Source organism: Zingiber officinale, chromosome 1B, assembly GCF_018446385.1.
Source record: "Zingiber officinale cultivar Zhangliang chromosome 1B, Zo_v1.1, whole genome shotgun sequence".
NCBI lineage: Eukaryota > Viridiplantae > Streptophyta > Magnoliopsida > Zingiberales > Zingiberaceae > Zingiber > Zingiber officinale.
In genome coordinates, this window is record NC_055986.1 from 109,552,364 (window position 1) to 109,624,452 (window position 72,089).

General features: G+C 40.2%; 1 protein-coding gene and 1 pseudogene across 1 annotated transcript; one reads left to right on the plus strand and one right to left on the minus strand.

Annotated features, from left to right (window-relative positions):
* The first annotated feature begins 982 nt into the window (after nt 1-982).
* Nucleotides 983-1,918, plus strand: LOC122040958 (ethylene-responsive transcription factor CRF1-like). Its single transcript, XM_042600456.1, has 2 exons — nt 983-1,084; nt 1,131-1,918. Exons 1-2 carry the CDS (start codon nt 983-985, stop codon nt 1,740-1,742), a joined length of 714 nt encoding a protein of 237 aa, XP_042456390.1. The 3' UTR covers nt 1,743-1,918.
* Nucleotides 1,919-37,716: 35,798 nt separating this feature from the next.
* Nucleotides 37,717-37,788, minus strand: LOC121994668 (annotated as a pseudogene).
* Between the last annotated feature and the right edge of the window lie 34,301 nt (nt 37,789-72,089).

The window sequence follows — 72,089 nt, forward strand, 5'->3', positions numbered from 1 at the left end:
AAATTCGACTCTAAAATTGTTGGGATCTACACTTAAAAATCTGACATCAAAATCCCGAAAGTAAATCTTACCGTCCGTTTGACGATTCCCTGCGGCACAGCGCATAAATATCACTGACCCTGTGACTCATCAAGCTTAAATTACAGGCGACTCCTACAAATACAAGGTAAAAGCAGCATGGAATCTTACATTACATTGCAGCCACGGTCGCAGAGCAGAGCTGCCCATTACCATACGGTCAGAGCTGACGCGGTTCTCCACCCCAGGATTTGACCGCATTCTTTATTATGCGCCCCAAGTCCGAACCATGGCGCGGTGGCGCGACAGCTTGTTCCGCCAAACACCACCGCCAGCCCCACCCCACGCCGCCTCCTCACGTGACGGCACGCTCCGCCACGTGGATATGCGAAACCCGAGGCCGTAGAATCCGCGTCATCGCCCCGCGACCGCGGGCCCCGCTCCTCGTCTTACCGCCCACCACGCGTCGACGGGCAACATCGTGCTGTCCTATTCCGAACAGCGAACAACGTCTGTTCCCTCATGGTGGAGTCTGGACCTATCAGAGACATCCACGTAGCACGAGTCCTCGCCATCGCGTGCTGTTCCTCTATATATTGCACAGCGAAGCTCGGAACAGACTCCGCCGTCCACACCCCGGTCGCCATCGGGTAAAAGGAAGAGCGAGAGCCTTTGTGCACTTTGTTCCTTCGTCTTTTCTCTCTGCTTTTATTGGCATAAATTTCTGGACCTCCTCCGGGAGCAGATAGCCGTTAGGCAGAACAGGGTCATTCCAGGAGGAAGCTCTCACTGCATCCATCTTATCTCTCTAGTTTGTCCTTTCTCCTTCTCTCTGCTTTCGTCTTGCTGCCGGGTTGGTGCTCTTGCTACTTGCAGGGGACGAACGAGATCGCGACGACAAATCGCTTCAAGGTTCCTCTTTTACGGGACCGACGGCGGAGATAGGCCCCGAGTTTGACCGGCCATGGGGAAAGCTCGCTCCTTGCGCATCTTCTGGAACGACCCGGATGCCACTGATTGCTCCGGCGACGATGAGGACCCCTGCTTTCTTCCGGGGCGCAGCGGGGTGCTGAGGGATATTGGACCGCTCCCTTGCGCTGCGAAGCGCTTAGAGGTCTGGCCGCCGCGGCAGGCCGCGGAAGAAGGCGGCGGCGTCGTCGCCGGCAGGGAGCAAACAGGGGCGTGCGGCGGCGGGGAAGTATGCGGCGGAGATCCGCGACCCGTCGAGGGGCGTGCGCGTGTGGCTGGGCACCTTCGACACCGCTGAGGAGGCTGCGCTGGTGTACGACGCCGCCGCTATCCAGCTACGCGGCCCTGGCGCTACCACCAACTTCTCGCCTTCCGCCGCCGCCGAGTCTCGGGAAAATAACCCCACCTACTTCTCCGCCGTCTACGAGTCGGACTCCGAGACGCACACGCTCTCATCTCCGACGTCCGTGCTCCGGGTTTTCTCCGCGGGAGGAGGGGCGGCGGAGGAATGGTGGAAGGAAGGCGGAATATGGCTGCCAGAAAGCACGGAGGAGCTGGTATCCTTCGGAATCATGCCGTTATGTAACGACAAGTGGGATCTTGGGATGATGGAATCGATTTTCACAGACGAGGTGGCGGTGGGATCGGCGTCGTCGTCGGAATTGGGATTGGGATCGTCGACGTGGAAGGGAGACGATTGGTTCGGAGAGATCGGCGATCTGTTCCCCGTCGAACCAATCCCTGCTCTTCTTTAATAACAGCTCGTCGTTAAGTATGTACCGTAGCGGATGTGATTAAGACGTTGCGAAACCGGTTTAAAATCTGTTACCAAAACGGTTTAAAACCGTATCGGGGAAGCGTCTTTGTTTGCAAATTTTGTTGAAGTTTTGGGCATATATCGCTCATAAACGCAGCTAAATATTTATCAAAATATTCTATAAATGAAAGTGAGAGTTCTTTTATCACAGAAGGGCACGACTTTCTTTGTTTACGTAACACTCGTTTCTCGTAAGGGATTACCGTAGCATCCGCGTCAGTATCTCGACATAAAATTTATTTTAAATTTAAAAAAAAAAATTTACATCAGTTGCTTTCCGTTCTCTAAATTTAAATTTTATAAATAATATTTTTTTAATTTTTAAAAATAAAATTTATTTTTTAAATATTAAAATATTATTTAATTTAAAAGAAAAATAAAATAAAGGGAATATATTGTAATGAAAAGTAGATATTATTCGGAGACGTCAAGGGCTCGTTCCTTCGACGATCGGACACTGCTTGCTACTATTCCAACATCTTTGCCGTTCATGTTTGTATCAGTATTTCTAATTTTTTTTAGTGTCAACGTCACTGTGGTGAGTCATCCAACATTCTTCATCTTCATATTTCAGCTACAGGTAGTTTTTTCACAGACGGCGCCAATATGATCCTGTCCGAAAACGGAGATGATGGTAAACTGTGGATGTGGCTAGACAGTTGACTAGGTGAGGACTCCATGTAGACCTACAGCATAAGAGGCGTTAGTGTCAGGCTAGGAAGGGGTTCCCAGTGATGGTCCTCTGAAGTTCAAGTCAATTTCCGGCGAGTAGAAAAATAGAGAACTATAGTAAAAGCGTATAGAAAACGAAGTTGCATATATCTTCGCTTATAGATGGAAACCTTCTTTTATAGCTTCACTATGGTGTTCGTGCACGTATCTCAAAATGTAGATATGTTTTCCTAGGCATCCTAGGAAAAGACAAGTAAAAAAATGTTCTTAACACTATTCCTTAAGCAATCATGCACCTCTCTAGGAGAGGCTGGAAGCTTTCAATGTCGGTGTGCTTGTGGAACATGCTCCGTGGCACAAACCTCCATCAGAGTAGGATGGGCATGCTCGATCGGGTAGTCAATACCGTAGCTCGACTTAATTGGTTTGCTTCAAGGGCTTAGACTTTTGACTATCCTGATTTTGACCTCCACATCGACCACTTTTCTTCTACTTTGACCTGTTGGTGGGTCCCCTCTTCATCACTACATCACAAGTCTTCTCCTCAAGTCTAGTTAAAGGAGGTGACAAGTCTGACTGACTAGACAATTAATATATTCTCGAGCTTTTCTTCCTGATCAGGTGCTCCACCATTTAGAGCCACCATTCAACTTTGCTGATATTGAACATACACGATTTTATAGACGTTGTGCGACTGCTGATGTTGACCCACATGATTTTATAACCATCATTCGGGTTATGATGCCGACCCACATGATTTTATAGTCATCGTTCGACTGCTGATGTCGACTCATACGGTTTTATAGCCGTCGTTCGGCTCAATCATGCGCAACACTTAGCTTATTTCTTAACTCCTTGTTGGGCTCTGCTTAGACCTAGTGCCTTTTAATTGTCGCTGATATCACCCTATCTTCTCAAAAATCGTGTAGATCTTCACCCATTAAGCCAAAGCACATTTGGCCATGCCTTGTAATCATACTCTCTGCCTTATCATTCATGCCACCTATGAACAAATGTCACATGTTCTCTCTACATGCTGCCACATGAGTGATATGACAGATGACTGTTTAAGTTTGATATGACGGTTGCCTTTTTTAATTCAACGATCGCTATGAATCATTATTTTCCAAAGCCCACGATAAGATGGCTTAAAGCAGTCGTCCTCCCGATTTTTAAGCCTGCGGCTTTTTCTTTTACCCTATCGTCTTCCTCGTACTCATCGTCATCTTCTCTGCTTCTTCGTCCATAGCCTTCACCGGTGGTTTTCTTTGCAGTAAGCCTTTTCTCCTTTCTTTCTTTGAATCCTCGATCTTCCTCCTTCTCTCCGCTTCATGGCTGAATCTCCTCATCCTCCCCCGACCGTCCGTGGACTTTGGTACACCTCTACAGAGTCTAAGTTTAATGGCGATGAGGTCGACTAGATGCAACTAACCTATCGTTTCCTCGAGGGTTATAAGATTGTCATTCTGTCTGCCTATGATCGCCCTCATATGCCTCTAGATGGTTTCCTGCCCTTCTTTAAGGACTAGTTTTTAACCTGTCTATGCTTTCCCATTCACCCTTTTTCTATGAAGTTTGCAGATATTTTCATATTTCTTTGTATCAATTAGTGCTAAACTCTTTCAGACTGCTGTGCGAGGTAGTCATACTGTTCCATCTGCACGAGATTCCCTTAGTACCCCGTGTGTTTCATTACTTTTACAATCCTCAGCTATCCGAGCCGGGCACCTTTCTATTTCAAGCCTGAGTGGATGCCATTTACTTCAATAAAATGCCTTCCTCGAATAAGCACTAGAGGAAGCATTACTTCTACATCCGTCTCCCCGTTCGGCCCGACTTCCTAACTGACTGGTAGATAGAGTTGGCGAAGTCTCCTCTGGTCAGCCGGTATCGAAGCCAGTCATACTACCTTTAAGCAGTCGCGAGCTTGGCCGGTCAGAAATATCACATACACCAGTTGTTATTGGAGGGGGTCTTGTATGTGTTTGGGCTAAGCCCCATTCGAACTTGGCTGCCCATCCCCCTAGGTATGCCCGTTTTATTCCAGTCGTCTTGAAATCTAATTGATTTTTCTTCTTGTTTTTGTTAGGATGTATACTAAAAGCCTAGCTTTTGGTATAAACATTTATCTAGAAATAAGAATCACATTGGTCAAATGTCTACATTTATGATAAATGTAGTTGTTCAATTAATTTATATTGTAGATAACATGGTGTGTGGTGTCACACACAGAAGATCATGTTATCAGTTCCTTATAAATTATAAACAGTAGCTCACGACCAAAATGGAAAGGAACAAACCATTGGAAGGTCGTAGTGTAATTAGGTATTAGTTTATCTTAACTATATAATTACACTAGTACACTTAGAGTGTATTGAGTAGGACCATTTGAGGTCGTTCCTTTTATACTGACTTTATGAAGGAACAAAGACCTCAGTTATTATGGAAGTGTGTGCTCTTAATCATAATATAATAATAAGCACATATATTTGATATTTATTTCTTTAATTTATCAATGGGTGAGATTTAGTTCGATAAATCAATAAGCCCGATAAGTTGGGAAATGATATCACTTATAGTGTGTTGTTGATTATAGAAGGAAACCGTGTCCTAGTGATCTAGGTTGAGAATGCCCCAAGAGGAGCTCATAAGGATTGTCATGTTAAACCCTGCAGGTGGACTCCGCCATGACGATGAAGTTGAGTGGTACTACTCTTGAGTTAGATATTAATTAAGTGAGTTGTCAGAACTTACTTAATTAGTGGACATTGTTATCTTAAACAGGAGACTAACACACTCATAATAAGAAGGAGCCCAAAATGTAATTTGAGATTGGTGCGGTAGTTCAATAATAGTTCTCTAGTGGAATGAATTATTATTGATAAAATTAAGTTGTGTGTTCGGGCCGAACACGGGATGCTTAATTTTATCGGGAGACCAAAACCAATTCCTCCTCTTGGTCCCTATCATAGCCTCTTAATTATAGAGTACTATACCCACCTATACCCACCTTCTTACCCATCCCATAGGGGCCGGCCAAGCTAGCTTGGAGACCATGCTAAGGCCGGCCAAAGTTTGGTTCATGGGTGCTTCAAGGTGGCAGGCCCTAGCTTGGGTTCAAGCTTGGTGTGGCCGGCCCAAATTAAAATAAAAGGATTTTTATTTTTAAAATTTTTCTTATGTGGATAACATGATTTAAAAGAGAGTTTAAAAATTTAAAATTTTCCTTTTATAAGATTCTATAAAAGATTAAGAGAAGAGCTAAATCTCTTTCCTTATTTGTACATTAAAAGGTTGATTTTAATTTTAGTAAAAACTTTCCTTTTAACCATGTTCATGATTTAAAAGTTTAAAAAAATTAATAATTCTCTTTTATTAGTTTCTACAAAAGATTAAGAAAAGATTTGATATCTTTCCTTATTTGTAGATTGAAAGGAGATTTTAATTTTTAGAGATAACTTTCCAGAAATTATCCACATGTTTAAAGAAAGATTTAATTTATAAAATTTCCTTTTTATTAACCAATCATGAAGGGATAAAATTATTGGAGAAATTTTTTATAAAATTTCCGGAAGCAAATAAGGAAGTTTTAATTTGTGTTTAAAATTTTTATTTGCTTGGAGATTTGGTGTGACCGGCCATTATAATAATGAGAAGAAAAATTATCTTTAATTAAATAAAATTTTCCTTTTCGTGGCAAAAGAATTAAGGAAGTTTTTATTAAAATTTCCTTATTTACCAAGACCAAGGTTATAAAAGAGGAGGTGGAGGAGCCTTCATGGGTGAACAACCTCTATTCTTTTCCTCCCTTTTTTTTTTGGTTTTGGTGGCCGGCCCTATTTCTCTCCTATCCTCTTGTTGGCCGAAACCTATCTTCTTGGTGGAGTTCTTGTTTGTGGCCGGATCAAGGAAGGAGAAGAAGAAGAGAAAGCAAGTCTCGTCTCTAGCATCCCTTGGAGCATTGGTGGTGGCCGAAATTCTTCATCCTTGAAGAAATTTATTGTGGCCGAAATCTAGAAGAAAGAAGGAAGGTGGAAAGGTGGTTCTCATCTCGGAAGATCGTTGCCCACACAACGTCCGAGGTTAGAAGAGGAATACGGTAGAAGATCAAGAGGTTTTTGTCTTCAAAAGAAAGGTATAACTAGTAATGTTTTTCCGCATCATGCTAGTTTTATTTCTTTGTAAAATACCAAATACAAGAGGCATGCGATTCTAGTATTTCAAATTTGTTTTCGATGTTGTGTTCTGTTGGTGCAGGAAGCATCCGACGATCGAACTCGTGTTTTGATAATGGCAAAGAATTCAAAGTTAAGATGTTTTGTATCTAACATGTTGAATGAGTGTTTCAGGAAAGTCCTAACAGCGGTTAGGCAAAGGGATAAACCCTAGGGGGTGGTAACCCTAGGTCATAGGGGGTGGTAACCTTATGCGGAAAGTCTTGGCAGGTCGATGACTTCAGGCAAAAAGTCCTAGGGGGTGGTAACCCTAGGTGGAAAGTCCTGGTGTCGCGAACCAGGTGAAAGACTGGACTAGCCGGGAAGCGGATGTCCAGCAGAAAGTCCGGAAGCGTCGAGTGCTGAGCAAAAGTCCAGTCGATCTGGAGGATCACACTGGCAGCAGGTAAATCTCCTGAGTGGAGTAGGTGAGGACGCGTTCCCCGTAGAGGGAACAGTAGGCGTCGGGTCGACCTAGGGTTTCCGGTCGGAAATCCGAAGTCAGACTCGGACAGTCCGGAGACTGTCATAATATTCTTTATCATATTTATACTGTTGTTTTATGCTAAATTTGTGATGCAGGATATTGTTTGGGACTAACATATCTTGTACGTACAAAATAATGATGTTTTCCCTCGGATGAATAGTGTCCGAGGCGCCTCCATGGAGCTTGGAGGCACCTCGGGTGCAAAACCTGAAGCTGGCTGCGAAGTGGAGCTAGAGGCGCCTTCATAGGGATTGAAGGTGCCTTGGACCATTGAAGGTGCCTTGGAGCTTTGATGAAGGCGCCTTCAGGTTAGGATAAGCAGCAGTCAGCGGAGGTTATCACAGCGCAGGAACAGGGATAAATTTTGGGGTTCAAGGCGCCTTGACTGGCACTGGAGGCGCCTTGAACGTCCAATAAAAGGACATCTCCACCAGCAGCTTGAAATATCTTCTTCCAAGTGAACTATCTGCTACAAGCTGCCTACGAGACGATCCCGAAGTGCTGCAACAACACCCCGACAACCCGGAGCTTCAGATTTAGTCCTTTGTTGTCGGTATAATCTTTTACTGCTTTGAATTGTAATTAGTTTGTAATAGTTTTTACGAGCTTATAGTTGTTGCCCACGGAAAGCGATCAAGGATCGCGGGTCTTCGAGTAGGAGTCGATCAAGGCTCCGAACGAAGTAAATCCTCTTGTCTCTGTGTGCTTGTTTATTTACATTTCCGCTGCGTATTTTACTCCATTAGTTTTTCGATAATCGAACGAAATAGCCACGAGCGCTATTCACCGCCCTCTAGCGCTTCTCGATCCAACAATTGGTATCAGAGCGGGGTGGTTTTGAATCGGTGCAACCACCATTCAAGACAATTTTTTCGTGGAATTTTTAGATTTCTTTTCGGAGTCAATTAGAATTTAGCCTCATAGCTATATTCTAATTCTTTTTCTCGAATCGATTTTCTGCTCAGAGTTGGTGCAACACCACTCGAGTTCGTGATTCTTTTATATACTTCCCACACTACTAATCCAGGACCAAGTCCTGGGACTTTCTTGTCATTCTTTTTCTTCATAGTTATTTTAAAATGGCTCTACAAGAAGGCTACAGTACAACCCGACCCCCACTCTTCACCGGAGAAGACTTTGGTTACTGGAAGGGCAGAATGGAAAACTTTCTGAAGATCCAGTTCGAGACGTGGATGATCGTCAAGACTGGTTTGGATCTGCCAACAGATAAAGATGGAAATCCTACTCCTTGCGAGGATTGGGAACCAGCACTGATCAAGAAAGTGGAAGCAAATGCCAGAGCAACTTGTACCCTCCAGTGCGGACTAACAAAGGAGGAGCTAAACCGGGTTGGTCCGTTCTCAAGTGCCAAGGAGCTATGGGAGAAGCTGATCGATCTTCATGAAGGGACCACCGATACCAAAGTAAGTAAGCGTGATCTATTATTCAATAAATTGTATAATCTAAAAATGCAGGAAGGTGAAACGGCAAGTTCACTACACGCGCACATTCAAGACATCCTTAATTCTCTCCACGGAATCAGACAAAAGGTAGAGAATCGGGACGTCATAAGGTACACACTAAATTCCTTTCCGAGGAGCACATTGTGGGCATCAATGGTAGATGCCTACAAAGTTTCCAAGGACTTATCTACTTTAAAGTTAGATGAATTGTTTAGTGAATTTGAACTTCATGAACAAACTAATGCACAACCATCCGAGAAAGGTGTAGCTTTGCTTGCAGGGACAAGTAGAACGCGTGAATCGAGATCCCGGCGAAAAATCGAACCAGAATCAGAAGACGAACCCGACTCAGAAGACTCAGAAGACGAACTGACCAGCGAACTCGTGAACCTCGTAAAGAGGCTCTACAAGAAGAAGAAGGGCTTCAACAAGAAAGATCTGAAGAAGGCAGTTCAATTCAAGGAGGCCCAACCTAGTTCGAAAACAAAATTTGAAGTTGCCTGTTATGGGTGCAACCAGAAAGGGCATATCAAAGCCAACTGTCCCAACCAAAAGGAGGCCAAAAAGCAAAGAAGAAAGAAGGCCCTGAAAGCAACGTGGGACGAATCTTCTTCGGAGGACGACGACGACGAACTCGATCAGACGAGTTTGCTCGCAATGATGGCCCGAGACCAAATCATCGAATCTGAGAGCGAGTCAGAGGCCGAGTCCGAGCGAAGCCACGGATCCGCATCCGTTTCCGAAGGGCCAGACTCCGCTGTAAGTATTCCTAGACTTAATAATTTAGTTAATTATTTACTTCGCAAATTAGCTAAATCGAACCTTAAGATTAAGTCACTTCTAAAGGAAATTTCTGTCCTTAAAGAAGTGACTATCTCCGAATCCTTACCTAATCAAGTTCAGACTGAAGATTCAACTCAAGTTCAAAAACTTGAGGAAGAAAATTTAAGTTTGAAACATCAGGTCAAGGATTTAAAAGATATCTTAGAACGGTTTTCTTTAGGTTCCAAGAATCTTGACCTAATTCTTGGGACACAAAGAGCCGTTTACAACAAAACTGGGCTAGGATATAAAAGTAAGAAGAAATATAGATCTTATCTATCCTTAATAAACAAACGAAATAGTAAATCAATCCAAGCATGGGTTCCCAAGTCCAAATTGATCAATCAAGTTGGACTTGGCCAATACTGGGTTCCGAAGGATCAAATACATTACCTCGATAGACCATATCAAAGATATGATCCAGGGAAAGCTAAATTAAAAATTCGAAATTAAATTACAAATTCAAAATTTGAAATTAAATTATAAATTTAAAATTCAAAATTCAAAATTCAAAATCAAATAAAAAATTCGAAATTAAATTATAAATTTAAAATTCAAAATCAAATTAAAAATTCAAAATTAAATTCAAAATCAAATTAAAAATTCGAAATTAAATTATAAATTTAAAATTCAAAATTCAAAATCAAATTAAAAATTTGAAATTAAATTATAAATTTAAAATTCAAAATCAAATTAAATTATAAATTTAAAATTCAAAATCAAATTAAAAATTTGAAATTAAATTATAAACTTAAAATTCAAAAATAGATGGCGGATCCAAACTAGCTGGCACCTCCAACTGAACTACCCGACAGGGTAACTGAATCTAATTTACCCGAAATGGGTAAAACAAGAATAGATTACCCGGCAGGGTAATTAAGGCTAGTTTGAGAACGGGTTGAGTTTAACTTAAACCACAGTACCGGTGAAGTTTTTGGATGATAGTACGTTAGGGAAACTTGGGCATCGCATGTCTACGAAGATATGGCTTCGACCTGGTGCATTTGGCCAAGTGGAACTGACCGAAGCTACCCTTAAATGGATCCTAACTAGTTAGACCAAGGATTAGTATTAAGTTCAATGGGTAGGACTATTTGGAAAACCTCGAATGCATGGTTACTTTAATGAGCTCCGAGTGACTCACCATAGCCCAGAAGTTTATCCAAAGAATGCTTACTTGTTGAACCTAAAGCTAAACCTGAATCTAACACAAAGTTAAACCAGACCCTTAAAATTTAACAATTCATCTCACAACAATTATAGGATTCCCTGATTGACAATCTAGATCGGGTGAGATGACTAAGAAATTAAAATTAAATTAATTAAATTATTTTAACTTTCAAAAACTTAAATTTCAAAATTATTTTAAAAACTTAAATTTCAAAATTATTTTAAAAACTTAAATTTCAAAATTATTTTAAAAAAACTTAAATTTCAAAATTATTTTAAAAACTTAAATTTCAAAATTATTTTAAAAGCTTAAATTTCAAAATTATTTTAAAAAACTTAAATTTCAAAATTATTTTAAACTTAAATTTCAAAATTATTTTAAAAACTTAAATTTCAAAATTATTTTAAAAAAACTTAAATTTCAAAATTATTTGAAAACTTAAATTTCAAAATTATTTTAAAACTTAAATTTCAAAATTATTTTAAAACTTAAATTTCAAAATTATTTTAAAAACTTAAATTTCAAAATTATTTTAAAAAAACTTAAATTTCAAAATTATTTTAAAAACTTAAATTTCAAAATTATTTTAAAAACTTAAATTTCAAAACGTTAATAACCATAAGTTTAAGTGTTTTCTAAATTACCTTGAATACAATAGAATAAAATAGAAAATCTAAGGAGTCTACTTCAATCACGCTATTTTTAAATCCATTGAAAGGAAACCAATTCAACTACTTCATGTGTAGGAATTGGATCAATGGATGTTGGATAGTGGATGCTCCAGACATATGACTGGAGATAAGTTGAAGTTTACTCAAGTCTAGGATCAGTTGCATTCGGCAACGACGGTAAACTTAAAGTAATCGGAAAAGGTAATATTGAACTTAGTTCCGATTTCATTATTCGAAATGTTTTATTGATTGAAAATTTTAACTTTAATTTACTAAGCATAAGTCAATTGTGTGACAGTGGATACCTAGTCAATTTTGATAAATCTAGATGTCTAGTTAAAAATATTGAAAACCCAGAAATTAAACTTAAAGGACTTAGGAAAAATAACATCTACACAATTGACTTATCAATATCCTCAATAAAGTGTCTCCTGACACAACAAGAGGAAACTCAACTGTGGCACAGAAGGCTGGGTCACACTCACACTAGACTCATTTCAAAAATGAGTCAAAATGGTCTAGTTAGAGGTTTGCCCAAATTAAAATTTATCGAAAACTCAATCTGTGATGCATGTCAAAAAGGAAAACAAACCAAGTCAACCCACAAGTCAACCAACCTAGAAAGATCCAACACCATATGTGAGCTCCTTCATATTGACCTATTTGATTCACATGGAGCCAAATCACTAAGCAAGAACCAATATTGTTTAGTGATAATTGATGACTACTCTAGATACACGTGGGTAAAATTCCTAAAAACAAAAGATGAAACCTATGAAATATTTAGTAATTTTTGCAAATTAACGGAAAATGAGAAAGATACTAAAATCAAAAGAATAAGAAGTGATCATGGGGGAGAATTTGAAAATCATAGGTTTACCCAATTTTGTAAAATAAATGGATACCAACATGAATTTTCATGTCCTAGAACTCCCCAACAAAATGGTCTAGTAGAACGTAAAAATAGAACACTACAAGAAGCCGCTAGGACTATGTTGAACGAATATAATTTAAACCATCAATTTTGGGCTGAAGCAATAAATACTGCAAATTATATTCAAAATAGAATCTTAATAAACAAATCTCACAATAAAACACCATATGAACTCTATTATCATAAAATTCCCAACTTAAACTATTTAAAAGTATTTGGCTGTAAAGTCCACATTTTAAATACTAAAGATTACTTAGGAAAATTTACACCTAAGTCTAACCAAGGAATATTTTTAGGATACTCCTCAACCAGTAGAGCCTTTAGAGTATATAATTAAAACACCTTGAAAGTCGAAGAAACAACTAATGTAATATTTGATGAAGAAAACAATTTACCTAATCTAAATGAAAATATTAACATTAATCCAAGAGCTATAGAAGATGATGAAATCCTACCTAACTTTAATAAGTCAGAAGAACTAGTGACTGACCCACAGATAAGACCAACCAGAGTAAGTACCTCTCATCCATCTGACCAAATTCTGGGTGACCCAAACCTAGGAGTCAGAACTAGATCATCCTACAGAAACCTAAGTCAAATTGCTCTTATCTCTAAGATTGAACCCAAGACTATAGAAGAAGCCCTACCTGATCCAATTGGATCATTGCAATGCAAGAAGAATAAGCACAATTTGAGAGAAACCAAGTTTGGGACCTTGAACCTAAACCCTTAGATAAATCAATAATAGACACCAAATGGGTTTTTAGGAACAAGTTAGACGATCAGGGTGAGATAATAAGAAACAAAGCTAGACTAGTAGCCAAAGGGTTTAGTCAAGTTGAAGGCCTAGATTATGATGAAACCTATGCTCCGGTAGCCAGACTCGAATCCATTAGAATGTTATTAGCATATGAAGCAAATAAAGAGTTTAAATTATACCAAATGGATGTTAAGTCATGTAACGACCCGCCTCCTACTGACTAGGCTGTGAGGCCGATCGTTACATTAATCTGTGCTAACTATTCCATGACCATCATTAAATCTAAGTGCGGAAGCTGTACTAATTAAAATTTTACTAACTATCATCATTTCTTGGTTCTACATGTACTAAGGGGTGTAATCTAAACTATTCATGACATATATTACATCCCCCAATGGTCAAGGAACTTAACTAAGAGTTTCTTGCTGATATCAGGCCTCCCAATCGATCCATGGATCGATTGGAATGGCCGGATCGATCCATTGATCAATCTAGGTGGCTACTGTATGCGGGACTTGGGTTGGATCGATCCAGTGATCGATCCAGCACGCTACTGTGCTCGGGACAATATTATGGATCGATCGGCTGATCGATCCAGACTGGCCAATCGATCCAGTGATCGATCCCAAAGCCTTCTGTTCGCGACAGAATTTGCTGGATCGATCGTCCGATCGATCCAGAGGCCTACTGTTCGCGGTACGAACTTCTCAATCGATCGGCTGATCGATTGAGAAGCCTCCAATCGATCAGCCGATCGATTGGGGTTTCTGATTTCGTACCAAAAGTCTGATTTCAGCACTGTTTCGTGCCTCAATCACAACTACAAGTTCTAAGATGACTGGAAAACATTCTAACATCACATAACTAAGGGTCTAAGCATGATAGAGTGCATAATTTACTAGTTCATGGCAATTAAACATACTAAAGTGCGAAATAACCAAATGCTAAAAGTTCTAGTGCTTAAACAAGTTTGCTGAAATTCCCTAAGATCTCTATTCCAAGTTCCATCCACACACATCTTCATCGCATTGTCCTCCTGCCTCCACTAGTCCATTTTTCCTTTACCTTTATCTGCAGTATAAGGAAAAAGTATCTGTAAGCTTTCGCTTAGTAAGAAACCATCTACCTCACAAAAATATGCATTCGATGCAATATGCCTTTAAAACATGCTATTTGAAATATGTACTGTTTAGACTAAACATGGCATACTGAAATCACTGAACATGAACACTAAAGCATGGCATACAAAGCTAACCATAAACTATCATGTGTATCAATAAGAAAGAACTGAGCTGAAACATGAACTGAGCTAGAGTGAAGCTGAATTCAAACTCAACTAATATAACTGATCTTTGTGAGTTTTGAAAAGCTAATAACATAATAGATTAAAATAATAATCATGCTGCTGTTTGGGCCCGACAACTGTACGTGCTATGCGCGCATCCCTAACTAGACCCAGGTTTGCAAGTCCCGACTTTAGTAGGGTTACTAGGTTATCTGAACCTAGGGATGACTATGGGAGCCCAACCCAATGGATATCTAATCCTGTACAGTGCCACTGAAAAGTAAAATACTGAACATAGCTAATATTTCTTGTCTTGCTTTTACTAGGTTATCTAAACCTAGAACTAGGTTGTCTAAACGTAGAGGCGACTGTGGGAGCCCACCCATTGGACATTTGGTCCTGTAAAAACTGGAGCAAGACTAAATAGGCTATGTAGATGCTTCTAGTGCATTTATCCAAGATAATAAAATGCATAATTTGCATTTGACTGCGCTAAACATTCTATCGGGCGCTTGGTGTACGCTAGTGCACACCTTATGTGCTGAAATTTACATACGACTAAACTAATGCATAAAATCACACGAATTGCTACTTATACCGCAGGTGAGGGGTTTCTTACCTCCTGCGCTAGATTTCTTACAAATCTAATCGCTAGATCTCCGGAGGGGACGATCCTTTCGACGATCTTCTCGCGTCTACACGTTCCTCTTGCGGAGGGGAGAGTCCTCGTGTCGAAGTCATCGCCGAAAGGTGCCCTTGGAACCCTTGGGACGGAACCCTAGCCTTGCTTGTGGTTGGCGCCGAGAGAGGGAGGAGAGGGAGAGGTGGCGTCGGTGAGGGTTTGAGGAGAAAGAATCCTGATCAAAATAAAACCCCACTTAATAATTTCCTATTTATATTAAGTGGGTAATTCGGCCCAACTCTAATATAAATTTAATTGCCTCCCTTTCCTTTCAGCACGGCCTTGCTGGGTTCAACTGGTTACTAGAATTATCCGTAAACCATAGGTCTCGGGTTCATTTCCCGCTTAGGCCGTTTTCATTTTCTATTTGTTTTTGCTACTTCCGCTACTCTAAAAATTATGTAAAAATATCTTAAAATTCCAGAAAAATCATAGAATATTTCTAAAATAGTTTTGAGAATTTTTCGGGCGTTACAATCCCCCATACCTTATAAAAAGTTCGTCCTCGAACTTAGAATAGCTCTGGGTACTTCTGTCTCATACTGGCTTCTGTATCCCAGGTTGCCTCTTCTGCTGTGTGACTTTGCCAAATTACTTTCACTAATGGTACTTCCTTGTTCCGTAATTTCTTAACTGCTCGGTCTATTATCTGAATAGGTCGACTGTCATAGCTGACCTGCTGGGGCTTAATCACCTGGGTGGCATCTGGGATATGCTTCTTCAGCATAGAGACATGAAATACGTTGTGGACAGTTGACATTTCCTGGGGTAGCTCTAACTCATATGCTATCTTGCCAACTCTCCTGCTGATAAGGTATGGCCCCACATATCTGGGACTTAGTTTGCCCTTCTTCCCAAAACGCATTACTCCCTTCATGGGAGCTACTCTGAGGAACACTGAATCCTCAACTGAAAACTCTAAGGGTCTGCGCCGTGTATCAGCATAGCTTTTCTGGCGGCTCTGAGCTGTCTCTATCCTCTGGCGGATCTGCTGTATAGCTGCTGTGGTATCTGTCACTAGATCTGTCTGAAGTTCTAGTTCTTTCTGTTCACCACTCTCATACCAGCAGATTGGAGATCTACACCTCCGCCCGTAGAGAGCCTCGTAAGGTGCCATACCGATAGTGGCCTGATAGCTGTTGTTGTATGCAAATTCTGCTAAACTCAGATATTTGCACCAACTTCCTTTGAAATCTAGGGCACATGATAGGAGCATATCTTCAAGTACCTGATTCACTCGCTCCGTCTGTCCATCTGTCTGAGGATGGAAAGCTGTGCTGAACTTTAACTTCGTGCCCAACGCTGACTGTACACACTCCCAGAAGTGTGATGTGAATCTGTTGTCTCTGTCTGATATAATGGTTCGTGGGACTCCATGTAGTCTAACGATCTCCTTGAGATACAACTGTGCTAGCTGTTCCATAGAGTAGGATATCCTGATAGCTAAGAAGTGGGCTGATTTAGTCAACCTGTCGACTATTTCCCAGATGGTATCTAAACCATTCGTGGTTCTGGGTAATCCCACTATGAAATCCATAGAAATGTCTTCCCACTTCCACTCTGGAATCTGGATAGGCTGCAAGACTCCTCCTGGTCTCTGATGTTCTGCCTTAACCCTCTGACAAGTTAGGCAGATGCTGACATATCGAGCGATGTCTCTCTTCATCCCAGGCCACCAAAAGCGCTTCTTCAAGTCCTGGTACATTTTGGTGGAGCCTGGATGCATCGCATAGGGAGTCTTGTGAGCCTCATCTAAAATCTTCCTGCGTAGTTCCTCCTGATCTGGAACGCATAATCTGTCACCAAAATATAATACCCCGCTATCTGATATTCTGAACTCTCCACCTTCTGATTCTGCTATCCCTTGCTTGATTTTCTGAATTTCAGGATCCTGTTCCTGAGCTGTCTGAAGGTCACCAAGCAAGGTAGACTCTAACGTCATAGTAGAGAGCTGTCCAACTATGAGTTCAAGACCGAAGTCTGTGATCTCTTTCTGTAGGGGCGGTGACATGACTGCCAAAGATAATAGGGCAGCACTGGACTTTCTGCTAAGTGCATCTGCTACCCTATTTGCCTTTCCTGGGTGGTAGAGGATGTCTATATCGTAGTCCTTGACCAGCTCTAGCCATCTGCGCTGTCGCATATTCAAATCCTTCTGAGTGAAGAAGTACTTCAGACTCTGATGATCTGTATACACTCTGCACTGAGTTCCATACAAGTAATGTCTCCAAATTTTGAGAGCGAACACCACTGCTGCAAGCTCAAGGTCATGAGTAGGATAGTTCTTCTCATAATCCTTGAGTTGTCTGGAGGCGTAGGCGATTACCTTACCGTCTTGCATCAGCATTGCTCCTAGTCCCAACTTAGAGGTATCACTATAAATATCAAAGCTGTCTGTGTTCTCGGGTAGAGCTAGAATAGGTGCACTGGTCAATCTTCTTTTTAACTCGCTGAAGCTGTTCTCACAGTCCTCTGTCCACTGAAATTTTCTGTTCTTTCTGGTAAGAGTTGTCAGTGGGGAGGCTATCCTGGAGAAATCCTCTACAAATTTGTTGTAATAACCTGCTAGTCCCAAAAAGCTCCTGATCTCACTGGCGTTCTTGGGTCTTTTCCAGTTACTCACAGCTTCTATCTTACTGGGGTCTACCATGATACCATCCTTTGAGATGATGTGACCCAGGAAGGACACCTGATCTAACCAAAATTCACATTTTGTGAACTTGGCGTACAACTGGTTCTGCTGAAGGGTCTGCAGTACTATTTTCTGGTGCTCTGCGTGTTCTTCCTGAGTTCCTGAATAGATAAGAATGTCATCGATGAATACGATAACGAACTTATCTAAGTACTCTCTGAATACTCTGTTCATGAGGTCCATGAAAGTAGCTGGAGCATTTGTCATGCCAAAGGGCATGACTACGAACTCGTAATGTCCGTATCTAGTCCTGAATGCTGTCTTGGGTATATCCCCTTCCTTGACTTTCACTTGATGATAACCTGATCTGAGGTCTATCTTAGAGAACACTGCTGCCCCCTTTAGCTGATCGAACAGGTCATCTATTCTGGGAAGAGGATACTTGTTCTTGATCGTGACTTGATTCAGTGCCCGGTAATCTATACACAGGCGCATGCTCCCGTCCTTCTTCTTCACGAACAATACAGGCGCTCCCCATGGTGAGTGACTCGGACGTATGAAGCCCTTGTCAAGCAGCTCCTGTAGTTGCTCATGAAGTTCTTTCAGTTCTGCTGGAGCCTTGCGGTAAGGTGCTTTGGAAATAGGATTTGTACTGGGAATGAGCTCTATTTCGAATTCAATCTCCCTGTCTGGTGCTAGGCCTGGTAACTCTTCGGGGAAGACTAATGGGTAGTCACATACGACTCGGACCTCTGCTAGCTGTTGGTCCTTGTCCCGGCTAGTACTGACTACGTGTGCTAAGAACCCCGTACATCCTGAATCCATTAACCTCTGTGCCTTCATAGCTGAGAGAAACTTCTTGGGTCTTCGCTTTGGTTCTCCAACGAACTCGAACTATGCTTCTTCTTCAGGTTGGAATACGAATTTCTGTTTACGGCACTCTATGGAGGCACCGTATCTGATCAAGAAGTCCATTCCGAAGATGACATCATAGTCAGTCATATTTAGCACTATCAGATCACTAAAGAGTTCTCTGTCTGCTATAATGACTGGTACTGCTCTGAGCCAGTGGGTGGATACCATAATTTTTCCTGAAGGCAATGTCGTCAGAAACTGACTACTGAGTACCTCTGGAGGTATCGCTAATTTCTTTGCAAATGCCCTGGATATATAAGAATGGGTTGCCCCAGTATCGAATAAGACAGTTGTACTTTGCTGTAAAATACTAATCTGACCTGTAATAACTGTCGAGGCATTCGCTACGTCTTCTCTGGTTAAGGAGTAGATTCTTGCATTCGTCATAGCTGGAGGGGCTTCTAGTCTGCCCTGGCTGATGTGTGGACCATCTAGAGCGGCCTGCATCTGATGTAACTGAGTTGGCTGGCCTCCATACTGAATTGGCTGTGGTGGAGGAAGACTAGTCTTGTTCGGGCACTGCTTAGCCATATGCCCTTCCTGTCCACACTCAAAGCATCCTCGTGTGCCTTTACGACAAACTCCAGGGTTGAATTTCCCACAAGTAGCACACTTTGGATAACTAGGCTGTTTGCTAGCTGGGTAACTCCCTGGTTTGCGCTTATTGCTGGAGTTCCCTTTCCAGTTGGAGCTGTGGCCCTGTTGTTTCTGAGTACCTGAGCCTCCTTGCCCTTTTGACTCTGAGAGGACTTGCTTCTGCTGTTTGATACTGTTTTGGTAGTGTTCGGTGGTCAGAGCACTGCTGACTAGTTCTTCGGTGGTTTGCGGCCTGTGAATGCCGCCAACCACGTTCATTGCTATTTCCGGCCTCAGCATCTTGAGCATCAACCGGACTCTTTCTTTCTCTGTGCTGACTAGTTCAGGGCATAGACGAGCCAATCTATTGAATTTCTTCACGGCTTCCTCAACTGATAGGTTGTCCTGACAAAACTCGGTGAACTCATCGTAGTGGCGGTTTGTGACCCGCATGTGAAAGAATTCCTCAAAGAACTCCTTCTCGAAGTCTGCCCATGTCATCTGGTTTACTGGGCGCTTCGCTCTAATTCTCTCCCACCACATGCGTGCATCTCCTGTCAGACAAAAGGAGGCGCACTTTACCTTCTCATGTTCTGGCCAGTCCAGAAGCTCCATCGTACTCTCCAGTGTTTTGAACCAGGCTTGGGCATCCCATGGTTCACTAGTGCCTGAGAAGTTCTCGGGCTTGACTCTCTGCCACTGGATCAGATAGGCTTATCTCTTTGCCTTTACTGTTGCTGGGGCTACTGATGCTGTAGGCTGGACTAGTGGAACCTCTAAGACTACTGGCGTTGCTACGTTTAGTTCCGGGGTGACTGTGGGAGTATTCTGCTGATTAGCCTTTAAGGTGGCTATCTCCTGTTGATGTTCAGCTAACTGCTGCTGTAACTGAGCCACTAATGTTGTCAGGTCTGGGGGAGGCACTGAACTGCCTGCCTCATGCTGGGGCTCAATAGCTGGTGCCCTTCTAGCTGGGCGTCCTCGTGCCATCTCTAGAGACATGGAGGACATACATGACTAACACAATCATAAGGGAGTAACTATTGTTATCATGTCAACTACTATCATGAACAAGCATGCTTTAGTTATATCTAAACATGAAACAAGAAACATAAAGAGAGTGAGAGATGTTCTTACTTGGAAGCTGCAGGTTCAATGCTGATGTGTGTGTAGGAAGTATGGAAACTCTCTGATACCACTCTGTAACGACCCGCCTCCTACTGACTAGGTTGTGAGGCCGATCGTTACATTAATCTGTGCTAACTATTCCATGACCATCATTAAATCTAAGTGCGGAAGCTGTACTAATTAAAATTTTGCTAACTATCATCATTTCTTGGTTCTAGATGTGCTAAGGGGTGTAATCTAAACTATTCATGACATATATTACATCCCCCAATGGTCAAGGAACTTAACTAAGAGTTTCTTGCTGATATCAGGCCTCCCAATCGATCCACGGATCGATTGGAATGGCCGGATCGATCCATTGATCGATCCAGGTGGCTACTGTATGCGGGACTTGGGTTGGATCGATCCAGTGATCGATCCAGCACGCTACTGTGCTCAGGACAATATTCTGGATCGATCGGCTGATCGATCCAGACTGGCCAATCGATCCAGTGATCGATCCCAGAGCCTTCTGTTCGCGACAGAATTTGCTGGATCGATCGTCCGATCGATCCAGAGGCCTACTGTTCACGGTACGAACTTCTCAATCGATCGGCTGATCGATTGAGAAGCCTCCAATCGATCAGCCGATCGATTGGGGTTTCTGATTTCGTACCAAAAGTCTGATTTCAGCACTGTTTCGTACCTCAATCACAACTACAAGTTCTAAGATGACTGGAAAACATTCTAACATCACATAACTAAGGGTCTAAGCATGATAGAGTGCATAATTTACTAGTTCATGGCAATTAAACATACTAAAGTGCGAAATAACCAAATGCTAAAAGTTCTAGTGCTTAAACAAGTTTGCTGAAATTCCCTAAGATCTCTATTCCAAGTTCCATCCACACACATCTTCATCGCATTGTCCTCCAGCCTCCACTAGTCCATTTTTACTTTACCTTTATCTGCAGTATAAGGAAAAAGTATCTGTAAGCTTTCGCTTAGTAAGAAACCATCTACCTCACAAAAATATGCATTCGATGCAATATGCCTTTAAAACATGCTATTTGAAATATGTACTGTTTAGACTAAACATGGCATACTGAAATCACTGAACATGAACACTAAAGCATGGCATACAAAGCTAACCATAAACTATCATGTGTATCAATAAGAAAGAACTGAGCTGAAACATGAACTGAGCTAGACTGAAGCTGAATTCAAACTCAACTAATATAACTGATCTTTGTGAGTTTTGAAAAGCTAATAACATAATAGATTAAAATAATAATCATGCTGCTGTTTGGGCCCGGCAATTGTACGTGCTATGCGCGCATCCCTAACTAGACCCGGGTTTGCAAGTCCCGACTTTAGTAGGGTTACTAGGTTATCTGAACCTAGGGACGACTATGGGAGCCCAACCCAATGGATATCTAATCCTGTACAGTGCCACTGAAAAGTAAAATACTGAACATAGCTAATATTTCTTGTCTTGCTTTTACTAGGTTATCTAAACCTAGAGGCGACTGTGGGAGCCCACCCATTGGACATTTGGTCCTGTAAAAACTGGAGCAAGACTAAATAGACTATGTAAATGCTTCTAGTGCATTTATCCAAGCTAATAAAATGCCTAATTTGCATTTGACTGCGCTAAACATTCTATCTGGCGCTTGGTGTACGCTAGTGCACACCTTATGTGCTGAAATTTGCATACGACTAAACTAATGCATAAAATCACACGAATAGCTACTTATACCGCAGGTGAAGGGTTTCTTACCTCCTGCGCTAGATTTCTTACAAATCTAATCGCTAGATCTCCGGAGGGGACGATCCTTTCGACGATCTTCTCGCGTCTACACGTTCCTCTTGCGGAGGGGAGCGTCCTCGTGTCGAAGTCGTCGCCGGAAGGTGCCCTTGAAACCCTTGGGACGGAACCCTAGCCTTGCTTGTGGTTGGCGCCGAGAGAGGGAGGAGAGGGAGAGGTGGCGTCGGTGAGGGTTTGAGGAGAAAGAATCCCGATCAAAATAAAACCCCACTTAATAATTTCCTATTTATATTAAGTGGGTAATTCGGCCCAACTCTAATATAAATTTAATTGCCTCCCTATCCTTTCAGCACGGCTCTGCTGGGTTCAACTGGTTACTAGAATTATCCGTAAACCATAGGTCTCGGGTTCAATTCCCGCTTAGGCCGTTTTCGTTTTCTATTTGTTTTTGCTACTTCCGCTACTCTAAAAATTATGTAAAAATATCCTAAAATTCCAGAAAAATCATAGAATATTTCTAAAATAGTTTTGAGATTTTTTCGGGCGTTACAAGTCAGCCTTTTTAAATGGGTTTATTAAGGAGGAGGTCTACGTAAGTCAACCTCCAGGATTTGAAGACTTAGACTCCCCAAACCATGTATTCAAATTAAAAAAGGCATTATATGGACTAAAACAAGCCCCCAGGGCATGGTATGAAAGATTATCTAACTACTTAATATCCAAAGGCTTTAACCAAGGACAAATAGATCCAACCTTATTTGTAAAAACTATAGAAAAAGACATCTTTATAGCCCAAATCTATGTTGACGACATAATTTTTGGCTCAACTAACTCTAAGTTCTTAAAAGAATTTGTTAAGTTAATGGAAAATGAATTCGAAATGAGTATGGCTGGGTTCAACTGGTTACTAGAATTATCCGTAAATCATAGGTCTCGGATTCAATTCCCGCTTAGGCCGTTTTCGTTTTCTATTTGTTTTTGCTACTTCCGCTACTCTAAAAATTATGTAAAAATATCCTAAAATTCCAGAAAAATCATAGAATATTTCTAAAATAGTTTTGAGATTTTTTTGGGCATTACAAGTCAGCCTTTTTAAATGGGTTTATTAAGGAGGAGGTCTACGTAAGTCAACCTCCAGGATTTGAAGACTTAGACTCCCCAAACCATGTATTCAAATTAAAAAAGGCATTATATGGACTAAAACAAGCCCCCAGGGCATGGTATGAAAGATTATCTAACTACTTAATATCCAAAGGCTTTAACCAAGGACAAATAGATCCAACCTTATTTGTAAAAACTATAGAAAAAGACATCTTTATAGCCCAAATCTATGTTGACGACATAATTTTTGGCTCAACTAACTCTAAGTTCTTAAAAGAATTTGTTAAGTTAATGGAAAATGAATTCGAAATGAGTATGGTTGGGGAACTTAACTTCTTCTTAGGCTTACAAATTAAACAAACCAAAGATGGAATCTACATTTATCAAACTAAATATGCTAAAGAGTTAATTAAAAAATTCTGCATGGAAAATTCAAAAATTATAAATACTCCAATGGCAACCAACACTAATATTGACTCTGACCCTGAAGGAAAACCAGTAGACCCAAAATACTATAGGAGTGCCATAGGTAGCTTACTTTACCTAACTGCAAGTCGACCCGACATATTGTTTGCAGTAGGTATGTGCGCGAGATACCAATCCTGTGCAAAAGAGTCACACCTAACATATGTCAAAAGAATACTTAGGTATATTAAAGGAACTTTAAATGTAGGACTTTGGTACCCAAGAACTTGCACCTTTGACCTGTATGGCTATTCTGATTCAGACTATGCCGGGTGCAAGTTAGACAGAAAAAGTACAAGTGGTAGCTGCCAGATTCTAGGTCAGTGACTAGTAAGTTGGTCAAGCAGAAAGCAACATTGTGTTGCTCTATCCACTATAGAAGCTGAATACATAGCTCTAGGAGAATGTGCATCTCAACTGTTGTGGATGATGCATACCTTAAAAGACTTTCAACTAGAATATAAAAATACAAAAATCTTTATTGATAATATCAGCTCAATTAATTTGACCAAAAATCCTATACACCATTCTAGAACTAAACACATAGAGGTAAAACACCATTTCGTAAGAGATCATGTAGCTAAGGGTGAAATTGCACTCAACTATGTTGAGTCCAAATCAAACCTAGCTGACATTTTTACAAAACCCTTACTTGAACTTGAATTCAGTGCACTTAGAAGACAAATAGGAATGTGTTGGGTAGAGTAGGCGCCTAATTTTACTTAATTATTTTGTTTCCTTTCAAAATCAAGGAAAAATAATTTTCAAAATTCCCAATTTCCTAGATTTTTCAAAATTTTGGAATTAGCCTAAGTTTTCCCCCTAGAAATCATGTTCCCCTAGAATTAAGCCAAGAGCATCTCACAAACACCTAGGTTTACCTTGATTGTGTTTGAAAAATATAGAACGGCGTGAGATGCAGAGGGTTCAGCCTGGACTCAAGAATGCTTATTTCTGTGCATCGATATGAGTCTGGGCGTTAAACACGCAATAAACATCAATCAAGTCAAGTCTTCTAGCTCTAGTCAAATCTAACTGGACCAAATTGACTTGACTTAACTAACCATGCGAAAGTTGTTTCCCTATAGGCAGTCAGCAAGTAGCCAAAGGTTAGATAGTTGGAAAAGTACACTCGGTTTTCTGCATAAGCATGTTTTGACCCTTAGGGCTCTGATACCTAGTCAGTTAATTGAATATAACTCATGCTTGGACTTAAGGACTAACTGAACCTGAATGAATAAACTAAACCAAAACTTAAATATTGTTCAAACTTAAGTTTACTATTAACCCAAATTTTAAAAAATCAATACTTCTAAAGATCTAAGCTAAGTTACAATCTTATTTTTTTCTCCTAGCCTTTAAAAATTTATCAAAAAGATACCTCTTTTCATAAGAAATGAATATTAAGTATCTAGTTATTCAAAAGTCTATTATTGTTTTTGATATATGGTAAAGGGGGAGAGTAGCAAAATTCAAATTGAAATTACTACAAAAGGGGGAGCAATAGTTAAGGGGGAGAATATAGTTTAGCAAATTTGCCTGTGCCAAATGGTTATCTATTCGTTCTGGTTACTTAACTTTGAATTTGAGTTGCCATAATAAAAAAGGGGGAGATTGTTGGTGCAGGAAGCATCCGACGATCGAACTCGTGTTTTGATAATGGCAAAGAATTCAAAGTTAAGATGTTTTGTATCTAACATGTTGAATGAGTGTTTCAGGAAAGTCCTAACTGCGGTTAGGCAAAGGGATAAACCCTAGGGGGTGGTAACCCTAGGTCATAGGGGGTGGTAACCCTATGCGGAAAGTCTTGGCAGGTCGATGACTTCAGGCAAAAAGTCCTAGGGGGTGGTAACCCTAGGTGGAAAGTCCTGGTGTCGCGAACCAGGTGAAAGACTGGACTAGCCGGGAAGCGGATGTCCAGCAGAAAGTCCGGAAGCATCGAGTGCTGAGCAAAAGTCCAGTTAATCTGGAGGATCGCACTGGCAGCAGGTAAATCTCCTGAGTGGAGTAGGTGAGGACGCGTTCCCCGTAGAGGGAACAGTAGGCGTCGGGTCGACCTAGGGTTTCCTCGGACAGTCCGGAGACTGTCATAATATTCTTTATCATATTTATACTGTTGTTTTATGCTAACTTTGTGATGTAGGATATTGTTTGGGACTAACATATCTTGTAGGTACAAAATAATGATGTTTTCCCTCGGATGAATAGTGTCCAAGGCGCCTCCATGGAGCTTGGAGGCGCCTCGGGTGCAAAACCTGAAGCTGGCTGTGAAGTGGAGCTGGAGGCGCCTTCATAGGGATTGAAGGCGCCTTGGACCATTGAAGGTGCCTTGGAGCTTTGATGAAGGCGCCTTCAGGTTAGGATAAGCAGCAGTCAGCGGAGGTTATCACAGCGCAGGAACAGGGATAAATTTTGGGGTTTAAGGCGCCTTGAACGTCCAATAAAAGGACATCTCGACCAGCAGCTTGAAATATCTTCTTCCAAGTGAACTATCTGCTACAAGCTGTCAACGAGATGATCCCGAAGTGCTGCAACGACACCCCGACAACCCGGAGCTTCAGATTTAGTCCTTCGTTGTCGGTATAATCTTTTACTGCTTTGAATTGTAATTAGTTTGTAATAGTTTTTACGAGCTTATAGTTGTTGCCTACGGAAAGCGATCAAGGATCGCGGGCCTTCGAGTAGGAGTCGATCAAGGCTCCGAACGAAGTAATCCTCCTGTCTCTGTGTGCTTGTTTATTTACATTTCCGCTGCGTATTTTACTCCGATAGTTTTTCGATAATCGAACGAAATAGCCACGAGCGCTATTCACCCCCCTCTAGCGCTTCTCGATCCAACATGTTCTTTTGTTTTTTCTTTTCCTTGTGATTTGATTGTTCTTTTCGGTTGACCTAAAGTTATTTAAGGAAATTAAATATTAGCTTTCCTTAAAAGGCTTTGTCTAGTCGTGGTGGTTGCTCCTGTTAGAGTGTATACTAAAAGTCTAGCTTTTGGTATAAACATTTATCTAGAAATAAGAATCACATTGGTCAAATGTCTACATTTATGATAAATGACGTTGTTCAATTAATTTATATTGTAGATAACATGGTGTGTGGTGTCACACACAGAGGATCATGTTATCAGTACCTTATAAATTATAAACAGTAGCTCACGACCATAATGGAAAGGAAAAAATCATTGGAAGGTCGTAGTGTAATTAGGTATTAGTTTATCTTAACTATATAATTACACTAGTACACTTAGAGTGTATTGAGTAGGACCATTAGAGGTCGTTTCTTTTATACTGACTTTATAAAGAAACAAAAACCTCAGTTATTATGGAATTGTGTGCTCTTAATCCTAATATAATAACAAGCACATATATTTGATATTTATTTCTTTAATTTATCAATGGGTGAGATTTAGTTCGATGAATCAATAAGCCCGATAAGTTGGGAAATGATATCACTTATAGTGTGTGTTGTTGATTATAGAAGGAAACTGTGTCCTAGTGATCTAGGTTGAGAATGCCCCCAAGAGGAGCTCATAAGGATTGTCATGTTAAACCCTGCAGGTGGACTTAGTCCGACATGACGATGAAGTTGAGTGGTACTACTCTTGGAGCTAGATATTAATTAAGTGAGTTGTCAGTAACTTACTTAATTAGTGGACATTTGTTATCTTAAACACAGGGAGACTAACACACTCATAATAAGAAGGAGCCTAAAATGTAATTTGGGATTGTGCGGTAGTTCAATAATAGTTCTTTAGTGGAATGAATTATTATTGATGAAATTAAGTTGTGTGTTCGGGCGAACACGGGATGCTAATTTCATCGGGAGACCAAAACCAATTCCTCCTCTCGGTCCCTATCGTAGCCTCTAGTATATAGAGATTTATACCCACCGATACCCACCTTCTTACTCATCCAATGGGGCCAAGCTAGCTTGGAACCCAAGCTAGGCCAAGACCAAGTGGATGAGTCATGTAGGTGGCTTAAAGCTTGGGTCCCAAGCTTAGGTGGCCGGCCACTAGAATATTAAAAGGATTTTATTAAAATTATTTCTTATGTGGATATCATGATTTTAAAAGAGAGTTTAAAAAATTAAAAATTTCCTTTTATAACTTTCTACAAAAGATTAAGAGAAGAGATTAATCTCTTTCCTTATTTGTAGTTTAAAAGGATGGTTTTAATTTTTGGTAAAAACTTTCCTTATTTGTAAATCATCTACATGTTTAAAAGAGAGTTTAAAATTTGAAATCTTTCCTTATTTGTTGATTAAAGGAGGATTTTAAATTTTAAGAAAACTTTCAATTTTAATCATGTTCATGATTTAAAAGAGAGTTTAAAATTAAATATTCTCTTTTATAAGTTTCTACAAAAGATTAAGAAAAGATTTGATATCTTTCCTTATTTGTAGATTAAAAGAGATTTTAATTTTTTAGAGATAACTTTCTTTTTATCCACATGTTTAAAAGAAATATTGTAATTTCCTTTTTATTAACCACCATGAAGGGAAAAATTATTTGAGAATTTTTTATTAATTTCCGGAAGCAAATTAGGAAGTTTTAATTCTTGTGTGAATTAAAGTTTCCTTGATTAAAGGGATTAAGGTGGCCGGCCATTAACATGATGAAAAGAAAATTATTTTTAATTAAATAAATTTTCCTTTTCAATGGCAAAAGAATTAAGGAAGTTTTTATTAAATTTTCCTTATTTGCCAAGACTAAGGATTATAAAAGAGGGGGTAGAGGAGGCTTCATGGTGAACAACTCTATTATTTTTCTCCCTCTTTTCTTCCTTGGGTGTGGCCGGCCCTTTCTTTCCTCTCCTCTCCTTTGTGTGGCCGAAACCTTCTCATGGTGGAGATAGCTTTGGTGGCCGGATCTAAGAAGGAGAAGAAGGAGAGAAAAGAAGCCTCTTTTCTAGCATCCCTTGGAGCATGGTGGTGGTGGCCGAACCTCTTCATCCTAGAAGAAGTTTTGATGGACGAAACTTACAAGGAAGAAGAAGGTGCTTGGTGGTTCTCATCTCGGAAGATCGTTGCCCACACAACGTCCGAGGTTAGAAGAGGAATACGGTAGAAGATCAAGAGGTTTTTCTAAAAGGTATAACTAGTATTTTTCTTTCCGCATCATATTAGTTATTTTTGAAAATAATACTAAATACAAGAGGCATATGATTCTAGAGTTTCGAATTTGTTTTCGATATAGTGTTCTTTTGTTTTTTTTTTCCTTGTGATTTGATTGTTCTTTTCGGTTAACCTAAAGTTATTTTAGGAAATTAAATATTAGCTTTCCATAAAAGGTTTTGTCTAGTCGGTGGTGGTTGCTCCCATATCCAAGAAGGCCATGTGCCTCGCCACGTCAGTACTGGGAACTAATTATGGAAATTAATATTTAATGGAATTAATAACTTAAGGTGACTTGGGTCGAACATGTTAAGTTCCGTAGGAGATCCAAGTCAAAACCTAAAAGAACAAATAGATTAAGTTTTAGATCAAACGTGTTAAGTTCCGCAGGCGATCCAAAATTTAATTTAAAAGAACACATGGTAGCTAGGAAGAGGTTCAGACCTTTGTACAAAATTTTTGTACAGTGGAACCTCTAGGTTTTCCGAGTAGCAACCAACATCTCCCATATCCAAGAAGGTCATGTGCCTCGCCACGTCAGTACTGGAAGCTAATTTTGGAAATTAATATTTAATAGAATTAATAACCTAGGTGATTTGGATCGAAAGTGTTAAGTTCCGCATGAGATCCAAGTCTAAACCTAAAAGAACAAATAAATTAAACTTAAGATCAAACGTGTTAAGTTCTGCAGGCGATCCGAGTTTAATTTAAAAGAACACATGGTAGCTAGGAAAAGGTTCAGACCTTTGTACAAAATTTTTGTACAGTGGAACCATTAGGTTTTCCGAGTAGCAACCAGCAGTTTTACAGCTTAAATCATACTGAGGGCACAACTAAGCGGCAAGAGAAAGCTTACTGACATGAAAATCAATGCCAAATGCGTCGTTAAGCTAGAGAGTCGAGGGTTATTACTGGAGGAGCACTCGGAGGAGCCGACTGGCGAAGCAGGCGAAAGCCAGTGATGGCTAGCGACACCACGACCACAACTGGCGAGCTACCCCTCAAGTGGCCATCTATGGTGCCGATCGCGATACCTTTAGAGTCGACAACTTCAGGTGAGCTGCTAATCCAATGTCGCAACAAGCACTAGGTGAAGGCTTCTTCCCGCTTGGAAACTTCAACCCTACAACCCTCTGTTCTTCAACATCCCATATCCATCTGAGCGCGGAGAAACTTCATCTTTAGCAGTTCTTGAGAGAGAGGCTACCTTACCTACCCCTCCATCGTCTGATCGGACATCTTCGTTGTCCATGCTATCGGTCGGGATGATATGTGCATCGTCGATTGCCTACTTGATGCCTCTGCCCACTAGCCGGCCGACTAGGTATCCATAATTCGTTCCTCTCCCATGTCTAAGTCCAAGGGTTCGACCACTTCAGAGCCATCAGACCAGAGCGGCCGATGAAGCATCAAGGCCATCCTTTGCTTGCCAGCCGACAAGTGGCATCACTCGAATGGTGTCGAGCCTCATTCCCCATGACACCAAATAACCATCCAAGGTCCCCTTGCACAAACATATGCAGATGCCAAGGTCAGAGCGATGACCCTTCCACCTAGGGAGCTTGCTGACAGCTTTATTCAAAAATCCACTGAGGTAAATTTTAACCAAATATTTTCTCTGCCTTTCCCGGTCAGAACTAATTAGTTTTTCCATCTTGCAGTTATGGGTGGAGAGTTTGGCTATCTGCCAGTGGCTAGCGTTTTTGGATCACAAAAAGCAACAGTTGTGAGCCCCGTCTGGCCAAGCATATGTTGGATTGTAAAGTTCGCTAGATGGGAGGGAGGGGTGAATAGCGATCTTTGAAAATCGTTATCGAGTAAGCAGTGGAAACAGAAAACACAACGCTAACAAAACTAATTTTACTTGGTTCAGAGCCTTTGTCGACTCCTACTCTAAGGCCCGCACGTGAGAGTGTTTTCGTTGGGCAATCACTAATAATTCGTAAAATGTTATACGATTGAGTACAAGAATTATATAAAAAGAAATACCGACAACAACAATAAGAAATTGAGCCGTAGGTTGCCGGAAGACCTTTGAAGTGTCGCAGGAGTAGCGCAATAGAGCAATCGCAAAAAGAAATTATTGTTCTTTGCTCCATGTGGTGGCCTCCTTATATAAGAACCTCCGGGCGCCCGGATCCCTTTCGGGCGCCTGGAACGTGACGTCGGCCCAGTGAATCAACGTGCTCCATGTTGCGACGAGATAAACTTTTGCATTCCTAGCGCCCAGATCCCTTCCGGACGCCCGGACCCCTTTTTCCAGCAAAAGCTTTTTCTTACAAGAAAATGATTAGTCCGAGGTAATAAATATTATACTACCCTGTAAAATAAAAGTTAGCACAATCTATATATAAACAGAATAGTAATTAGATTTTGTCTCCTCGAGACCAGAATCTAGTCACAATTTCAACTTAGATTTCCAAAATAGATCTAAGTTGGATCGATGAATATAGTTCCCTCAAACAGGGAACTCGTCCTCACCAAGTCACTCCCCTCCAGTGACTTACTATTACTTACCTTTTGCCAGACATTCGGTTAGCCCGTTGACCAGTCTGGACTGCGTGCCAGCTATCCAATCGGCCCGTCGACCTAACTGAACTTCCCTGCAACACTAAGTTAGCACAATAGATAAAATGGTACGGTAAAATAGTGTTAACAGAATTCAAAATTCGCTAGTCCAGTCGACCACGTGCAATCGATCGGAAACCAGTCAGTGACATATAACCTAGGGTTATCTCCCCCTACGGTTGCCTAGCTTCACTCACTAGGACTTCCATTGCCTGGCTTCACTCACCAGGACTTCCTCCACCTAGCTTCAGTCACTAGGGCCCAGCTTCACTCGCCAGGACTTCCACCACCTAGCTTCACTCACTAGGATTTCCACTACCTAGCTTCACTCACTAGGACCTGGTTTCACTCACCAGGACTTCCACCACCTAGCTTCACTTACTAGGGCCTAGCTTCACCCACCAGGACTTCCACTACCTAGCTTCACTCATTAGGGTCTGACTTCACTCATCAGGACTTCCATCCACTATCTAGCTTCACTCATTAGGGCCTGACTTCACTCACCAGGACTTCCACCACCTAGCTTCACTAACTATGGCCTAGCTTCACTCACCATGACTTCCACTTTGCCTAACCTCCAGTTAGGACTTCTCCTTGCTAGTCATCTAGTCCTGACTAGACTACTCTTTTCCAAACATCAAGTCCTGTTTGGATTAACCCTTGGTCAAACTGACCAGACTTGGGTGCATGTCAAACATCAAAACCTTATAGGTCAATTGCACCAACAACATACACCTCATGGGCTTAAGTTGAGCAGCTCACTACAGAAGTTGTCCAACTGAAGAAAGACTTGGAGCAGAGCTCTGAGTAGCTGCTGGGCTCCGAACGGGCGCTCAACGTGGAGAAGAATAAGAATTATGAGCAAGCCCTCCAACTCGACCGGTTAACCAAGCAGGCTCATAACTTTGAGTCGAAGATAAATTCTATCAATGCTCCAAAAATCTGAGCCATCGAAGACCTTGACTTCAAAAACAAAGAGGCTCGAGTCTTGGTCCAGAATCTTAAAGAGGCAGAAGCTGCTCTAGCGGCCGAGCAAGTGAGCCAAACTGTAGAGCAAGCGGTGAGCAAGCTCTAGCTCAATGAGAAAGATGCTAAGCTGGTTGCCCTAAAGGCTGAGTTGGAGGCGTCCAGGGTGGCTTTCAACTAGTTCAAAGAGGAGGAACTCGGTCGGTTTGAATCCATCGGAGTAAATTACCTTCACTCTGACACTTTTAATAAGATGTTTACCAATCAGACTCTCTATCTATTTGATTATCGCATCGACAACACCCTCCGCCAATTGAAGGACAACGACTATCTCTCCCCTGATCTACCGAGTCATATTATAAAGAGGGAGCAGATCACTGAGTCACTTTTGGACAATGTGCTCGATTACCTTGCTTAGTTTCCATTTTAATCTTCTCATCAGCTTTTTGTATTTTCCACAAGCAGCTTGTAAAAATTTCTAAGTATCAATCAATGCATGCCCGTTCGACACTTTAGAATTCTCTCTCTTCTACCATCTATACCTGGCTGAACGGTTCAAGAGTCTTGAGATGTGTGAATTAAGTACACTTATGACATTGTCAAGCGACTCATGAGTTTTCGACACTTGGCGCGAGGGCTTCGCTCTCTTATAACATGGTCGAGCGGCTTATGAGTTTTTGACACTTAGCGCGAGGGCTTCGCTCACTTATAACATGATCGAGCGGCTCGTGAGTCTTTGACATGCCCGGTTTGAACCTCGTGGCTTATAATCTTGAGGCACGAGAGAATGCTCGCATATAAATCGCCTGATCGGATTGACAATCTTTGACAATTTGTGCGAGAGCTTCTTGTTGAGGTTGCAAGGTTGCAAACATAGTCCCATATTGGAAACACATGGGAAAGATCATGAGTTTATAAGAGAAAAGATATCTCCATTAGTATGAGGCCTTTTGGGAAGAGCCCAAGAGCAAAACCATGAGGGCTTAGGCCCAAAGTGGACAATATCATGCAATTGTGGAGATATCTAAATTCTTTTCGATCCTACAATTGGTATCAGAGCCCGGACTGCCAGAAGGTTTAACCACCGACTGTGCACAAGAGCTATGGTCTGATTGAGCCATGTGGGTACAATATTGACCTCAAATAAAGAAAGTGGGGGCTCCTATGTTCGGATCAAGAGGACCAGACACCAGGCAGGAAGTCCTAGTTGCGACTAGGCAAGGAAGTCCTAGTAGGTCGGGTAGACCGAGGGGCAGGAAGACCTGGTGGGTTGAAGATCTGACATGGGAAACCTATGGTCCTTTGTTTGAGGGGGGGGATTGTTGAGGTTGCAAGGTTGCAAACATAGTCCCATATTGGAAACACATGGGAAAGATCATGAGTTTATAAGAGAAAAGATATCTCCATTAGTATGAGGCCTTTTGGGAAGAGCCCAAGAGCAAAACCATGAGGGCTTAGGCCCAAAGTGGATAATATCATGCAATTGTGGAGATATCTAAATTCTTTTCGATCCTACACTTCTCTCGCTTATAACATGGCCAAGCAGCTTGTGAGTCTTTGACATGCCTGGTCTGAACCCCTTGGCTTATAATCTTGAGGCACAAGAGCATGCTTGCTTATAACTCACGCAATCGGGTTGAAAGTCTTTGACACTTGGTGCGAGGGCTTCGCTCGCTTATAACATAACCGAGTGGCTCGTGAGTCTTTGACATACCCAGTCTGAACCCCGTGGATTCTAATCTTGAGGTGCGAGAGCATGCTCGCTTATAACTTACCCGAGCGAGTCGAGAGTCTTTGACACTTGGCATGAGGGCTTCGCTAGCTTATAACACAATCGAGCGGCTCATGAGTCTTTGACACGTCCAGTCTGAACCCCGTAGCTTATTATCTTGAGGCGCAAGAGCATACTCGCTTATAATTTTCTCGAGTGGGATGAGAGTCTTTGACACTTAGCACAAGGGCTTCGCTCACTTATAGCACGACCGAGCGGTTCGTGAGTCTTTGACACGCCCGATCTGAACCCCATGCCTTATAATCTTGAGACGTGAGAGCATGCTCGCTTATAAATCACCAAATTAGGTCGAGAGTCTTTAACACTTAGCGTGAGAGCTTCACTCGCTTATAACTCGCCCGATCAGGTTGAGAGTCTTTGATACATAACCAATCCTTATTTAAACTTTCCCACATTCATAGAATAAACAGTTTTACAATTTACATCAATTCTACTGCACGCTTACTATCCTGCCCGATAGGGCTACAAATGGTTCACTCAACATGGTCGGTTGAGATTCCTTCCAATTTTATCCTGCAGATAATACAACCCCGAGTTGAACTTCTGTATAGTCCTCCCCATGGCGCCTTCAGCTTGGTCACGTCGTCGATCGGCTTCACTCTTTTCCAGACTAAGTCACCAACCTTAAATGGCATGGGAATAACTCGTCTATTATAGTTTTGCTTTATCCTCTGCCGATACGCCATCAACTAGATGACAATTTTATCTCTGACTCCGTCTATCAGATCTAGCTCCATAAGTCATCGCTCAGGATTATCCTCGTCGTACAGCTGTAGTCGATCATACTCTATACTAATCTTGACTAGCACCACTGCTTCTCTTCTTTACACCAAGTGGGATGGAGCAATGCCAATGGCCCCTCGAGGAGAGGTGCGATAAGACCATGGTACGCTCAGCAGCTCATCCACCTATCTTTTATTGGATCGAGTCACACGTGAGAGGGGAGGGGGGGGGTGAATCAATCACGTGATTTTGAAAAACTTATATTTTCTTTTCAAATTTAAAAGCAAAGTACGCAGCGGTGAAAGGAAGTTAGAAAGCGAAGTAAAAGAACAAGAAAACAAATATGCAAACTCGGTCGGTTTACTTGGTTTGGAGCCTTCAACGACTCCTACTCCAAGACCTAGGTCCCGCGGACCTATCGATAAGTAATTCACTAAAATACCTTTTTCGGTACCTCCAGAAAATGGAATTGAGTACACAGAAAAGATGGAACAAGTGCAACATATTGCACTTGTCCTTTTGCAAATAATTAAATACACAAATTACAAGTTTGTTACCCAACACCTATGAAAATTATCAACTTAGGCTCGGTGTCGGTCAACTCCTCAGTAGTAGTCGGGCATAACAGCGTTATAGCAGAGTCACAGCATGAAGCCGGAGTAGTCAGAACCTTAATTGGATGCGTAGAAGCTTGTATGGAAGTTGTTGTAGAATCTTAGGTCGAGAAGCCCTTATAAAAGCTGTGGAAGGCGCCTTCAAAGACCTTGAAGGTGATGTGCGTAAATATTATGATAGTTTATGCATATTTTTACGCACATTCACTTACTTTATTCGTACATATTCTTTGTATGATCGCCTCTTTTATCATGTATTCATCATATATACTCTTTTGCACAGATATCTGTTCTTTGTTTGGTTTTGTGTTGATAGGAACAACTTTCAGAGCGAAAACAACGTTTGTCGACGCACCGAAGCAAGCTAGAGAACACGACCGTGCAAACCTTGCACGGTCGTGTGGCCAAACAGCAGAGGAGAAGTACACGGCCGTGCAAACCTTGTACGGTCGTGCGGCCAAACCAGGGGCGGAGCTGAGCATGGTCGTGCAACTCTGCACGGTCGTGCACCCCATGACCAAGGCCAAGTAGCACACGGCCGTGCAACCCTGCACGATCGTGTCCCCAAGAACCAAGCCCCAGCATCACATGGTCTTGCCAATTGGCACGGCCGTGCAGCGCATCCAGAGCCAAGAGATGGCACGACCGTGCCATCCTTGCACGATCGTGCCGCCGCACAGCGCCCTAGCCTATAAAAGGGGTTTTTAACCCTATTTCCGGGGGGGGGGGAGCCGGGAGGTGAGCCGTCAAGAGGAGATTCATTTTGGTGCCGTTCCACACCGTCCAGGACATCGATCTAGTGACCTTCCACCACCACTTCAACTCCAGAAGCAAAGGATTGGATCCGAAAATCACTCATCATCATTGGATAGGAATACTTCTTCTTTCTCTCTTCGATTTAGAGGATTGTATGTTTAGATTCACCATGTCTTCGGGTTCTTCTCTAGCGTCTATGGAGTAGAGTCTTTGTTCTAGGACGAAGGAGTAATTATGGATTGGTTTTGATGTAAAACTCATATTATGTTTATATTCATTGGATGATTTCGCTTGCTTTGTTTTGATTGGTCAATCTCTTTGTCATGTTGATTGATTGTGCAGGAATTGCCAACCTCGTAGAGGGAATACCTTAGATCGTACACCCGAGGGGCCCTAGTGACAGGGGTAACCCGTTCACGGACATCTAGGGTACTTCCTCGAAAGGAGAGGTGACTCCTTCGCAAGGAAGCAAGAGACCAAACCTAGCTTCTTAATTCTATCCTTGATAACATCAATAAGAGTCGTGTCCTTGCGATCTACCGAGGCGCCCTAGTGACAGGGGTTAACCGTAACAGGATTTCGTAGGGATTGTCTTTGTCTGGTGCTCAAAGATAGTTGCTTTAGCTTCTGGCGAATGCATGCCGATGGACAATGAGTATAGGATAGTATGAGACACATCAATAACACCACAATGAAACTGAACTCCTAGAACTCTTCATTAACTAGGTTGATTTCTTCTTGTGTAGTTCTCATCCCTCGCTTTCTAATCTCTTTTCTTAGATTTCTTACAACCATCGATAGTGTAGCTAATCCTAAGTGTCCCATCACTAGTGCTTATAACCAGTCCTTGTGGGTTCGACAATCTTTTATATTACTAACGACGAATCCATCACTTGCGGAATCGTAACAAGTTTTTGGCGCTGTTACCGGGGGCTGCGTCTATAACATTGGTGATAGTCATACTAGATTAGACTAGACTTTGCTTTCTTTTCCTTATTTAATTTTCCTTTAGTTTGCATTTAGAGCTAAACAATTTTATTTCTGTTTTTCTTTACTTTTTGCATTTTTATTAAAAACGTCAAAAATACTATTATTTCAGTTCTTCTACTTTACTATAGTTTATATTTGCATGCGAAGAGCTAATCTTTCAGGACAACTCCTACCGTTTGATCCAGAGATTGATAGGACTTTCCTGAGGAGAAGACACCTACAGAAGGCATTCCAAACAGCACAAGAATCTTCAGAGATGGCTGATAAATTGCTGAAGGATTATGCAACACCTTATGCACGAGAGGTTTGGTCTAGCATCACTCGACCGCTGATCGAAACTAACCACTTTGAGATCAAGCCTGCAATAATTCACATGGTTTAGCAGAATCAATTTGGAGGAGGACCGCACGATGATCCAAACCACCACCTAGAGCTTTTCTATGAGATTTGCGACACCATGAAAGTGAATGGAGTCCCTCTAGAATCAGTAAGGTTATTTCTCTTCAGATTCTCCCTGAAAGATAGAGCCAAACGGTGGCTGAATTCCCTTCCAGCAAACAACATTACATCTTGGGAGCAGTGTGAGTAGAAATTCCTGGACAAATTCTATCCACCGAGCAAAATTTCCCATATGAGGAACTTGATTGCAACCTTCAAACAGGTGGACTCAGAATCATTATTTGAAGCCTGGGACAGATTCAAGAGTATGCTAAGATAGTGCCCCCATCATGGCCTTGAGAAATGGTTGGTTCTACACACCTTCTACAATAGAATCAACTATCACACGAAGATATCCCTCGATTCTGCAGCAGGAAGAGCACTAATGAATAGGAGCCTTGATGAAGCTAAAGAGATTATAAAGAATGTGGCACAGAATCACCATCAATGGGTATCAGAAAGATCTGGTGGTTCTTTCTCAGGGAACCCAATAAAAGCGTCAGGGAAATTCGATATAGATACAGTCACTCTTATGTCTGCAAAGCTAAACGCTCTGACTAAGAAGTTTGAGGCCATGGGGAACAACAACAACACGACCAATGTGCTAGTTTGTGTTTGTGAGACTTGTGAAAGTACGGATCATGCTCAGGATACTTGCCCCCTAGGGCCAATACAAGCACAGATAAACCAACTTGAGCAGTGTGATGCGATAGTCAGCTACAACCAAAGGTAAAACAATCCGTACTCCAATACATACAATCCAGGTTGGAGGAATCACCCAAACTTCTCATACTGAAATAATCAGGATCAAGGGCCAGTAAAACAAAGTTATCAACCTGGACAACATAGCTATTTACCTGGGCAGCAGAACTACTCATCTAGACAACGAACTTTTCAATAGCAACCTTCACAATTATCCAGAATTGAAAAGATGCTTGAAGAAGCTCTCTAAGAGCAAAAGGAGATGAAGAATGAGATCAAGCTGTTAACTCAAAGAATGGAAAATTCTGAAAAGCACCAAAAGATGCAAGACAGCTAGATAGCCCAATCTATTTCAAGAACACAGGGAACATTTCCAGGGAAGCCAGATATAAATCCAATGGAACATTGCAACCGCATTGAGCTGAGGAGCGGATGTGTTGTGGGAAACCCCTAAATCATTACCCAGAAGGAACCTGACTAAGAGAAGGAACCCTCTTTCCTAATGCTCAATCAGACTCAAAACAGGGATGGAGAGGAGGCTACTAAAAAGGTTGAAGAAACTCTTCAAGTTCCCCCACAAAATCAGACGATTCCTTTCCCTCAGAAACTGATAACCTCCCAGAAAGATGAAGAGTTCAACCGTTTCCTGAAGAAGATTAAGAAAATTTGCATAGAAGTACCACTGATAGATGCACTGCACCAAATGCCGAAGTTTGTGAAGTTCTTAAAGGGTATTTGATCTAACAGGAGGCAGAAGGGCGGCTTCGAGACCATAGTATTAACAGAGAATTTCAGTGTTCTCCTTATGGTAAATTCTCCACCAAAGCTTCAGGATCCAGGAAGTTTCTCCATACTGTGCAAAATTGGATCTGAACTGATACCGAGAGCTTTCTGCGACTTGGGGGCCAGTGTTACCCTACTTCCATACTTTTTATGTAAGAAACTGGGCCTCCAGAACATTAAAATGACCACTATGGTGTAGGTGCAGCGGAGGACAGCAAGAAGGGGGTGAATTGCTGAAAACAAAAATAAACTATACCCTCGTGCTTTCAACTCAATTAGTGCAATAGTAAATAAAGCAGTAAAGTAATTAAAGCAGTAAATAGAAAAGAAATAGGAATTTAACCTGGTTACAACCAAAGAGGTTGTTAATCCAGGGCAATGGGAAGCACACTAAAAAGAATCTACTTTACTTAAGGCGGAGAAACCTTTTACACTTTGGAAGCTTAGAACTATTGTTAGAAATGGCTACACAATTGATTACTTGAGTTGTACTGAATTCCTAGCTCCAGGGGCCTTTAAATAGCCTCTAGAAATCTGATCTCGAGGGTCCAAGGCGCCTCCAATAGGGGTCCAAGGCGCCTCCAAGGGGTGAGCGGATAAAACTTTATCCGCAGCTCGAAACGGTTAGTTTGACTTGTTGAAGGCGCCTTCAACAAGGTTGAAGGCGCCTTCAACAAGGCTGAAGGTGCCTCCAAGCTGGCAGCTCAAATTCCATCTTGCTTTCTTCAGCTTTCGACGCTCCGTTCTTTTGGGTGATTTCGGCCAACCGGAATAGGGCTCACCCGAACCCAATTCCCAGCCTTCTCCTCGAGCAGTCTTCCTCCCCAGCTTAACATCCCTCGAACGCCGCGCATGTTCTTCTCGCCCACCGATATGCTCTTCCGCAGCTCTCTCGTCCTTCAGACGCACCGAGCCCGTCGGCTCCCTTCCCGTGCCGTCTTTCTCTCTAGCTGCGTCTTCCGCTCGACTTCCTGTGCTCCTAAGCTCCTGCACACTCAGACACAGGGATCAAATACAGCAGGACCTAACCAACTTGGTTGATCACATCAAAACACCCACGGGGACCAACAATCTCTCTGTTTTTGATGTCCATCAACCCAAGTTCAAGTTAGGGTAAGAATAGACAGAAAAGTAATTTTAAAAGAAAATTACTAAACTCACATATTAAGCATTAGTTTGCAATAAATAAAATTACAACACATTTTAGAAAAATATTAAAATTTTAAACTTTCTAACTCCCCCTTAACTTGTAACCTTTCTCTCTCCCTTTGATCACAGCAAAAACGGGGTGATAACTCAAAAAATATTTTAGCATAAATTTTTAAGTTAGAAAAAATTTCTAAGGAAGAAAAAAATTTTCTAAGTAAAATGAAGTTTTTTGGGAAAAAAATTCTAAGCAAGATTGCTAAGTAAAATTTCTAAGTGAAAAAAAAAATTCTAACCACAATAATTTGTTTGGATTTTTCAAAATAATTTCTAAGTAAAAAATTGATAGAAAAGAAATTCTAAGCAAGGCTTTCAAGAGATATTTTTAAAAAAATGAATTTCTAAGGAAATGTTTAAAAACTTTTCAGAGCATTATTTAATTTAAATTTTAATGCTTTTATCAGAAAGTTAATTAAACATTTTCATTTCGATATTTCGGCTTCCAGGTCATGGCGAGGCACTAGTCCTTCTTGGTTATTGGAGCAACAACCACTTCCTTAGACAAAGCTTCCATAAAGAAATTAAAAGTTTAATTTCTTACTGTAAGCTTTAAATGAATTAATTTAGCACAGATTTCGAAACCCAATAGAGGTTCCTTCCTACAAGGTTATTCAAAAATTTCGGGGGTACATAGTTCTTGGGTACTCTTTTAAGTTGACCCTGATGGTTTCTGATGTACCAATTCAATTTTCCATAAATTTTTAATTTTGAGTTTGGAAATTTATTTGTATTTAAACATGCATCAGATTTCAATTTTTCAATTTCTAATTTTAATTTATCATTTTCTAATTTTATACTATCGTACATCTCAAGTGGACATGCTTTTGCTAATTTTATTTTCAATTCTTTATTTTCTTTTTCTAATTCAAATAAGTCTTTTGAAAGAGATTTAATAAAGCAAAAAGAATGAGTCAGGGTTAGATTGCGTACCTGACTTACCTGACTCGGTGAGGCTCCCCCTTCACTGCAGATTTCCTCTTCTGATGTTCCTCCCCCTTCATCGATACTCATCTCTGAGCTTGAATCTTCTTCCAGCTGATGGTTAGCTATTAGAGCTATCCCCGAGAATTCTTCGACGTCTGATTCGGAGGATGAGTCTGACAAAGTGGCTTTCAGGTTCTTGTGTTTGGAGGATTCTTGTTTCTTGTACTTGGTCTTTGCCTTCTCCTTTTGCTTGCTCTTCAATTTCGGGCAGTCATCCTTGATGTGCTCTTCTTCGTTGCAGTTGTAGCAACGAGTCGTTCTTCTTTTTCTCTCATGCCTCCACGATCTAAATTTGTTAGATTTAAAAAATTTATTGAAGCGTCTTACCAGTAGTGCCGCTTCTGATTCGTCGACTGAGGCTTCGGAGTCAGAACTGTTCATTTTTGCCTTTAAGGCAATGTTCTGACTAGTCTTCTCTACTCCATTGGGCTCTGAAACTCGATATTCGTGAAGTTTAAAAGTGGAAAACAATTGTTCTAAAGTACTTACCTCGAGGTCCTTAGAGATGTAGTACGCATCTACTAAGGAGGCCCACTCTGGAGTTCTAGGGAAGGCGTTGAGCGCGTACCGGATAGAGTCTTGGTTCATTACCTCTTCTCCAAGATTGGTTAGTTGCATGATCAGCTCTTTGATCTTTGCTTGGAGCTGCGCTACCTTCTCGCCTTGGTTTATCCAGAGGTTCGTCAACTGGTTCCGGAGGATGTCGCGCCTCGTTAGCTTCGCTTCAGAGGTACCTTCGTGAAGCTCCAGGAATTTCTCCCAGAGATCTTTCGCGGAGTCGTAGCTTCCGATCCGATTTACCTCCTGAGGTGGCAGTACACTGAGTAGATGGAACTCATCCTTTCCGTTGGCGACGAAATCGGCTTGCACCTTCTTGCTCCATGTATTTTCTTCTTTATCTTTCGGTGCTGCAAAACCATATTTCATTGTAATAAGAATATCAAAATCTGTTTTAAAAAATACCTCTATTTTTCGCTTCCATGTGGCGAAATCTCCGTCGAACTTTGGAGGATGGATATTTACTCCGGCCATCGTCTTGATCGTTGTGCTTCAGTCGACGGTTAGTCCTTCTAAGGCGGGCTGGCTCTAACACCAATTGTAGGTGCAGCGGAGGCCGGCAAGAGGGGGGTGAATTGCTGAAAACAAAAATAAACTATACCCTCGTCGTGCTTTCAACTAAATTAGTGCAATAGTAAATAAAGCAGTAAAGTAATTAAAGCAGTAAACAGAAAAGAAACAGGAATTTAACCTGGTTATAACCAAGGAGGTTGTTAATCCAGGGCAATGGGAAGCGCACTAAAAAGAATCTCCTTTACTGAAGGCGGAGAAGCCTTTTACACTTTGGAAGCTTAGAACTATTGCTAGGAATGGCTACACAATTGATTGCTTGAGTTGTACTGAATTCCTAGCTCCAGGGGCCTTTAAATAGCCTCTGGAAATCTGATCTCGAGGGTCCAAGGCACCTCCAATAGGGGTCCAAGGCGCCTCTAAGGGGTGAGCGGATAAAACTTTATCCGCAGCTTGAAATGGTCAGTTTGACCTGTTGAAGGCGCCTTCAACAAGGCTGAAGGCGCCTCCAAGCTGGCAGCTCAAATTCCAGCTTGCTTTCTTCAGCTTTCGACGCTCCTTTCTTTTAGGTGATTTAGGCCAACCGGAATAGGGCTCACCCGAACCCAATTCCCGGCCTTCTCCTCGAGCAGTCTTCCTCCCCTGCTTAACGCCCCTCGAATGCCGCGCACGCTCTTCTCACCCACTGGTGTACTCTTCCGCAGATCTCTCATCCTTCGGACGCACCGAGCCCGTCGGCTCCCTTCCCGTGCCGTCCTTCTCGCTAGCTGCGTCTTCCGCTCGACTTCCTACGCTCCTAAGCTCCTGCACACTTAGACACAAGGATCAAACACAGCAGGAACTAACCAACTTGGTTGATCACATCAAAACACCCACGGGGACCAACATATGACACAGCAACTAGCTGACCATTCATGTAGATACCCAATGGGAATAGTGGAAGACGTGCCAGTAGAAGTGGTTGGATATATAGTTCCCACAGATTTCATTATTTTGGATATGGAGGAAGACCCCAAGATACCGATCATCCTTGGAAGACCATTCCTTGCCACAGCTAGATCCATCATCGATGTAAAATGCCACAAGTTATCCTTGGAGATCGGCAAAGAGAAGATCGAGTTTGATTTATATGATTCCTCCATCTGCAACCCCTCTTCTCAAGATAATTCTAGCAAGATCAACATACACAAAGTTGAGGAGTGTAGTTTCCATGAGAGTTCCCCTCCAACGAGCAACAAGAAATATATTTGTCCTGCACGAGCGAAACTAAAGGCGCAGACTAGAGCATTAACCCTTGGAGGAGAGCCACACTTCCATAGGTTTAACCCACATTGACTGAAATGGGGTCGAGCTAAAGACATAAAACAAGCGCTTCTTGGGAGGCAACCCAAGGGTTTTTCATTCTAGATTATTGTTTTGAGCATTTTTATTATTTCTTCACTTTTGGGTATTTGTTTTCAGGATGTGCAGAGCCTCCATGAGTTGGCCGTGAGCATTTCATGGGCGTGGAGGTGTCGGAGGAACCGAAAGAGCGAAGGGCGAGTCACCGTGAGCCTAAAAGAGTCGGCCGTGTGATCCCACTCGGGCGTGCGAAGCCAATAGCAAGATGGAGGCCACAGGCTGTGTAACCTTGCACGACCGTGTGACCTATGCAGAGGAAGGAAGGACACAGGCCGTGCCACTCGGCACGGCCGTGCGAGATTGCCAGAGAAGGAGATAGCTCAGGCCGTGCCAATTGGCATGACCGTGAGACCTATTCAGAGAAGAGGAAGGATTCGGCCGTGCCAATTGGCACGGCCGTGCGACCTTGGCCGAGAGGAGAGAAGAGGAGCTCGTGCCAATCGGCACGGCCGTGCAGAGCAATACCTAACCCGGCCGTGTCTTTGCCCGTGTGCGCCGCCCACTTCTCCAAAAAACCCTATTTCCATCTCCTTCTCTCCCAAAAGCCTTCTCCTCCCTACTACACCTCATCAAACCCTAATTTCCCACCTCTAAAGCTCATTTTTATTTAGATCTACCTCTAGATCTAATACTTCTTCAAGCCACAAATCCAAAAAGAGAGAAGAAACTTCCCTTATTTTCCTTCCTTCTCCTCCTCTCCCATCCTCAAGACCCATCTCCACAAGAAACTCCTCAAAACCTTACCCCATATTACAGATCTTGAAAAGACTTCATCAAGAAAGTGGTGGATTTGGCGAAGGAGATGCATCAGGAGGAGACAAAGGCAAAGGGAAGGCTTCTACCTCAAAAGGCAAAGGAAAAAGGGTGGCACGCGACGAAGGTAATGAAAATGAGTTCAATATTATTTTTAGAAATCATGAACAAAAGGCTAGATTTGATATCCTTGTCGCTAGGAAAATTACATGCACTAAATATATAGATCCCATCACTATGGACATGCTAGGAATTAGGGATGATGTAGATTGGATGATAAGCTCTTTAGATTGGAATGATATTATGTATGCTCATGCACCGACCTACCCTGCCTAGTCCTTGAATTCTTGAGCTCGATTGATGTTAAATTTTCTTCTGAGGATGACTATGTAGGGGTCATAACTTTTAGAATGATGAATAAAGAAGTTCGGTGGACTTTTAGTGATTTCAATAATTATTTTGGTTTACCCATTGGTGGTGCCTGTGGATTTGATGATGAAATTATATGGAATGACTTTTAGACGTCGATAACCGGATCAAAAGACCCTTATGAGCCCTCTAGAGCCAAAACATCCCTCATACAAAATCCGACCTTTAGATACCTTCACCGAGTGATGAGCAAAATAATCTTTGGTCAAGGAGAAAGTGATGGGGTGGTTAGAAAGATAGAACTTTATTCTCTTTGGGCAATGTTGAATAAAGTTGATTTTGACTCCAGATTTCATTTTTTGCAAACTTTGGTGAGGGCAGCTAAGGCATCTTCAGGGATGATAGTGTTTGGTAGATTGATCACCCAAATAGCATTCAAATTGGGTTGTGAACTTGATGGATTAGAGGTGATTCATGGTAATGACAAGATCGATATCGATTCTTGTCTTGCTATGAAGATGATTTGTCAGGATGAGAATGAGTTTGCGTTCCCTAGGACCAATGGTTTTCCATTACCTCTTCCTTGCCTCTAACGTACTTCAGTTCGCGACCTCGCGAATTGGGTGATTGCTGATTTACACCCCAAGACTGTACCCTCCATTCTAGAAGAAACCGAGTACCACCAAGAGCCCTCATCATCAGGATTCCCGCGGCCTTCCAGACATCCGGAACCTCCTAGGCATTCATTTGCATATGGCACGAGATCCTCTAGTTTTGATTTTTCTGACTTCCGTACCTCTTTAGAATCCCTTCACGAGAAGCAAAATACCCAACAACGATTGTTGGAGGGTCGCTTTAAGTTATCTGATGACCAGTTTAGAGAGGTACAAGATCATTTTCAGGTGACAGGGTTTGTTCAAGACTACGATGTTGACCAGGAAAGAATGCGAAATTTTATGGATGATATGGATATCACTAGACAACAAGTAGATGCCCTATATCAATATCATCGACACCTTGGCCATCTTCCTGGTATGCCTAGATTTCCCCCTGACACACATCGGGGACCACCTTACCCTCCACCCCCACCACCGTATTGATTTCATCGGGACGATGAAAAATCTAAGTCTGGGTGGGGGGGGGGGGGTGTTGTGTCTGTCTGCACAACCTGAGTTGAGTCGAGTTTTCTTTTCTTTTTACATTTTCTTTTTGCTTTGTACATTTGTATTTTTAGTCTATTTTGTTTATCTGTATTTTTCTAGTTTCATGATTTTTTTAATTCTTAGTGTATTTTTATTATATACTCTGTAACCTCTACCGTTTAATGAGTACCCTACAAAAATTCTATTTTCTACTTTTGAGGTAAATTTTCTTTAATATTCCCTTGTATTTAGTATGTAAAGTGGGCATCCAAACACTTTAAAGTAATTGATATTTGGTATTTTATTATAGTAAAGTTCAAATAAAGTATTATCATAATTTTTATTTATTATAGTTCTATTTTGTACATAGCATGTTGTACTAACAGCTTCTGCTCAAAAGTATTTAGGAAGTTGATATTCATTTATTATTGTCCTGGAGCTTCAAGTAGGGTTCTATTTTTCTTTTCAACTATTCTATTTTGTTGGAGAATTTTACAGCACGAATATTCATGATGGTAGCCATTTTCTAGACAAAATATATTGAAATTGTGATTCCTAAATTGACCTTCGTTGTCACTTCTAATTCGTTTGATTTTTTAGTCATTTTAAGTTACTGAAAGTTTCAAATGTCTCATCTTTATTTTTTAATAATTTTACCTAGGTGAATTTTGAGTAATCATCTATTATTACTAGATAATAAAGATTTCCACTTATTGATTTGATTCCATGGGAGTCAAATAGGTCTAGGCAAAATAATTCTAGTATTGAATTTGTTGAAGTTTGATTTATAGATTTGTGAGTTGATTTGGTTTACTTCCCTTGTTGACAAGCAATACAAATTGTTGAATCTAAGTTAGATAGTTTGGGTAAGCCTCTAACTGAGCCATTTAATTTTGTTAGATTTCTAAAGTTTGTATGTGACTTTCTTCTATATCATAACTAGGTTTCTTCTTTCTGTGTCAAGTGACATTTAAGTGAAGAAATGGTTGGGTTGATTGCATAGATATTGTCTTTCCTAAACCCTTTTAGATTTATGTTAGGGTTATCTATGTGCTTAATTAAGCATTTAGATGAGAGAAATCTAATCTTATATCCAGAATCACATAGCCAACTAATGCTAAGTAGAGTGTATTTAAAACTATCAACAAGCAACACCTTTTTAACAATAAAGTCAATTTTGAGTTCGATATTACCTATCCCAATTACCTTTAGTTTACCGTTGTTTCCAAAGGTAATCGTTCCTAGGCTTTTGTAAGTTAGTTGAGTGAACTTGGTGTGATCCCTACTTATGTGTCTGGAATAACTACTGTCTAATATCCACTTGGTTTCCTATAGAAGGTGGGAGTTATTGTTAATTTCATTAATTTATAATTTTAATTGAGTTGTTTAAAGATTAACTTAAGCCAAGAGGAAGGAAATTAGTTGAAAATTGATTAAGTTAGGAATTTAAGTTATGATTATGAGTTAAGTTTTATTAATTTTAATTTAATTTTAATTTAATTTAATTTAAATTTTATTTTAATTTAAATTTGATATTAATTTAATTTAATTTTAATTTAAGATCCTTAATCATCTCACCCGATCTATATTTTCAATCAAGAAATCTTATAATTTTATGAGATGAGTTAAGTTGGATTTCAGAGTTTAGTTTAACTTTGTGTTAGATTCAAAAGTTTAGCTTTGAGTTCAATAAATAAATATTTTTTGGATAAACTTCTAAGCTGTGGTGAGTCACTTGGACATCATTAGAGTAACCATGTCTTCAAAATTTTTCTAATAATCTTATCTACTAAACTTAATATAAAACTCTGGTCTAAACAGTTAGGATTCGTAAGGGGGGAGGGGTAGCTTCAGTTAGTTCCACTAAACCAAATGCACTAAGTCAAAAAGCTATATCTTCCTAGACACGCATAGGCAAAGTTTCCCTAACCTACTGACATCCAAAACTTTACCAGTACCATTTATCAAGTTAAACTTTTATACCTATTTAGACTAGTCTTAATTACCCACTCGGGTAAATTATTGATTTTGGAGGTGCCAATTAGTTTAGAGTCTCCCCCTAAATTGTTGGATTTTGGGTTTAGGTTTTAGATTTGTGTTGATTTATTTTATAATTATCGTAGTCTTGGTTATAGCTTGGGTTTTGATTACTTTTGTTTTTATTTAATTTAGGTTTGGTTATTGGTTTGTTTTATTTTATTGAATTTAGTTTAGTGGGTTTAACTTTTGATATTGAGGTTGAGTTACTTGTTTTATTTGATTTTAGATAGTGTATTTTATTTTTAGGTACGTAGTATTGATTGATTTCTACTTGCGAGGTTAAGCACGCTTTCGGAACCCAAGCCTTGGTTTGAGTTTTATTTTGATTGACTAAAGTTATAAAGGTTTTGTTGGTTGAGTTGGACTTGTATCCGAGTCCGGACTTATTGTACATAACTCTTTGTGATCTAAGTATTATATCAAGGTACTTGGATCTAGTTGTAAAATTTTCTAATAGTTCTTTTAGTTCAAGTATTTTATTTTTCAATCTGGAATTGTCCTCCTCAAGTTTTGCAACTTGAGTCAGGATTTCAGGTTGAATCGGCTCGATCGTTGAGATAAATTTTAGTTGATCGTTAAGTATTTTATTTTTCATATTTAGTTCATTTATTTTATTTTCAGACATAGTTAATTTTTTATCTAAACATGTAATGATTTTAAAAAATTCATTGCTAAGAGTATATTGTACCTCATCGGAACCTTCGGAAACAAGTGCGAACTTGTGGCTTGATTCGAGTTCGAACCTGTCTTCCGATTCACCTTCCGATTTTGGTTCGTAAGCCATCAATGCAAGGTAGTCGGTGTGATTCAGTTTGTCGCCATCTGATTCCTCTGTGGATGATTCATCCCAAGTCGTCTTGAGGGCTTTCTTCTTCTTGAGATTTGAGCAGTCGTTCTTGTAATGCCCCTTCTTATTACATCCAAAGCAAGTAACATGTGTCTTGTTGTTGGGAGTAGATTTAATCTTCTGCATATCCCTTTTAGTGAAGTCCTTCTTTCTCTTAGTGAATATTTTTCTTACCAGATTCACTAGATGTTCTTCATCATCTGAGTTTTGGTCAGACTCATCTTCTGGTTCTAGTTTAGATCTAGATTTATCTTTTGACGATCCTGCAATAAGAGCAATACCTTTCTCGAGTTTGGCGTTAGTCTGTTCATGCGGTTCTAATTCATATAAAAGTTCATCTAAATTTAATTGAGATAAATTCCTAGAAATTTTGTAGGCATCCACGATGGATGCCTATATTACATTTCGAGGAAATACGTTTAGAGCATACCTGATTAGATCTCGGTTCTCCATCTGATGTTTGATTGTGTGGAGCCCGTTAAGGATGTCTTTTATCTTCGCGTGCAATTGACTGGCGGATTATCCTTCCTGCATTTTAATGTTAAATAATTTATTTAAAAATAAGTCTCTTTTTGTTACCTTTGCATTGTTGGTTCCTTCGTGTAGTTCTATGAGCTTGTCTTATAGCTCCTTTGCATTTTCGTGGGCTGACACGATTTAGCTTCTCCTTTGTTAATTCGCATTAAATTGGGTTGAGGGCCTTGAAGTCGATCTGGGCCTTCTTCTTTATTTCTGGATTCTAATTTTCTGGGTCAATTAGAATTCTGGCATTGTCGATAGGTGCTTGTATCCTTTGGTAATGCTGAACCATTGGTCGAAGTCAGTTTTCAGGTACACCTCCATCCACTTCTTCCAATATGAAAAATCATCTTCATTGAAAAGTGGTGGATGAACGGTGCTGAATTCTTCATTTTGGGTCATTTAGAACTGAAATAGAAAACTAGAAGAAGGTATAGTCTTGGATTAACAGAGTTTTAAGAAAGAGATATCGTGGAACTCGATTGGTGTTACACCAACTTCAAGCAAAATTGAATGAGAAGGAATTATTTGAAGAGATAAACTTTTACCAATTCAAATAAAATGCGAAAGACTGAAATCCAAAACTAAAACGATTTCCCCCTGGCTTGATTGGTGGTTACACCAATTCAGAGCAGAACCTACTCTGATACCGCTTGTTGGATCGTGCCACACGTGAGAGGGGGTGAATCACCTAGTTTTGAAAAACTTATCTTTTCTTTTCAAATTTAAAAGCAAAGTACGTAGCGGAGAAATGAAGTTAGAAAGTGAAGTAAAAGATGTAACAACCTAAATTTCATCATTACGAGTTCTAATAGTAGTTAAAAATATTTAGAAATACTTTAGAAATATTCTAGAGATTTTTAGGGATTTTTAGAGTATTTTTATGCAATTTTTGGAGTTCGTTTGGTATTTTTACCAAAAGAAAGAAGTTTCAAAAATAAAGAGGTTCGGTCGAGGTTCGAACCCGCGACCTCCGACCCAACCCGAGTCTTAAGCGAAGCGTGATGACCAAGAACCCAGCAGGGCCGTGCTGATCAAAATAGATAGCGAAATATATTTATGTGGTAGATAGTTAACAGAATGTTGGAGTTATAAAGGGAGAACATAGGGATTAATTTGCCGTGACTTAATTTCTTCTCCTCTTCTCTTCTACGTGCGACGGCGGGCTCGGGCGGAAAACAAAGGAAACTAGGGTTCGTCTCCGGCGGCCGGTGAGGGGCTAAATCCGAGAGTTCTTTACCTCCTCACAATCCTCTCGGCAAGGTGAACTCGTAGGCACAAGAAGAGGCCGGAAACTCGAGCTAACTGAAACCCTAGAAGCCCTTCTTGTTCGGTTGTGAGTTCGAGAAGCAAGGTAAGTGTTACTCACCTGTAGTAAGAGTAGTTTCAAGCTTCGTTTTCTCCTTCTTTGCTTTGGAACATGCTGTATAGAAATTTGAGTTTGCTAGGGGCTTTTGTTTCTTTTATTTGCTTCCGGAAGGCTGTATAGAATCGGGATTTCTAAAGGATTAAGAGTAGTTTTGAGAATTGATTTTCCCCTTGTATTTTCTGCGGTAGCAAATTTTTCTTACTAGTTGCATGGGTATAAATTGCCTTGTTAAATCCGAGCATGAATAGTTTGCTCCTTTTAGTATGCAGTTAGATTTTTCTTTTGTTTCGTAGCCAGTAACCAACATGAACAATCATGTTTCTTTTAAAGCATTTCAGTTTATTCTTAGCATTGCAGATTTTGGTTTCTTTTGCAATTAACTGGACATGAACAGCTTTACTACTTGTTTTGGTTTGTGCTATGCATCGAAAAGAACAGTCCTTATAGTTAGCATTTCATTCTACAATTCTTATAAATAACATTTCATTCTACAGCTTTGTGATTAGTAGCACAGATTTAGGTTTTCCTTATTACTTAATGGGCATGTTCGGCTTATGTTTATCCCTGCAGATTTAGTTTCGGCCAACGAGATTCGAACCCGAGACCTCAGGCCGAGCCAACTCTTAAGCAAATCCGGCTAACCAAGTATGCAATCGGACGTTACTGATCAAATAAAGGACGAATTGTATTTAGGTAGCAGTTGGCTAATAGAATACATAGTTATAAAAGGGAACATAGGTAATTGCCGTGCCCTTAAACCTTTCCTTCTCCATTCTTCCTCTTCTGCGTGCGCCTATTCTGCCCGAGCGAAGAAAAATGAAGCCCTAGCTTCATCTCCGGCGGTCGGCCAAAGGGGATTTTCGCGAGCTCTTTTCGGATCCGAGCTTCCCTCGTCAAGAAGGACCCGTGAGCACGAAGAAGAGGCCACGATTTCAAGAGATCCGAACTCTAGAAGTCCCCTTCTTCAGTTGTGAGTTCAAGAACACCTCTGTAAGTTGCTACTCACCTACGGTAAGAGTAGTTCCGAATTTGATTAGGTGTTTCCTTGTGTTTTTTTGAGTATGCTGTGAAGATTTTGGTTTAGGGCTTATTGCCGTGAGATTCAAAGGAAGAATGTGGAAGGGTTAAGTATATAGAGTATTCTGTTCATGTTCTTTTGGTTTCCTGCCGTGCCACTGAACAGGGGAAATTGTTTCTTTTAGGCTTTCGGTTTTTGTTTCTTCTTCAATTCCGAAGCTTGTTGTAAGGATGTTGTTTGAAGCTTACTGCCGAGAACCTTAAGGGAAAGAATTAAATTTTATGAACTAGGCATGTAGATCAGCCCCTTCAGTCTTATAGTTTGAGTCTCATGTTTGAATCATTTTTATTTGTTGCCATCTCAATGTGCACAGTCGGCTTACATCAAGTTCAGTTAGTTTTGAAGTTGCTGCCATGGAATTTTAATCAAAATTTGCTAGATTTGGAAATGAAAATAAGTTTCATATGGGTTTTGTTTAAAGTTTTAGCAAGTTTCACATAGGCTTTAAAAAATGAAATAAGTTATATAGGATTTAAAAACCCCAGCGAGTTCTAGTTTAATAGAAGCATCCTTTCCTTATGCTTGTTTTGTTGGAAATGTTTTAGAATGTGCAGATTCCTGTCTACTTTGTTTTTGTTCTAGTGTATCATGTATCAATTTGTGATAGCAGCAGTAACATGTTCTTATGCTTTGTTCGGTTGGAAACAATTCAGCATGTGTAGATCCATTGAGTGCATGTTTTAGTATATCACGAGTTAACCTTTGATAGCAACAGTAACTTTTCCTTAGGCTTTGCTTGGTTGAAGATTTTGTTAAAGATGGGTGCTTTATGTACAGAATTAGGATTTGGAAGAGGTTAAGAATAACATGCGTGATTTGCTTTAATTTCTTCTGATTTCCATTGTAGCATGTTAAAGATTTTGTTAAGTTTATATGAAGAATCTTGTTAAGTTTGTTTGCAGAATTTTGGTTAAGTTGCATACAGATTTAAGTTTCCTTGTTAGAACAGTATGTGGATTTCTGTTAGCTAAATATGCAGAATTTTGATTAGTAAAGTATGCAGTTTTATTGAGCATTTCAGTACAATTTTATTAAATATTTTCATGCAATTCTGTTAAGCATTTCAGTGCAATGTTAATAAGTATTTTAGTGCAGTTTTGTATGAGACATCCTTTTATTAGAGGTATTAACAAGTATAAGAAAGATAAAGAAAAGAAAGAAAAAGACCAATGCCTTAAGTAGATCCCAAGTCAAGACTTTAGGGATTTTGGCACACAAGGTATTTATTAAAATGTCAAGACATTTAAAGAAGAAGTAAATAAGATATTTTACTTTGAAGAGGCTAGTATCCGACTTACGAGGTTGTCGTTAAACAAATCCAGGTGACCAATTCCGAGGTCTTGGCCCTGGTAAGACCGAGGTCTTTACCCTCGTAGAACTGGTGGCTCGCTACCCCAGTTTCTATTAGGGAGAGCGCTTTGGTACTACGCCTGGGCCCAAGAGAAGTTGATTATTAATTTAAAGTATTAAAGTATAAGTTTTCAAACAAGTGAAATAAAAGAATAAGTTTAGAACAAATGAAATAAGTTTCACTTTGTTTTAAAATCAACAAGTTTTAGTTTTCTTTTATGCTAGCATGTTATTTAGATTAGCTTACTGTTATTTGCTAGTAGATGAGCATGAGCAGCTTTACATGTTTAGCACTTCAGCCTGTTTGATTATTTACTATTAGATGAGCATGAGTAGTTTTCAGTAAGCATTCAGTTAGTTTATGTTATAGATATATGTACATGCATATCGAGATTTTGTGAGTTAGATAGCGCTTACTAAACAATTTTGCTTATAGATTGCATTTTCTCTTACTGCCGATAAAGGAAAGGAAAAGCTATAGCAAAGGAAGGCGACGAGGAGGTGCGGATGGTGTGTGATGCCAGGACTATGGGAGAGACTTGGGATGTTATTGAGTTTTCGTGTTTTAGTGGATAAGAAACATTTGAGATGCATTTTATATTCCTTGTCATTTGAGATTGTTTTTTATACTCCATGTCATTTGAGTTCATTCTTGTTTTAGATTGCATGCTGAGATAAGTTCTGATTAATAAGTAGATACTGTTGTGTTTGCATTGAGATATAGTGTGTATAGTTTCTGTTATTATGTGTTATATATGCATGTCAGTATTATATTGCATTTTAGTCCTGCTGTACTGCATACACTCTGGCAAAATTTTAAGTTTTCTAAAAAAAAAAGTTAAGTACAGTTTGTCATACTAGTTAAGTAAGAATTTATAGTAGTTAAGTAATGGTCACCCTTAGAGAGTAGTAGTAAGAAGGGTGGTCCTTACAGTTTGTATCAGAGCAGTTCCCATTCTCCAGCATCACACATCAGCACCAACCTTGCCGTCTTCAAGTAAGAATGTATTTATACTTTCTTTTATGCTTTTCCTTTAGTGCTTGCAGTATAGAGAAATGTTTAGAAGTACCTGCTCATATGTGTTTAAAGTCAAGAATCATGCTTAAGTAAGATATATCTAGAAAGTATAGTGATGATTTCAAGTTTTCCCTCTGCATGACGAGATGTCAAGAAGAGGGTGTCCCCGTACCACTGTTACTGAGAACCGAGCTCAGGAGAACGAAGAGCCCAGAACAACTGAGCCTAATCTTTCTGAAGTTGTTGTCCAACTCCAGAGACAAGTGGCAGAGCAGCAACAAGTGATTGCCAATCTGATGGCCAATCAGTAGCCAGTCCCTCCCACTCCTCCAACTATCAATGTGGAGACTCCAGTGGTGACTGAGGTTCCACCAGCCACCCTGGAAGTCGTCACAGCACCTAGAAGATAAGAAGCATACCTGATACAGTGGCTGAAGCTGAAGCCAGAAAGTTTCTCAGGCACGATTGAGCCCTGGGATGCTCAGGTTTGGTTCAAGACACTGGAGAGCACCATGGAGCTTCTTGACTGGCCAGAAGTCGAGAAGGTCAAGTGTGCCTCTTTCTGCCTATCAGGAAATTCTCTTATGTGGTGGGAGAGAGAGTTAAGAGAAAGAGAGTAGTCAATCAGATGAGCTGGACTGACTCCGAGATAGAGTTTCACGAAGAATTCTGTCACCAACAGATCACCAATAAACATTATGAAGAGTTTATAGAATTCAGAAGGTGAACCATCCTTTGAGTTCACGGGAGTACCAAAGAGGAAGACCTAGAAATTCCTCTCCTCCCTACCAGCTCACCAGATGTTAGCTAAAGGATGTACTGGTTTTCTTGCGTACATTGTGAATACAGAAGAACAAGAAAGACCCAAGCAGGAAGATGATCGGGTAGTCTGTGAGTATCCAAGGGTATTCCCAGAAGAGCTACCTGGACTACCTCCCAACAGAGAAGCGGAGTTTGAAATTGAGTTGGTCCTTGGCACCGGTCCAATTTCAAAATCTCCGTACCGAATTTCTCCAGCAAAGCTAAAAGAGTTACAAGAACAACTTCAGGAGCTGCTTGACAAGGGTTTCATCCGCCCTAGTCATTCACCCCGTGGAGCTCCAGTGTTATTCATTAAGGAGAAAGACAGATCTATGCGGATGTGCATGGATTTTAGAACGCTGAACAGAGAAACAGTTAAGGACAAGTACCCTCTTCCCAGAATAGATGATCTATTTGATAAGCTAAAGAGGGCAACAGTGTTCTCCAAGATAGACCTGCGCTCTGGGTACCATCAGTTGAAAGTGAAGGAAAGTGATATTCCCAGAACAGCTTTCAGGATCAGATATGGACACTATGAGTTCGTAGTCATGCCTTTTGGTGTGACTAATGCACCTGCAGTCTTCATGGACTTAATGAACAGAGTGTTCAGAGAATACCTTGACAAGTTCGTCATTGTGTTCATCGACGACATTCTGATCTATTCCAGAACCCCAGAGGAGCATGACACACACTTGAGAATAGTCCTGCAGACCCTACAGCAGAAACAGCTTTATGCCAAATTCTCAAAGTGCGAGTTCTGGTTAGAGCAGGTGGCGTTCCTAGGTCACATCATTTCTAAAGAAGGTATCCAAGTGGATCCAGTCAAGATAGAGGCAGTCAATAATTGGCATAGGCCCAAGAATGTTAGAGAGATCAGAAGTTTTCTTGGTTTAGCTGGGTATTACAGAAAATTTGTGGAGGACTTTTCCAAGATAGCCTCTCCACTAACAGCCCTAACGAGGAAGGACAAGAAGTTTGAATGGTCAGACAAATGTGAGCAGAGTTTCCAAGAGCTAAAGAAGAGACTGACCAGTGCTCCCATCCTAATAGTTCCAGAAAGTGACAAGAGTTTTGACATCTGCAGTGATGCATCCAAGATGGGCCTCGGAGTTGTTCTCATGCAAAAAAAAAAAAGGAAAAGTTATAGCTTATGCTTCCAGACAACTCAAAGACTATGAGAAGAACTACCCCACTCATGATCTTGAGCTGGCAGCTGTGGTCTTTGCACTAAAACTCTGGCGACACTACTTGTATGGAGTCCAGTGCAGAATCTTCACAGACCATTAGAGTTTAAAGTATTTCTTCATCCAGAAAGACTTAAACATGAGACAGCGCAGGTGGCTGGAGTTGGTCAAAGACTATGACTGTGAAATCGTCTACCACCCAGGCAAAGCTAACAAAGTGACAGATGCACTAAGTAGGAAATCCAGTGCATCCTTGATGTCTTTGTCATCATTAGCCCTGCCACTGCAGAAGGAGTTGTCAGATTTTGGAATGGAAATTATTTATGGGCAACTCTCTGCATCGATGTTAGAGTCAACCCTGCATGAGGATATACAGAGAAAGCAAAGTGAAGATACAGATATCCAAAAGATCAAGCAAGGGGTACAAAAAGAAGAAAATTCAGAGTTTCGAGTATCAGACGGTGGAGTTCTTTATCAGGGGAGCCGCCTTTGTGTTCCCAATGATGAGAAATTGAGAAAGAAGATTCTAGAAGAAGCTCATAGTACACCATACTCTATGCATCCTGGTTCTACCAAGATGTACCAAGACATGAAACAGAGGTTCTGGTGGTCTGAACTCAAAAGAGATGTTGCAAAGTATGTCAGTACCTGCCTGACATGCCAGAGAGTCAAAGCAGAGCACCAGAGACCAGGAGGAATGTTACAACCTCTCTCAAGTGGGAAGAAATATCCATGGACTTTATAATAGGTCTTCCAAGAACCACGAATGAATATGATGCGATATGGGTAATAGTGGACCGATTGACCAAGTCTGCTCATTTTCTATCCATCAAGGTGTCCCACTCTATAGAGCAGTTGACACAACTGTATGTTAAGGAAGTGATCAGACTTCATGGAGTTCCAAAATCTATTGTGTCTGATAGAGATGGGCGCTTCACCTCTCATTTTTGGGAGTGTGTTCAGAATGCACTAGGCACCAAACTCAAGTTCATCACATCCTTCCATCCTCAGACTGATGGAAAGACAGAGCGAGTAAGTCAGATTTTAGAAGATATGCTCAGAGCTTGTGCGCTAGATTTCAAGGGAAGTTGGTGCAAGTATCTATGCTTAGCTGAGTTTGCCTACAACAATAGCTATCAGACCACCATCAAGATGGCACCATATGAGGCGTTGTATGGCAGGAAGTGCAGATCACCCATTTGCTGGCAAGAAGCAGGTGAAAGAAAAGAAATGGAAGTAGAGCTGGGCATCCAGACAGAGATGATAGATGAGACCACTCAGGCTATCCAGAAGATCAGACAGAGGATTGAGACTGCCCAGAGTAGACAAAAAAGTTATGCTGACACACGCCGTAGGCCACTTGAGTTCCAAGTAGGGGACTCAGTTTTTCTCAAAGTCGCTCCTATGAAGGGAGTGATGAGATTTGGCAAGAAGGGCAAATTAAGTCCTCGCTACGTAGGACCCTACCTGATCACCGAAGGGATTGGGAAAGTAGCATACAAGCTAGATTTACCTCAAGACATGTCAGCAATACATAATGTATTTCATGTCTCCATGCTAAAGAAGTGTCTCCACGATCCTAGCCAAGTGATTCAGCCTCAGTCAGTGCAAATCCAGGAGGATCTTAGCTATGAGAGCAGACCTACACAGATAGTGGACAGAGCCGTTAAGAGACTAAGAAACAAAGAGGTGCCACTAGTGAAGGTCATCTGGCAGAACCAGAAGCATGATGAAGTCACTTGAGAGCATGAGGACAGTATGAGACAGAAATATCTAGAATTATTCTAAGTTCGAGGATAAACTTTTTATAAGGTATGGGGAATTGTAACAACCCAAATTTCCTAATTTTGAGTCTTAATAGTATTTAAAAATGCCTTAGAAATATTCTAGAGATTTTTAGAAATTTCTAGAGTATTTTTATGTAATTTTTGGAGGTCATTCGATATTTTTACTAAACGAAAGAAGTTTCGACAAAAAAAATGTCCAAACCGAGATTCGAACCCGAGACCTCCGGCCAAGCCAACTCTTAAGCGAATCCAGCTAACCAAGTGTGCAAGCGGACGTTACTGATCAAATAAAGGATGAATTGTATTTAGGTAGAAATTGGCTAATAGAATACATAGTTATAAAAGGGAACATAGGTAATTGCCGTGCCCTAAAACCTTTCCTTCTCCTTTCTTCCTCTTCTGTGTGCGCCGATTTTGCCCGAGCGAAGAAAAATGAAGCCCTAGCTTCGTCTCCGGCGGCCGGCCAAAGGAGATTTCCGCGAGCTCTTCTCGGATCCGAGCTTCCCTCGTCAAGAAGGACCCGTGAGCATGAAGAAGAGGCCACGATTTCAAGAGATCCGAACTCTAGAAGTCCCCTTCTTCGGTTGTGAGTTCAAGAACACCTCTGTAAGTTGCTACTCACCTGCGGTAAGAGTAGTTCCGAATTTGATTTGGTGTTTCCTTGTGTTTTTTTGAGTATGCTGTGAAGATTTTGGTTTAGGGATTGTTGCCGTGGGATTCAAAGGAAGAACGTGGAAGGGTTAAGTATATGGAGTATTCTATTCATGTTCTTTTGGTTTCCTATTGTGCCACTGAATAGGGGAAATTGTTTCTTTTAGGCTTTCGATTTTTGTTTCTTCTTCAATTCCGAAGCTTGTTGTAAGGATGTTGTTTGAAGCTTACTGCCGAGAACCTTAAGGGAAAGAATTAAATTGTATGAACTAGGCATGTAGATCAGCCCCTTCAGTCTTATAGTTTGAGTCTCATGTTTGAATCGTTTTTATTTGTTGCCATCTCAATGTGCACAGTCGGCTTACATCAAGTTCGGTTAATTTTGAAGTTGCTGCCATGGAATTTTAATCAGAATTTGCTAGATTTGGAAATGAAAATAAGTTTCATATGGGTTTTGTTTAAAGTTTTAGCAAGTTTCACATAGGCTTAAAAAAATGAAATAAGTTATATAGGATTTAAAAACCCCTGCGAGTTCTAGTTTAATAGAAGCATCCTTTCCTTATGCTTGTTTTGTTGGAAATGTTTTAGAATGTACAGATTCCTGTCTACTTTGTTTTTGTTCTAGTGTATCATGTATCAATTTGTGATAGCAGCAGTAACATGTTCTTATGCTTTGTTCGGTTGGAAACAATTCAGCATGTGTAGATCCATTGAGTGCATGTTTTAGTATATCACGAGTTAACCTTTGATAGCAGCAGTAACTTTTCCTTAGGCTTTGCTTGGTTGAAGATTTTGTTAAAGATGGGTGCTTTATGTACAAAATTAGGATTTGGAAGAGGTTAAGAATAGCATGCGTGATTTGCTTTCCTTTCTTCTGATTTCCAATGTAGCATGTTAAAGATTTTATTAAAGTTTATATGCAGAATCTTGTTAAGTTTGTTTGCAGAATTTTGGTTAAGTTGCATACAGATTTAAGTTTCCTTGTTAGCACAGTATGCGGATTTCTGTTAGCTAAATATGCAGAATTTTGATTAGTAAAGTATGCAGTTTTATTGAGCATTTCAGTACAGTTTTATTAAGTATTTTCATGCAATTCTGTTAAACATTTCAGTACAGTTTCATTAAGTATTTCCATGCAATTCTGTTAAGCATTTCAGTGCAATATTAATAAGTATTTTAGTGCTGTTTTGTATGAGACATCCTTTTATTAGAGGTATTAACAAGTATAAGAAAGATAAAGAAAAGAAAGAAAAAGGCCAAGGCCTTAAGTTAATCCCAAGTCAAGACTTTAGGGATTTTGGCTCATAAGGTGCTTGTTAAAATGTCAAGACATTTAAAGAAAAAGTAAATAAGATATTTTACTTTGAAGAGGCTAGTACCCGACTTCCGAGGTTGTCGTTAAACAAATCCAGGTGACCAATTCCGAGGTCTTGGCCCTGGTAAGACCGAGGTCTTTACCCTCGTAGAACTGGTGGCCCGCTACCCCAGTTTCTATTAGGGAGCGCGCTTTGGTACTACGCCTGGGCCCAAGAGAAGTTGATTATTATTTTAAAGTATTAAAGTATAAGTTTTCAAATAAGTGAAATAAAAGAATAAGTTTAGAACAAATGAAATAAGTTTCACTTTGTTTTAAAATCAGCAAGTTTTAGTTTTCTTTTATGCTAGCATGTTATTTAGATTAGCTTACTGTTATTTGCTAGTAGATGAGCATGAGCAGCTTTACATGTTTAGCATTTCAGCCTGTTTGATTATTTACTATTAGATGAGCATGAGTAGTTTTCAGTAAGCATTCAGTTAGTTTATGTTATAGATATATGTACATGCATATCGAGATTTTGTGAGTTAGATAGCTCTTACTAAGTAATTTTGCTTATAGATTGCATTTCCTCTTACTGCCGATAAAGGAAAGGAAAAGCTATAGCAAAGGAAGGCGACGAGGAGGTGCGGATGGTGTGTGATGCCAGGACTATGGGAGAGACTTGGGATGTTATTGAGTTTCGTATTTTAGTGCATAAGAAACATTTGAGATGCATTTTATATTCCATGTCATTTGAGATTGTATTTTATACTCCATGTCATTTGAGTTCATTCTTGTTTTAGATTCCATGCTGAGATAAGTTCTGATTAATAAGTAGATACTGTTGTGTTTGCATTGAGATATAGTGTGTATAGTTTCTGTTATTATGTGTTATATATGCATGTCAGTATTGTATTGCATTTTAGTCCTGTTGTACTGCATACACTCTGCCGAAATTTTAAGTTTTCTGAAAAAAAAAGTTAAGTACAGTTTGCCATACTAGTTAAGTAAGAATTTATAGTACTTAAGTAACAGTTACCCTTAGAGAGTAGTAGTAAGAAGGGTGGTCCTTACAAAGCTAGACCAAGGACTTAATAGGATCCATAAATTTCAGAATTTGGATCAGCAGCACGCCAAGTGCTCGAAGAAATGCCTAGGCATTTGTTCTAAGAGTTCTAAACAGATAATAAGTATTTTATTTTTAAGTGACTAGTACCCGACTTCCGAGGTTGTCGTTAAACAAATCCAGGTGACCAATTTCGAGGTCTTGGCCCTGGTAAGACCAAGGTCTTTACCCTTGTAGAATTGGTGGCTCGCTACCTCATTTTTACTAGGGAGCGCGCAATGGTACTACGCCTGGGCCCAAGAGAGAATTGATTATTATTTTGAAGTATAAAAGTATAAGATTTTAAACAAGTGAAATGAGCTTCACATAAGTTTAAAATTCAGCAAGTTTAGTTTTCTTTTATGCTAGCATTTTGTTATATGAGCATGAGCAGCTTTACATGTTTAACATTTCAGTATGTTTATTTCCTTTGCTATTATCAGATGAGCATGTGTAGTATTTCCTTTAAAGCATTCAGTTTTAGAATTTATTCTTATTCACATGCATATTCAAGTTTTGTGAGTTAGATAGCGCTTACTAAGCAATTTTGCTTATAGTTACATTTTCCTCTTACTGTAGATAAAAGAAAGGAAAAGTTATAGCAAAGGAAGGCGACAAGGAGGTGCGGATGGATGTGTGATGTTTGGACTATAGATGCCTTGGGGCTTAGTTTTAAAATTCATTGAGATTTTGTATTCAGTATGTTAGAACTATTTTCTCTCATGTTGCTGGATTTGGCTGTTGAATACTTATTGTTTTAGAACTCTTCCTATTAATTGCTATGTACAATAGTTTCATGATTTGAGTTGTAGTACTATTGCATGCATGTTCAGATTAATAGATATGTGTTTAGCATATTTAAATTGATATGTAGTTTTAGATGTGAATATATGCTTGAGTAGTATGATAGGATGAGTTATTTATGTTTTCCGCTGTTACATATTGTATGCTTTGAGTTTTTGAGAGTTTTAAGTATAGATAATTTCATGTGAGCAACATTAGTTAAGCATAGCTAATAGTCCAGTAGCGCTCCACCCTTACAGACTAGTAGTGAGGAGGGTAGGGTGTTACAAGTTGGTATCAGAGCCGTTCCTATTCTCCAGCATCACACATCAACACCAACCTTGCCGTCTTCAAGTAAGAATGTATTTATACTTTCTATAAATGTTTTCCTTTATTATTTATGTGCAGCATAGAGAAATGTTTAGAAGTACTGCTCACTTGTAGTAAGAGGTATTTACCGTTGATTTCTCGTCGTAGAAATATTGTATGTGTAGATTTCTTTTGTGTTCTATGCATGATTGTGTGTTACCTAGTTAGTTTCACTTATAGATGCATATGAAAAAAATACCCTATCAGTATTTTGAGTTTAAGAAAAGTATAAGAAAGATAAAGAAAAGAAAGAAAAAGGCTAAGGCCTTAAGTAGATCCCAAAGTCAAGACTTTAGGGATTTTGACACACAAGGTGTTTGTTAAAATGCCAAGGCATTTAAAGAAGAAGTAATTAAGATATTTTACTTTGAAAGACCAGAAATAGCACTTAATATGAGTAGTGGAACTCACCGGCCACAGACTGGTGAAGAGTTGGTCAGCAAGGCATTAGTCGTTGAACATTATCTGAACAACATCAAGGCACAACAAATGCAATTCAAGCTAGTCAAGATAGAGGATAAGACAGCAGGGAGTCAGAAGCCCCAGGCAAGCAAGCAGCGCTGGAAGGGCAAAGATAACAAGAGGAAGCGATGGAATACAGGAGGCCGCCAAAAGGGAGGTCCAGTAGACAAGCAGGCCAAGTTCCCTCCCTGCCCTAAATGTGGGAGACTACATCCAGGAGCCTATCTTTTGGGTCTGACTGGATGTTATTCGTGTGGTCAAGAAGGACACCTGGCTAAGGCATGTCCTAACAAGCTCAAAGCATCTCAGCAACAAGCAACACAATACGGGAACAAGCCCCAGTTACACTACATGGCTGCGACTCTGGACGGACCTCAGCTCAGTCAAGGAAAATTGGAAGCTCCACCAGTTTTAGCCAGTGCCAGAGTATTCTCCCTCACCAAAGAGGAGGCTACTAGTGCCTCTACGGTTGTAACAAGTCAAGTAGTTATTTTTCAGCATTTAGCTACTGCACTATTTGATACTGGGGCGACCCATTCTTTTATATCAGTACTCTTTGCCAAAGAATTTCAAATGCCTACAGAGAGCATGAACTCTAAATTTTTAACGACCCTACCTTCTGGGGAAGTCATGGAATCCAACCAGTGGCTTCGGGCTGTACCAGTCAGAATTTCAAACCGAGAGCTATATGTTGATCTAGTAGTCCTTGCGATGCAAGATTTCGATGTCATTCTGGGTATGGATTTGCTCAGCAAGTACAGTGCTTCGGTGGACTGCCGTAAAAGGAAAGTGATTTTCAGCCCAGAAGGTGAACCATCCTTTGAGTTTACGGGAGTGCCGAAGAGGAAGACCCAGAAGTTCCTCTCTTCCCTCACAGCTCACCAGATGTTAGCTAAAGGATGTACTAGTTTTCTTGCGTACATTGTGAATGCAGAAGAACAAGAAAGACCCAAGCAAGAAGATGTTCGGGTAGTCTGTGAGTATCCAGAGCTATTTTCAGAAGAGCTACCTGGACTACCTCCCAACAGAGAAGTGGAGTTTGAAATTGAGTTGGTTCCTGGTACCGGTCCAATTTCAAAAGCTCCGTACCGAATGTCTCCAGCAGAACTGAAAGAACTACAAGAACAACTCCAGGAGCTACTTGACAACGGTTTCATCCGTCCCAGTCATTCACCATGGGGAGCTCCGGTGTTGTTCGTTAAGAAGAAAGATGGATCTATGCGAATATGCATAGATTATAGAGCGCTGAACAAAGTGACAATTAAGAACAAGTACCCTCTTCCTAGAATAGAAGATCTATAGGGGGCAATAGTGTTCTCTAAGATAGATCTGCGCTCTGGGTACCACCAGTTGAAAGTGAAAGAAAGTGATATACCCAGAACAGCTTTTAGGACCAGATATGGACACTACAAGTTTGTAGTTATGCCTTTTGGTGTGACTAATGCACCTACAGTCTTCATGGACTTAATGAACAGAGTGTTCAGAGAATACCTTGACAAGTTTGTCATCATGTTCATCAACGACATTCTGATATATTCAAGGGAGCATGACATGCACTTGAGAATAGTACTGCAGACCCTTCAGCAAAAGCAGCTTTATGCTAAATTCTCTAAGTGCGAGTTCTGGTTAGAGCAGGTGACGTTTCTAGGTCACATCATTTCTAAAGAAGGTATTCAAGTGAATCCAGCCAAAATAGAAGCGGTCAACAACTGGAGTAGTCCCAAGAACGCCAGGGAGATCAAAAGCTTCCTTTGTTTAGCTAGATATTATAGAAAATTTATGGAAAACTTTTCAAGGATAGCCTCTCCACTAATTGCCCTAACTAGGAAGAACAAGAAGTTTGAATGGTCAGACAAATGTATGCAAAGTTTCCAAACACTGAAGAAATGACCGACCAATGCTCCCATCCTGACTGTTCCAGAGAGTGACAAGAGTTTTGACATCTACAGTGATGCTTCCAAGATGGGCCTCGGAGCTGTTCTCATGCAAGAAGGGAAGGTTATAGCTTATGCTTCCAGACAACTCAAAGACTATGAGAAGAACTACCCCACTCATGATCTTGAGTTGGCAGCTGTGGTCTTTGCACTAAAACTCTGGCGACATTATTTGTATGGAGTCCAGTGCAGAATCTTCACCGACCATCAGAGCTTGAAGTATTTCTTTACTCAGAAAGACTTAAACATGAGACATCGCAGGTGGATAGAGTTGGTTAAAGATTATGACTATGAAATCCTCTACCACCTAGGTAAAGCTAACAAAGTGGCGGATGCACTAAGTCGAAAGTCCAGTGCAACTCTGATGCACTTGTCATCATTAGCACTGCCACTGCAGAAGGAACTGTTAGATTTTGGAGTCGAAATTGTTGATGGGCAACTCTCTGCATTGACCTTAGAGTCTACCTTGCTTGAGGATATATAGAGAAAGCAAAGTGAAGATCCAGATATCTAGAAGATCAAGCAAGGGATATATAAAAAAGAAAATTCAGAGTTTCAGGTATCAGACAGTGGAGTTCTTTATCAGGGGAGCCGCCTTTGTGTTCCCAATGATGAGGAATTGAGAAAGAAGATTCTAGAAGAAGCTCATAGCACACCATACTCCATGCATCCTGGTTCCACCAAGATGTATCAAGATTTGAAGCAGAGATTCTGGTGGTCTGGACTCAAGAGGGATGTAGCAAAATATGTCAGTACTTGTCTGACATGCCAGAGAGTCAAAGCAGAGCACCAGAGACCAGGAGGAGTTCTACAACCTCTTCTAATACTAGAGTGGAAGTGGGAAGAAATATCCATGGACTTTATAACAGGTCTTCCAAGAACTACTAATGGATATGATGCGATATGGGTGATAGTGGACAGATGGACCAAGTCTGCCCATTTTCTAGCCATCAAGGTGTCCCACTCTATAGAGCAGTTGGCCTAGCTATATGTTAAGGAAGTGATTAGACTTCATGGAGTCCCGAAGTCTATCGTTTCTGACAGAGATGGACGCTTCACGTCTCATTTTTGGGAGTGTGTTCAGAATGCATTAGGCACCAAACTCAAGTTCAGCACAGCCTTCCATTCCCAGACTGATGGACAGACAGAACAAGTAAATCAGATTTTAGAAGACATGCTCAGGGCTTGTGCATTAGATTTTAAAGGTAATTGGTGCAAGTATCTGTATTTCGCTGAATTCGCCTACAACAATAGCTACCAGACCACTATTAAGATGGCACCGTACGAAGCACTGTATGGCCAGAAGTGTAGATCACCTATATGCTGGTTGGAGGTTGGAGAAAGAAAAAAGATGGAGTCAGAATTGGGCAGGCAGACCGAGATGATAGAAGAAACCATACAGGCTATCTAGAAGATCAGACAAAGGATTAAGACTGCCTAGGGTAGACAGAAAAGTTATGCTGACACTCGCCGTAGGCCACTTGAATTCCAAGTAGGGGATTCAGTCTTTCTCAAAGTTGCTCCGATGAAGGGAGTGATGAGATTTGGCAAAAAGGGCAAGTTATGTCCCCGCTACGTAGGACCCTATCCGATCACAGAAAGGATTGGGAAAGTAGCTTACAAGCTGGACTTACCACAAGACATGTCAGCAATATATAATGTATTTCATGTCTCTATGATAAAGAAGTGCCTTCACGACCCTAGCCAAGTGATTCAACCTCAGTCAGTGTAGATCCAGGAGGATCTTAGCTATGAGAGCAGACCTACACAGATAGTGGACAGAGAAGTTAAGAGACTAAGGAACAAAGAAGTGCCACTAGTGAAAGTCATCTGGCAGAATCAGAAGCATGAGGAAATTACTTGGGAGCTTGAGGACAACATGAGACAGAAATATCCAGAATTATATTAAGTTCGAGGACGAACTTTTTATAAGGTATGGGGAATTGTAACAACCCAAATTTCCTGATTACGAGTTCTAATAGTGGTTAAAAATATTTAAAAATGCTTTAGAAATATTCTAGAGATTTTTAGGGATTTTTAGAGTATTTTTATGTAATTTTTGGAGTTCGTTTGGTATTTTTACCAAAAGAAAGAAGTTTCAAAAATAAAGAGGTTCGGCCGAGGTTCGAACCCGCGACCTCCGACCCAACTCGAGTCTTAAGCGAAGCGTGATGACCAAGAACCCAGCAGGGCCGTGCTGATCAAAATAGATAGCGAAATATATTTATATGGTATATAGTTAACAGAATGTTGGAGTTATAAAGGGAGAACTTAGGGATTAATTTGCCGTGACCTAATTTCTTCTCCTCTTCTCTTCTGCGTGCGACGGCGGGCTCAGGCGGAAAACAAAGGAAACTAGGGTTCGTCTCCGGCGGCCGGCGAGGGGCTAAATCCGAGAGTTCTTTACCTCCTCACAATCCTCTCGGCAAGGTGAACTCGTAGGCACAAGAAGAGGCCGGAAACTCGAGCTAACCGAAACCCTAGAAGCCCTTCTTGTTCGGTTGTGAGTCCGAGAAGCAAGGTAAGTGTTACTCACCTGTAGTAAGAGTAGTTTCGAGCTTCATTTTCTCCTTCTTTGCTTTGGAACATGCTGTACAGAAATTTGAGTTTGCTAGGGGCTTTTGTTTCTTTTATTTGCTTCCGGAAGGCTGTATAGAATCGGGATTTCTAGAGGATTAAGAGTAGTTTTGAGAATTGATTTTCCCCTTGTATTTTCTGCGGTAGCAAATTTTTCTTACTAGTTGCATGAGTATAAATTGCCTTGTTAAATCCGAGCATGAATAGTTTGCTCCTTTTAGTATGCAATTAGATTTTTCTTTTGTTTCGTAGCCAGTATCCGAACATGAACAGTCATGTTTCTTTTAAAGCATTTCAGTTTATTCTTAGCATTGCAGATTTTGGTTTCTTTTGCAATTAATTGGACACGAACAACTTTACTACTTGTTTTGGTTTGTGCTATGCATCGAAAAGAATAGTCCTTATAGTTAGCATTTCATTCTACAATTCTTATAAATAGCATTTCATTCTACAGCTTTATGATTAGTAGCACAGATTTAGGTTTTCCTTGTTACCTTAATGGCCATGTTCGGCTTATGTTTATCCCTACAGATTTAGTTTTGGTTGCTAGGTAATGAGCAAGAAATGATTTAGATTTGGAGCATGTAGTTTAATTTCATTGTGTAGCATCTCAGTTGGTTTTTTTTTTCTTGCTGCAATAAATAAAATCAAGCATGTAATTGAGTAGACAGTGGAGTGGTATTGTGCCTATTAGTTTTCTTTTAGGCTTATGAGTAGTTGTATGTAAAGCAAGACCAAGGTCTTAATTGGATCCCTAAATTTCAGAATTTGGATCAGCAGCACGCCAAGTGCTCGAAGAAATGCCAAGGAATTTGTTCTAAGAGTTCTAAACAGATAATAAGTATTTTATTTTTAAGAGGCTAGTACCCGACTTCCGAGGTTGTCGTTAAACAAATCCAGGTGACCAATTCCGAGGTCTTGGCCCTGGTAAGACCAAGGTCTTTACCTTTGTAGAACTGGTGTCTCGCTACCTCAGTTTTACTAGAGAGCGCGCAATGGTACTACGCATGAGCCCAAGAGAGAATTGATTATTATTTTGAAGTATAAAAGTATAAGATTTTAAACAAGTAAAATGAGCTTCACATATGTTTAAATTTCAGCAAGTTTAGTTTTCTTTTATGCTAGCATGTTGTTAGATGAGCATGAGCAGCTTTACATGTTTAGCATTTCAGTATGTTTATTTCCTTTGCTATTATCAGATGAGCATGTGTAGTATTTCCTTTAAAGCATTCAGTTTTAGAATTTATTCTTATTCACATGCATATTCGAGTTTTGTGAGTTAGATAGTGCTTACTAAGCAATTTTGCTTAGAGTTACATTTTCCTCTTACAGTAGATAAAGGAAAGGAAAAGTTATAGCAAAGAAAGGCGACAAGGAGGTGCGGATGGATGTGTGATGTTTGGACTATAGAAGCCTTGGGACTTAGTTTTAAAATTCATTGAGATTTTGTATTCAGCATGTTAGAGCTATTTTCTCTCATGTTGCTGGATTTGGCTATTGAATACTTATTGTTTTAGAACTCTTCCTATTAATTGCTATGTACAATAGTTTCATGATTTGAGTTGTAGTACTATTACATGCATGTTCAGATTAATAGATATGTGTTTAGCATATTTAAATTGATATGTAGTTTTAGATGTGAACATATGCTTGAGTAGTATGATAGGATGAGTTATTTATGTTTTCCACTGTTACATATTGTATGCTTTGAGTTTTTGAGAGTTTTAAGCATAGTTAATTTCATGTGAGCAACATTAGTTAAGCATAGTTAATAGTCCAGTAGCGCTCCACCCTCACAGACTAGTAGTGAGGAGGGTGGGGTGTTACAAAAGAACAAGCAAACAAATACGCAAACTCAGTCGATTTACTTGGTTTGGAGCCTTCAACAACTCCTATTCCAAGACATAGGTCCTACGGACCTATCGATAGGTAATTCACTAAAACACCTTTTTCGGTACCTTAGGAAAAGGGAATCAAGTACACAGAAAAGATGGAACAAGTGCAACACATTGCACTTATCTTTTTGCAAATAATTAAGTACACAAATTACAAGTTCGTTATGTTGGATCGAGATGCACGTGAGAGGGGGGGGGGGGGGGAAAGCACGTGATTTTCAAAAACTTATTTTATTATTTAAAAAAAACACGAGTACGTAGGGAAAAATTAAGTAAGAAAATGAACACACGAAAGCACAGTCGATTTTACTTGGTTCGGAGCCTTCGATGACTCCTACTCCAAGACCCAGGTTCCGTGGACCTATCGATGGATAATCCACTAAAATACCTCTTCCGATACCTCCGGAAGAGAGAATCGAGTAGAAGGAAAGTTAGAACAAGTGCAACACCCTGCACTTATTCTTTTGCAATAATTAATTACAAAGAAATAATTCCGTTACCAACACTTTGATGTGAGAGAGCTCGTGTGTCGGTTTGTCAACCATGATCGGAAATCCTCAGAGTAATAGTTGGGTGCAGCAGCTTCGCAACAGAGTTGCAACAGGAACCCAGAGCAATCGGAAGTTCGTTTGGATGCGTGAAGCTCGTATAGGTGTTATTCTTGAAGCTTTGGGTGAGCATCCTTATAAAGGGCTTGGAGGACAACTTCCATAACCATTGAAGGTGCCTCAAACCCGAGAAATCTAATCCCGATCGTCTCGGCTCTTATCCGCGATGAGGTCCAAAGTTAATCCTGTGGAAGGCGCCTTCCAAAGCCTCTGAAGGTGCCTTAGAGGGTGCCTTCCATCAACCTTGAAGGGGCCTTCGGGTACTGTTCATCTGAAGGCTTTTTGCTCTTTCGTCCTGTAAAAAGATGTTAGTCCAAAACTAAAATATCTATCATGTAAAACAAAGTTAGCACAGTTATAATAATGAGTAGTAATTAGTTCCTATCCTCTTAGGACTCGAAACCAGTCAAGGTCTCAGATTAGGAATCCGAAATGGACCTAACCTAGACCGACACGTACTTCCCCCCAACTAGGACGCGCCCTCACTTAGTCACTCTCCTCTAGTGACTTACCTTTACTTATCAGTTTGCCAGATATCTAGTCAGCCCATCGACCTATCTGGACTTCCCGCCAGATATTCGGTCGAGCCCTCAACCTATCTAGACTTTCCGTCAAATATCCGGTCAGTCCATCGACCTATCTGGACTTCGTCAGTCTATTAACTCCTGCACACTAGGTGAAATGGTTAGACAACAAAACACCTAACTTAACTCACTGATCATTCATCAAAACCTGAGTTAGACTGTTAGTGCAAACTTCACCAACAATCTCCCCCTTTTTGATGCAATGACAACCTAGGTTAAGTTAGGAAAAATATGTAAAATAAGTACATAAAATGATTTTTAAGAGATTGTTTGTTTTGTTCTCTTGATCATTTTAGGGTTAAGTTATTCTTATTTTCTTTTATTTTCTAACTTAAACCCTAACCCTTCCCCTTTGACATTCATCAAAAAATATGAGTAGATAAATGAGTCAAGTAAAGCAGTTAGTGAAAGTAATGAACTATGGCGAAAAAAAAACTTTCAGAATCCTTGGGGGAAAGAGATAAAAATTTTCAAACACAAATTATTTGAAAAACTATATTGGTAATACACTGTTTGTAAAGTAGTTTAACAGAGTTTGCTAATTAAAAGAGAATTTTACAAAGTATGCTTAGTGTTAAAACATTTCTCATAATTTTGACATTTGATACTAGGTCTTAAAAGTTAACTTTTACGAAAGTATTAAAATTTAGATAACTTTCAAGGTAATATACTAACTTTTTTTTAAATAGTGTAATAGTAGTTTGGAAAGTACTTTGTAAAATATATTTCAAAAATAATGAATTTTGAAGAATTTCATAATAAGAAAATTCAAAGTATAATTTGAAAATATTTTGAAAATTTCTACGAGTTATTTTCATCAATATTTTTAAAATGTTTGGCAAAAAAAAACTATTCAAACCTTTCTGAGGTATCAGAGATTTTAACATGCTAAAGATTTTTCAAAAAACTTTAAGATAACTTTAAGGTTTAAAGTTTTAAAGTTTGATAAAGTTTTGAAGTAATGCAAAACCTTAAGATTTTCAAAATAAGAATTTTAAAAATAGAGTTAAAATTGTTTTTCAAATATCCTCATCCTGGACCTGATATTATTTGAAAATATAAACATCTAGAAATTGTCCTTACATTTCTAACTGGTAGTTACTAACTACCTATCAGAAGATAGTAGTGTTCACTTGGTTAGTCATGTTAAGTAATTTTATCCAGTTAGTATTTGACTAAAATGGATTACTTAACCTAATCACTGTAGTATTTGGTATTTTTTGCCTAGGCTTGTGTTGATGCACTGATATAAGTATTTTAAGTCTAGGCAAAGAGCCTACGCATCTCACGCCGTTCTAAGTTTTGGAATATACAATTAAGGAAGTTCTAGTGTGTTTGTGAGATGCTTAAGTCCTAGGTCTATAGAAACATGCTTTCTATGGATCTGATCTAGACTAAGATTAAAATTAATTTTAAAAATATAAGAAATTAGGAATTTTAAGAAAATAAAAGTAAAGAGTTTTCCTTAGAAGTTTTAAAACTTTTTAAATAAAACACAAAATATAGTGGTCCTATTCTATAGAATACATTCCTAGTTGTCATCGTAGGTTGTTAAATTCATTTTCAGGGAGTGGTTTGGTGAAAATGTCCATCAAATTTCACTTGAACTCAACATATTTGAGCTCAATGTCTCCTTTGTAGATGTGATCTCTAATAAAGTGATGTTTTATTTCAATATGTTTGGTTCTTGAATGATGCACTAGATTTTTGGTTAAGTTGATTAAACTGATATTATCAATATAGATTTTTATGTTTTTATATTCTATGTTAAAGTCTTTTAATGTGTGCATCATTCATAATAGTTGTGCTACACACTCACCCATTGCTATATACTCAGCTTCAGTAGTAGATAATGCAACACAGTGTTATTTTCTACTAAACTAGCTGACAGCTGATGAACCAAGTAATTGACATCCACCACTTGTACTTTTA

What these genes read in the sequence shown, in the direction of transcription:
- LOC122040958 (XM_042600456.1), top strand. Translation starts at nt 983, where the DNA reads ATGGGGAAAGCTCGCTCCTTGCGCATCTTCTGGAACGACCCGGATGCC. An exon ending in TTCTTCCGGGGCGCAGCGGG is followed by an intron (nt 1,085 to 1,130) that starts GTGCTGAGGGAT and finishes CGAAGCGCTTAG; the next exon opens with AGGTCTGGCCGCCGCGGCAG.